At 40.4% G+C, this 72,089-nt stretch overlaps 3 protein-coding genes across 3 annotated transcripts in view; 2 read left to right on the forward strand and 1 right to left on the reverse strand.

The window, feature by feature from the left end:
- Positions 1 to 142, reverse strand: part of pfdn4 (prefoldin subunit 4) — a 6,777-nt gene extending 6,635 nt beyond the window's left edge. The window contains exon 1 of the mRNA XM_080468589.1: positions 82 to 142. Within this exon, the coding sequence (XP_080324715.1) occupies positions 82 to 108 (27 nt within the window). The 5' untranslated portion in view covers positions 109 to 142. The remainder of the gene's footprint in view (positions 1 to 81) is intronic.
- A 2,309-nt stretch (positions 143 to 2,451) lies between these two features.
- Positions 2,452 to 19,327, forward strand: bcas1 (brain enriched myelin associated protein 1). Its single transcript, XM_080469217.1, has 15 exons — positions 2,452 to 2,532; positions 2,673 to 2,735; positions 2,949 to 3,033; positions 4,106 to 4,728; positions 9,478 to 9,663; positions 11,053 to 11,112; positions 11,311 to 11,346; positions 11,612 to 11,827; positions 14,069 to 14,101; positions 14,230 to 14,298; positions 14,614 to 14,655; positions 15,583 to 15,702; positions 15,816 to 15,896; positions 16,227 to 16,448; positions 18,158 to 19,327. Exons 2-15 carry the CDS (start codon positions 2,697 to 2,699, stop codon positions 18,221 to 18,223), a joined length of 1,878 nt encoding a protein of 625 aa, XP_080325343.1. The 5' UTR covers positions 2,452 to 2,532; positions 2,673 to 2,696; the 3' UTR covers positions 18,224 to 19,327.
- Positions 19,328 to 32,114: 12,787 nt separating this feature from the next.
- Positions 32,115 to 35,939, forward strand: znf217 (zinc finger protein 217). Its single transcript, XM_080470174.1, has 4 exons — positions 32,115 to 33,413; positions 33,583 to 33,690; positions 34,133 to 35,350; positions 35,450 to 35,939. Exons 1-4 carry the CDS (start codon positions 32,156 to 32,158, stop codon positions 35,560 to 35,562), a joined length of 2,697 nt encoding a protein of 898 aa, XP_080326300.1. The 5' UTR covers positions 32,115 to 32,155; the 3' UTR covers positions 35,563 to 35,939.
- Positions 35,940 to 72,089: the final 36,150 nt, after the last annotated feature.

Consider the following 72,089-nt stretch of genomic DNA (forward strand, 5'->3'; position numbering starts at 1 on the left):
CTATGTCTGCACCACTATTAGAAACAAGAAGCAAGTTCCTCTCAAACAAAAGTGAGCATTTCATTTAAGATTTGGACTTACGACAGTTGCCTTCAGGGTTGCTGCCATGTTGGCTTCTTCGGCTGCCGGTGAAAGAGAAATCCTGGTGACAGCGCCCCAAGCGGCGCCTGGAGTGTTGACACCGTGTGTTGAACTTATGTTTTCGTCTGTAGGCGTGTATTTATTTTTTGTTATGTATGTATGTATGTATGTATGTATGTATGTATGTATGTATGTATGTATGTATGTATGTATGTATGTATGTATGTATGTTACCAACTTTTCCAGAAAACTATTAACCTGAAATCTACAGGGATGATTTGTCATCATCCAAGGACCAATCAAGTAGATTCTGGGCTCTTTACGGCTAACCATTTCCAAATAAATTCCCCAAAACTACAAAGCTAGAACGGGTACTCGGTAGAGCACATACCGTCGCCAATGGCACATTTATTTGCGGAAATGAGTTTGCATTGCTAGCATGATAGCCATCAGTACATATCGATGCAAATTTGGTAAGTATATAATACATAGATAAATAAATAATAACTGAACTTTTCTGCAACTTGTTGCTGTGTGTTATTGTTTTTCTTCCTTTTTTGGGAAAATGAATGTAACCTGAAATTTCTTTGTTTCTCAGATGTTTACTTCGTTGTCTTACAGTTCTACAAAAGTGGAAATCCCTTTTCCATTTTGAGGACACAACAAACTGAAATTTTGGGGGCCCTCCTTTCCCTGTGAGTTCTGCCTTTGGAGTATTTTGTCTGCAAATGTAACTGAAAAATTGTGATGAATGTTGGAGGAAATAAAAACAACAGTTAGTATTAGGGTAAGTTAGTAAAAACAAAATCAATATTATCATCACACTATTAATTAGCAAAATAGATATTTGTGATTTGTTTCATAATGTTTGATAATCACTCTCTTTAATGCTGCAAAACATCAGAAATATTTTTTTTTATATTTTCATCTGTGTTGAACCATTTTCAGTCATACCAACAGGCTATATATTGTTTTGAAGTCATTATTAATGTCTTTATTTAAGCAAAACATCTCTTGATGCACCTAACAAGTTATTGTATGAACCGGAACTGTTCCTATGTAAATATTTCCACTGCAAATAGTACTGCGCCCAAGTTCAAATATTTACTTGATGGGTTTGCAAGGTGCGAATGCTATTAATCCATTTATGACTAGACTTAGGTGTATCACCTCAAACGGACACTTGTCTGCATTCGGGCAGCATAATGAGGAATCATGTTATTTTGACCTGACTCCCATAAATCTGTCAAGTCCAGTATTTCAGTCATAAAAGCAATGCTCTTTTTGTAGTAGTTGTGCCGCTGATAAAACTAGCGGGCTGTTCTGCATCAGTACACGATGAAGAGTTTGCTTGAGGTCTCTCAGCTGTAGGCTTTGCATGAAGTCATAAGTGCACAATCCAAACAGGGGAATCCAACTCCCACCTCAGTATGCAGGCTATAAGCCACAATTGGGACATTGTGTTCATGGATTCCAAGTCTCACCATGTAAAAACTTTGACAAATACTTTTTCTTTCAATTTCTTTTGATTTCTTTTGAAAACAACTCTAATTTGCACATTAGATGTTTGGTTGATTTGCATCAAAATTACTGGGTTTTCAGGGATAAAACGTAGTAAGTCATAAGTTCATGTTGCAAGGACTGACTGTGGTGACCCCTGTAGAAGAGAGCAGTCGATCAGACATTAAGAAACAAACAAATTATGGATGCTTGGCACATCAAAGCTGCAAAAACAGGATATAAAATTGCTATTTTTGATCATTATTGTTTATGCGTTGACAGGGACTTAATGGCACCTCAAAACAACCATTCAAAAGCAGATGATTTCATTACAGAACTGTCAGCCTTGATTACTTGGAACAATAAGGCAGACATTTGGTCTGAGCAACTTAAAACATTTTTTCTATTATTAGCTTAATAAGAAACTAATCCAGCATTTGTCTGATGGGCATTTGTCAGTTTTATTCAGTTAAATCTTTTAGTACAAACACACTTTCAAACTGCTCATGAACTGAGTGTTAAAATGCTTCGAGGTTTCTCTTTAAATCAGGTTAAAATGAAAGTGTTTGAAATGCAAATGAGTGTAATTCATCTAACTGAGTGCCAGATAAGTTTAGCTGGTCCAGATCCTGGTTTGCTAACAATAGATCCAGAAGTACCCTATCATCGTGTGATTGATTAGACTGTTCACCTTATAATGTTGTCAGGCACTTCAAAAATAGATTTATTTATTTTATAAGTTAATCATGTGCTTCGACCAATGAGCAACAATGGACCTTTCACTGGAGGAGATCCAGTTCAATACTTGAAAACCGTCACACCCTTGAAAAGTCCACATATAATCGGCTGTTAATAGTACAGCTGGGCAGGAGGAGCAAGTGTATCTCTCAGAGACATAGATTTTTCTCCAGAGGAGGACATCCCTTATTTTTCTTGCGGAAGTACAACAAGGTAAGACATGTGAGTTAAGGCTATATCAACATTTTAAAAGCAGTCACTCAATACCTGCTGCTGATTATGGGAGTATATGCTGTTCTCATTACAAAACATCATTTCTGTTTTCTATTTGTCTTTCTTTTTTTTTGTTAAAGTTGCTTGTTTTGACTGGAAACGATATGGGAAACGAGAATTCGAAGAGCCCTGAGCTAAAAAAGGTAAAAACTATGACACTAAAGTCCTACATGTAATGCAGGTAATTTCTTTCTTTTTTATTTTTATTTTTCTGAAAATACTTTGATACTTATATGTCTATAATGTCTATATATGTCTTCTATATAAGAAGAAACTGGACTTATCTTGAAAATATAACACTGCGTAAGATTGACCTGCAAACTTGACATTCACTGTGGTTAATTTGTTCCTTGTAGGAAGAAAAAATTCCTGAGAAACATGAGAACGGATTAGTGAATGGCACTGCTCCAAATGCCACACCTAACGGGATGCACATTGATGGTGAGTGCAATTTTATTTTTTAAGTTGATGTTGAAAATAATAATTTATGACATTAGTGCGTCATGGCAGACGTGCATGCAGACTCAATGGAAAAGGGGTGACCTACCGCTCATCAAACAGTTATTCAGTTTGAATGCAATTTGGGAAATTTGTTGTTTAGTCAGTCTTTGACAGGGACAATCAGCTGATTTACCGTGCCCGTGTTGGATTAGTGAGAAGTGCCTCTGTAATGCTATGTAAACACAGTGACTCCCGTCTGGACTGTGTCAAGAGTCTCCCAATGTAAACTGTAGGCGTAGCCCCATGAAGAATGAGCAGCCATATATCCTGTCACAGTGTGGTTTGTGTCCATGCACAAGCAATAACACTGACAAATGGTTGCCAAGCTCAGAGTTTGTCTAAGCCCTGGTGTTGAGGCTGCATATGATCGTCACGTGTCAGTCAGCCTGTGTTGACTTCCTTAAAACCTGCAGACATCAGTTTTAATGCTGCAGGGCGGAATCTTTTCCTTCATATATACATTTTGGCTCAGAGATTGCTGTGTATATCTTAAAGTGGTAGTCTGTAACCTCTTTCATCACTCAAATAACATGCAAGGCCTGTTTTTCTGGGATAGGGGGTGTCACTACCCTCCCTTCTGCTGCAATACTTTTTTAATTTCAATTTGTACTAATTGTATTTATTACGTGTCTTTTTTTTTTTTTTTTTTTTTTCTTTCTGCTGTACAGTTGTTCTGTGCTCAGCAGGTTTCATTCCAATTGTACAAGAACATTTACATGTTTGGGATTCCACCTTTCTCTGGTTTGTTCAGAAATACCTGACGTATAAACTTCAGGTGTCAGTTTAAGTTACCAGCTTCTGAAGTCAGGAGTTATTTTCTATATATGATATTTTTAAAGGGAGGGTTTTTTTTTTTTTTTGCTATTACCGTTAGTTTTTCTGTAACAAAATTGCTCTTGTTAGTTGTTGTATTATTACACCTATTGGTCAGTTTGTGTCAGTTACTAAGTCCTTTGTATTAGTACTTTAGTCTTCTGTTTACTTTGTAACAACAAATTCTTCTGGTTTGTAGGCACAGCCAAGAACGAAGCTGTCATTCAGCAAAATGGTAAACCACTATCTTCAAGCATCCCCATAGATCCAGCTGAATATGTGATTAATGACTCAGAATCCGAGCGTGCCAATGATCAAGTCATCCCTGCAATCCCTGACGCCACCACTGAGAAACTTACCAATGGTGAAGTCACCCCCGAAATCCCCGCCGCCGCCAACGAGCAGCTCGCCAATGATCAAGTCACTCCTGATACCCCTGAAGCAACCAATGAGAAGCCTGACAATGACAAAGTCACTCCTGATTCTACTGACGCGCCCAGTGAGCAACTATCCATTGGTCAGGTAACTCCTGATACCCCTAATGCCATGGATGAGAAACCTTCCAATGACCAAGCCACTGCTAATGCCCCTGATGCCACGGATGAGAAGCCAGTCGACGCTCATGTCACATTTAATGTTCCTGAAGCAACCACTGTGAATGAAGAACTCAAGAGTCCGAAAAAAGAAAAAGTTAATATTTTTGGCAAAATGTTCAAAAAGAAAGAGTCTTCACCTCCTCCACCTAAAGCTGAGGCTGTTGAAAAAAAAGAGCCGTCAAGTAACGATCAATCGGATGTCAGTCTTCCAAATGAAGTACAGGTGGTGAGTACTCTTCTCTTATATATTTCTGTAGTATATTGCAGTAAACTTGTTTTTATTGTTAAGAAAATACATGAAGACACCTCAGTCAGCCAGAAAATATACCATGTTTAGAATCTTGCATCTATAGTCTGATAAATTCTACTATATACCAGTGAGAACTAAACAAGATATTTCTTCACAATGATAATTACAGGCACTGTAGTTTATCTTAAAGTTAAAAAAACAAATGTGGGGTATTGTTAAGACAAAAACAACAACTTGCACTGTTTACTCCTGAAACTGTTTCTAAAACACTCTCAAAAGCTAATCTAGGGGATGTTCTCTGCAGCTTTACACTGTGTTTGTACTGTATTAGGTTTCTTCAAGTATTCCATCTTTCTCCCACAACACAGAAACAATGTTAGAGTTAGGTAATGGATAACTGGATGAATGTATATGGTAACAATCAGTGTTTTTTACTTCTCAGTGCTACAAATGATATTTATATACTAGACAAAGACATTATATTGTTGGTTCTGATCTCATCATGAGATTTGTTAAGATAATAAACAACAGAAAAGTGCTCTTTTTCAACACAAACTTGATTGAAATCACTTTGACGGTCTATCCTGTTGATATCTTTGAAGATACGAAAATTAGGAGTGAACTATGTAACGACATATTATATTCACACCAAAAGTCCTTGTCGACTGCATGGTTATCACATGTCCCCAAATGAACATAGCCTGTATTTCATCTAAACATGGGTGTTGATTTTCATGGTGAAGGATTCAACACTGGAAGATGGAGTCACTGCAGATGTCAACGGTCGAGGATATCAATGCCAAACAGCGGAAATGTCCACACAGACTGACAGAAGCCTTTCGGCAGATGTTTCAACTCAAACTGACAGCGAAGACGATGACACCACCAACATCACTGAAGGCCCAGGAGAAGAAGGATTCATGGTGACGCCTGCAACAACTAAGGAGGATCCACAGGATGAATTTGTGGGTGCCAGTATTGGGGTAATGTTGGAAGACAACACAAGAGACACAACCTCAATGAACCAAATGGCTGGCTTCATCATGGAGAGCATGTGTGAGACTATGTTGTTCAGAGTAAAGAGGATGGATTTCACGAAAAATTTCCGGCCGGAGCCAGAGCTCCAAATGACTGCAACACCTGAATCTCACTCAGTCAAATCCGTGACAGAAGATCACATTGCCGAGGAAAAGCAGACTCCAGACAACATGTCACTGGAGGTCCTTTACAACCTTCCAACAGTGGTGGCAAATTGCATTGAAACAGTTTTGGCAGCTGAAAATGAGACCACTGACGACACCTATATGATCACATCAGCACCCGCAGTGGATGAAGTAATTACTGGAGGCAACGGTGAAGAAGCTGGAGACATGTCCGCTGATGTTGTGCTGATTGAAACTGCTGAACCCGAGCCTAATTCTGTCACTCCCGAGGCTGCAGAAGCGAATGTCATTCGCTCCCTAGATGGACAATCAGCTGTAATGGTGATGGAAGCAATCTACGAGGTTGTGCACGAGGAGCCAATCCTCACACCTGCCAACCAAGATGTTTCTGCCTTTTTCGAGAACGAAATTCAAGTTAAGGTGGAAACTGCCCACGAAGAGGTCACCGCTGGAGTCAAAAATACACAAGAAACTGAGGAACGGGACAAATTTAGCCCGGGAGCTGCTGATGAACTTTGTCCATACATTGGCCTGCTGCTCACTGTAACTGCTTGTGATGAAGCAGCAGTCCAACCTCCAAGTGAAAATACCCAGCAGTCACATCTTTTTCAAGATGTCATTGATGCGCTCACTCGAGAGTATGAACCCACCGCGTCCACTTCTCAGGAACCTTCCACCGTTAATGGCGGCTCATTGGTGGAAGACGTCCTGGGTGCTGCAAGTTTCATGACCCCAAATCGAGAACAAGAGCCAAATCCCCCCTTTCCTCAACTACAAGTCGAGGCTCTTCCAGGGGCTTCATCAAATGAGAATGAGACCGTGATGGAGAGTATTGAAGTTCATGTCCTTATCCGGGAATCATCTACCGAAAGAGAAATCCCAGAGGCTTCCTGTTTTGAGAAGTTCAACAGAGCAGAGCAGAGACACCATGTCTCTGAAGGTGATCTGGACGAAGCCGGCTGGACGTCAATAAAAAGACCAAAGAAGAGTCCAAGACCTCAAGATAAAGATGCACCTGGCAAGTTGTTGAAGAATATAGCTCTGTCACTTGTTGAAGCTGCTTCAGAGAAGCTTAAGTTCGCTAAAAAGGTCACCGGGAAACCTAAAGTTACACAAACAAGATTGATTGACAACTCTGCAAAGAGAAGACTGCTCCAGCTGAAGCGCCAGTGCGAGACGCTGATGGAAAAGACAGAAACCGCAGTGGGATGTGTTGATGTGAGCGCCTTAAATCTGTCAAGCCTACTGATTCCAACCGTGTCATCCCTGAAGAGCCAGTGGAGGAGAGTGAGCAGCATCCCACATCTGCAAGCTTGTGTTGGTCCTCCAAAGATTATTGAAGATATAGTTACACATAAGGCATCATGGGGAAAAAAACAATTCTTCAATCACTAACAAAGAAGACGACGTTGTTCTTCTTTAAAACCGGACATTGCCATAAAGCTCAGGAAGAGATGAACCAGCGCTCTCTAAAGTTTAAGAACAGAAGCTTCAGATGTGATGGAAAGTATGTGCAACTGTTCAGATCTGCTCTTTAAACATTGTGATTTCTAGAAATGGTTCAAATATTTCTTTCAGCATTTCAAAATAGTATTTTCATTTTAATTTATCTACCATTCCAGTTATTAATCTACCGTATCAGTATTTATCAGTATTTTTGATAATAAAGGTGACTGCAGTGTATCTTTGTGTGCTGTGCCTCGAAGACCTGCAAAAAACTATTGAACTGTCAATGTTTGCTGTTTTGATCACTTCACAGCAACCCTGAAATGTGACAACAAAAGGTAACTGTATTTCTAACCTTTGTGAATAAGCTTTGCACACAGAAAGTTTTGAAATTGAATGTTTTAAGTGAAAATAAATGCGAAAAATGTGGAGTAAATTAAAAAATTAAATAAAATTTAAAAAGGCATTTCAGAATTTCATTTTTAATGTAAAGCAACAAGTATCACTTATATAGATTTTTTTTTTTTTTCATGGCTTCAGTCCCAAAACATTTCACCCATTCATGCACACTAGGGATGTCCCGATCCGATCGGTAGATATCGGATTGGGGCCGATATTGGGGATTTGTGAGTGATCGGGATTCGGCAAACCCAGCCGATCACCCCGCCGATCTTAAAAAAACAAAACAAAAAACTGCGGTCCGCAACGTCACCTAATAACCACAACAATCACGGAATACAAGCTCCTGTTGAGCTGTAGAAGCTAGAAGCAACGGAGCGGGGCCATAAACCTATAAAACTAGAGTTATATATAGTGGTTTATGTGTTTATGTTCAGAAGTCTACTTCTAAATTTCTATGTGGTCTGTCCTCTTCTGCTTTTTTATTGTGTTTGTTGAGTCACAGCGCCCCTTAAGGCCTGACAAGTGTACTACATGCCCTGAGGCCTCGTGTTGAGCCGTGTTCATAGTGAGGTGTGGACGGTTTGTTGGGAGCAGGCCAGGAAGGAAAAAGATCGTTTTTTTGTCGTGTGGATGTACCCTCAGTCTACAACAACAACTAATGAGAAAGAGAAGAATTTTGATTCAATAAGTGAGTTTTACAATAATTTCTAGCTAAACAAAGCTTCTGCCAATAGTGCTTTTAGCTTCAGACATCTTAGTTGCTCCAAAAATAGACTATTGAGTATATTTGCAATAGCAATGTGAGTATCGGATCGGGTGAATATCGGTATCGGCCGATATTCAATTCTGAAAAATCGGATCGGTGTCGGGGGCAAACAAGTGTGATCGGGACATCCCTAATGCACACTATTACAAACCAATGTTGACAGGTGACATTTAAGGAGCTCAGCTTCCATTATGACCATTGGAAGCATTTAGAGTCAAGTGTTATTCCAATGGAGTTGTTCTAGAATTTGACTGCAAATGTTATTGTGTTAACACGTTACTGGTCTGACCCACTTGAGATTGAATTGGGCTGAATGTTGCTCCTGGAATAGAATTAATTTGTGACCTCTGTCAATGACCCTAACGTGGAAACACTAACTATCAAAGATGCCTGGCTGAATAATGCTCAGTATCCCTCGTAATGTGAATAAAAAAAAAAAAAAAAACGCTGAAATGTACAAAAAGATTAAATATTTTCAATAAAAAACTACATAAAAAACATTGAATCTCTCAGCCTTTTTCTTCTCCGTCTTTAGTAGTCATGTTTTACGTTAAATTGTTTGGCATCAGAACACCTTTAGAGACAAATAAAGCTGAACTAAAGCCACAAACTAGTAAGACAACCCATGATGAACAAGTTAAATTCATTCACAAAAAAGTCAGAGTTCATTAGTTTAAACCACCGTCTTCCTGAGGACACAGCAAGGTATTTGACTTTGCTGACATTTCTCAGGGCATAACTCTCACACATTGTTGAATATCAACGAGTGAGGGGTGGGACACACACATTAATAAAAGGGCGATTGTTGGCAATGCCCCCGAGTAGGCAGAGGCATGGTTGGAATTGTGCTCCCATCTCAATGCTGCGATTAAGACACTCGCTGCTTGCATTTCAGCTCTGCTGCTCTAACATAAATCTCAAAGGCTAATTCTCTGTGATGGTGTATAGGAGACAGCTGGCAGTCCAAAGCAGGAACCTGATGCATTAGTGAAGCCAGGACCTGAGACTCCAGAATCTGATCCACAGCCAGAAGAAAAAGCTCCTGAAACTGAAGAGGCGAACGGTGAGCCTGTGGAAAGCCAAGAGGAGACGGACCCAGAAGACAACCCAGTTATGAACTTCTTCAAAACCCTAGTAAGTGGCACTATGGGGAGTTGGGTGTGGTACATTTACTCGATGTGTGTCTTTTTGTAAAACCAGATCACCTAAAAGGAAACGGAATTTATCTGCAACTTTCTTTGAATGCAGTTGCTCAAACAGCAGAAACAAATTCATTTGTCATCTGATTATTTGTAATGTCTCACTTAAGCTGAGGTGTTTGGTAATTTCCCTGATGAGCCTTTCTGTCAATGATAATATTTCAGTAAACAGGATGCAATAATACTAGTAATAATACAGTTGTTTTTATAGCATATAAAACTGTGTGTCTAAAAATGTTCAAACCAAAAAAACTGCAAAACCATTAAGGAAATTGAAATATAATTGTAAAATAAAGTTAACTAAACTAAATAATAAACAAAAAAGGAAGGGGACTGAAATAATGCAATAAAATGAGAAAAATAATATTTATAGAAATATGAATTAACATTTTAAAATGCACTAAAATGAATTATTAAATTAAATTAAATTAAATTGGGTCTTAAGAAGTGATGTAGAATAACTCACAGATTCAAATAAAATAAAAAATAAATTCAAATATTCAATTCAAATAAAATGCTTGGCATGGCTTTCTTTTTCAGTTTGTAATTTAAAACATCAGAGCATCTGAGGCTGAGCGATCTGTAAAATCTTAAAATTAATTCAGAAGCAGACATGGAGCCAAAAGTGGGACACTAAAATTGGATTTATTTGTTGTATGGATTTGTTATTTTATTCAATGTAAAAGTTTGGAAAAAGTTTTGGAGTATTACTGTTTAAGGAACTGACAGTATTCATGACCGAAATCTGCCACGATGGCAGCGCCTGATTGAAAACCTTACAACAAGCAGCTCTTGTATTTCCTCTTCATCGTGCTGTCTTTTGGATGTATGCCGCTTTAAAGAGTTACCATTGCCCTAGCCTCATGCTAATCAAGTCTTTGAACATGCGGGAATGTGGCGGCCCATTGTTCAACCCATAGTGTGAGCTCACAAGGGAGGCCTGTGCGGTTGGAAGTTGAGATTTGTGAAGATAGAGCGAGGGCAGGCCTACGCCATCTCCAGAGCACAATGGCTGTCACAATGATAGCGCATGTACTGTATGTGCTCTGTCAGGGAGCCCAGTGTGCACTCTGTGGGCCTCAGTGAGCTTACCATAAAGGCCTATGTCTGCACCAATGAAAGGCTTCTCTTTCATACAAATAATTATTTTTCTGTTGCTGTTACATCAGCTGTGTCAGCCTCTGACACTGCAGCTTTGCTGATGTATACATCAAATCCCATAATGCATCATAATGCTACACATTGTGTATTATGCACCATGCATTATGCTTCTGTCTTGCACAAATAGTTGAACATGCTTATTTTTCTTCTTGTCATTGTACAGGTGAACCCCACAAAAACATCCAAACAGGAAACAGCTACTCCTGATGCAGCAAAAGATCAGGTGATAAAATGTTCCTTATGTATTTATATTGCAACAATACACCTTTTTTTATTTCCTTCTTCTGCTTATTGCATTTTTCTATTTCTATTCGCAGTACTTGTTACATCTGTTGCTGTTTTAAAGGAGCTTCACTGATCTTTCTTTGATTCAAACTAACATAATTTGTCAAACTACTCATTTTTTTCCGTTGCAAAATAGTCCCAGATGGAGAGCCAACCGGCAGCAACAACTACTGTGAGCATATAGCCCTTAGCATGTTTTGTTTGCATAACAAATTTCACAATTCAGACAAAACTAATGACTATATGTGACTTTATTTGCTCATTTCCCATAAATACTCCATAGTTGATAAGCCATTTTTGCCCCATCCTTTCTAATATTACCTTTACATTAATGTCATTTTGCTGTGAAAATTTGCATGTGGATAGTTTTTTTTTTTTAAGTTTTTTTTTCTCCAAACAAAATCAGAATTTGTACATATCCTTGCTTTTGTTTGAAGGTTGCACAAATATCTGAACCGCCTGCACCACCCAAAGGGATGTCTATCCCACCGCCGCCTCCTCCGGAGCCACCCAAACTGGACGTCAAAGGAGAACCTAGTGGCAAAGCTGCAAAGCCCTCGCCTAAGGAAGAACCGAAAGCTGCGGCAAAGGAAGTCGAGTCCTCCAAAGGAAAATCAGCCAAAGGTGTCCTGAGCAGCTTCTTCCGCCAAAAGGTAAAAGAAAAAAAAACTAAACAAAGAGAGCCAATTAAGGCCGTTTCACATTAGACCTCAGGCAGGTTTCTGCTGCATGTTCCACAGTGTGTTGACATCATTTGAAACATACCGTATGTGAATTTGAGGTACGGATAGGAATCAAGACACCCAAAGCCAAAGGTGCTTCAACAAGTGGAGCCAATGCAAAGACTGCAGCTGTGGTACAGTAGATTATTATACTCTTTAACTGACCATGGATCATTCTGCTACTACTAACAGAGCAAAGGCTGACCTCTAAGGAGCTCTCTAACTGGAGCTGCAACTTTGTACGAACATTTCTTCCTGGAAAAGCAATCCATCTCTTGGGAGAATATGGTTTTGTTCAAGACTTTGGAGAATGTGACTCCTTTATAATTTAGTGTGAATTCAGGAAATGGAAAAAGAAAATACTTCAAATGATATAAATGTCAGCTTCGCACCTTCGTTTATACCAAACTCCGCATTCATGGGAAATATGGATGTTAGTGAATTGCAAAAATCATCTTGTGACATCTGGTTATGTGACTTCCTCCTAATAATTCCTGAATCTTTGCACAATGTCTAACATGCACAACCATTTGCTTAACAATAGAATGAAGTGTAGAATGAGGAGAAACAGTGAACATGGCTCTGGCAAATTCAAAAGAACACCCAATCAACACCTTTACAGCTCAGTGACAAACACATCCAATCTTTCCTCTTAAAACTCTGCTCATTCACTCTTAGCTCATCAGGAAGTTGTTTTATCCAACCAATTAACTGTTACAGTGTATGGACATACTATCGCACCATCATTAAAATCAGCTTATTGCTCCAAATAGGATTCTAGTGTACGGACGTAAGGCCGTGGCACTCGCTGCATTGTCCCGTGAAAAGTCTTAGCATAGCATTACATTTGCTGCCGCTTCATCAAAATAAGCAGCAGAAGAAATCTTGGGGTCAGGTGAATGTATTTTCCGAACAAGTTTTTGTCTTTTTCTTTTTATCCAAGAAATAATTAATAGGAATAAACAGAAGCAGTGAAATATCAGCCTCCAGCACCTCATGAACCTACATGCTAAGCTGAAGATCAAATGTCCCTGCTCACCTCTAGTTCACAAAAATGTTAAAAAAATAAAAAATTACTTGAGTGAGGCACAATTTCCACTTAGAATTCCACTGAATTGGTACTTTGTGTGTGTTGCTTAAGTCTTGCAAGAATGTCGCAGAAACTCCCTGCAAACTGTTTGGGAGTTCACATGTGTCACATAACTAGACTTGCTGAAGATCCCCAATGACATGCAATAAATAGAATTCAGAGTTTTTGTAGAAGCAGTACTATCGGTATATACCAATACCAATACCTACATGTGCAGCCATTCACACACTTAAATATATATATATATATATATATATATAAAAAAACTTTTAACATTGATTAAAAACATATTTACTTTTAACTAGTACCTAATATGTAAATATGGATATTTGAACAACAGCAATCAATCGAAAAACAAACACATATGATGTCCGACATGTTAGTATTTTAGTTATTTGACCCCCCCCCCCCCCCCCCCCGCCATCATTTTGTCATCAGACATAGAAGCTGCTGGAAGAAGACCGGACAGACATAGTAACATGTTTGCAACTCGTTTAAAACCCGTGAACAACTGTGTGAACATTTCAAGATATTCCCGGAACTCTTTGAAAAAGAGACTTAAGTAATTGCCAACCTGGGTTTTAATGAGAGTGTAATGATTTTCTTTGACTCATCTAACACTTCTGACCAATCCCTTTAACCCTTTCCTGAGTTAACACACTGAACCTTTGAATAACAACATCTCCTGTGCTTCAGAGGCTGTGATGAGATTTCCCTCTCGACACGTTGGCTTTCACACACACACACACAAAAAAGACTTTCTTCGTCATCCTGCAGACAATCAAGGATGTGCATGAGGCAGCAGTAGAGGTACAGGTACAGGTACAGCCAGAGGTAGAAGTACGGGTAAACGAGAGAATCTGCTTCATCTTCTCTGTTTCATTCAGGAAAAGCTCTATGAATCTATGCTGGAGTGATTGTGGTAATTACCTGCACAAATAAAACATCAGGACTTCCTCTGACTTGAAGTGTCACTGAAGTCACTATAAACCATGTTCAGCGTGTTCCATTTCAGACAACCTGCGTGTTTGATTCCGGTCTTTTATACGAACAACCTTAAACAAAGCAGTTTTGCTCTGCAGGAGACACCAGTGGAGGCTCCAGAGTCGGTGCAGGTAAATTAAACCAAACTTTTATGTGTTGTCCTCTTTTTTTTAGGGAGTGGAGCAAGCTTCTCATTTTCAGATTACATCAGCATTTTACTGGCTGTTTTTACATGTTCTAATGAATCTGCGTTTGTCAGACTGAAGATAAGGTTGATCTTCAGGAGGCAGCAGTGGAGGTGGCTGAGTCATTTGTAGGCGAAGTGCAGGTAAACGGGCCACAAACGCTGAGGAGTATTTATTTGCGACTCAATGGACTTCTCTCACTGTTTTCACTTCACTTTTGCCAAATAATATCTTGTACCACATGTAATATTTTATTAACTCCAAACTAACACGCACACACGCTGATATTTGCAATTCACAAAATACATTTCAAGGCATAAATTGTCCATCACAGAGGTTCATCACACTGCAAGTTCGCCGCTTGTACGTTGCGCAATTTACCAACAACAAATATCAGTGCACGATTTATTTCTAGTATCCAGTAGAACAACTGATTACAATCATATTTCCCTTTCCAGCAAGTGTTTGAAGACTTACTACACCCAGAGGTAGACACTGAGGTAAATTACTGAAGAGTAACATTTTGGGAAACAAGCTTATTTCTGTCTTTTCTTTCTATGTCTCGTATTTATGCTTTTTCATCTTCTAGTTCGGTGGCAGATTTGAAAACAAACCTAAAGATAATTAGACGTGTGTACAGAAAGCAAGCGATTTCATAGAACCTCCTAAATACAGTATTTATCTTGGTGAAGGTTTTTCGTCTGGATTCAAAGAAGTGGCTTTTGAAGTACAAAATGTGTTAAACTGTTTGGATATAGTTGGTTTTGGCTCTTATGCTAAGCGAAGATGAAACATTTGCTCAAATTGAGGAAATTAACTTGCTTGTATCTCTAACTCGCCCCAGTAAACTCTGTGGACTGTGGATTCAAACGAGGGACTTTTTAAATACATGGAAACAAGTTGAAGTGGCTCGTTTCTTTTTCCTCTTTTTTAAAAGAAGCTTTACAGGTGCATCAAAAACCAAGGATTGAAAAGTTCATTGGCTTGTTTCATTTTGAATATGAATAATCAAGGCTTCTGACATCTTATCTCGTGTAATATTCTGACATTTTTAAATACTTTCTTTCTGACTTAAATGATTTAAAACCTAAAATGACCCAAAAATAGCTTTTCAGTTTATGTTCAATGCATCTAAGATGAAGTTGATCTCCAACTTTTCCATTACATTCCTTTTCTTTTAGATGCATCTGTATTTATTTATCTCATGGTGATGTGGCCTTCTTTATTCTTCCGGGACCCGTTCTTATCTTCAACTGACTTTCTCTCTCTTTCCTGCCTAATCCTGGATACTTTCCCTCGTTCACCTCTTCTTTCATATCACAGGTGGCAGCTCCTGCTTTCACTGAGCCCACTTCATTGATGCCCAAGCCTTTGATTTGTAAATATCTCATGAAGCGTCTCTTCCTCTTTGCTGTTTTGGATAAAAGAAGGTGGATCCCTCGAAAACGGGCACTTTGGAGGCAGCTGCTAAACCAGAACCGCCGGCACCTGTTCAGGAGGAGAAGAAACCCTCAAAATCACCTTTTCTTTCTCTTTTCAAGCCCAAAGTAAGCATCTCTTCAATGAAGCCCCTGTCATTGCCTGTAAACTTCTGAAAGTCCCTCGTGTGAATTTTGATAAGACCGCTTCAGAATAAGTAACAGATTTATGTGAATTTGAGGCACTGTTAGATCACATGACCACAAAGGTCCAAGCAGCCTCCACAAGTGGAGTTCGCCTCCTCAGGAAAACGTCTGGACTGGTAAATACAGACGACCTCTTGTGAAAAGATGCATTATTAACCAGAATATTAAAACACGCTCTAAACAGCTTTGCTGCTGTCCACTTTCTGGTACATTTGAATATAAAATGACACATCTGTGTATATGCGCTCCCCCCTCCCCCTTTTTATAATGATGAGATCACTAAAGCAAACAGTGCCCTAACAGCAGATGCACGCCTTCATGTCCCTTCAAAATGTTATCTCAAAGTCCATTTGCACTCGAATGAGCAACCACGAGTGTGCATATCCTTTCCTGATCAAGAGCTGGGATAATTTAATCTTCTCTATTACGCGCTGGAACATTTTCAGGCAGCTGCACCCAAGAAGGAGGCCGCGAGCCCGCCTGCAGCAGCAGCGGAGGCTGCTCAGGCAGCCAAAGCCAAGGAAGAACCTAAAGCAGCGGCCAAGTCTGTCGAGGTGGTCGTAGATAACAAGGCAGCTCCGGCGGCCTCCCAAGCTGCAGACGACGCAGCCAAAGGGGCTAAGAAACTGGAGAAGAGGAACTCCATCCATGGGTTCTTTAAAAATCTGGTGAGGAGAACTTCAGGTGACTGCATGCCAGCACAGTAGTGAGGTGGTCAGCACTTTTTTTTTTTTTTTTTTATGGTATATACATATACAGTAAATATAGTAACATACAGGTGGATGTTGTTGTAATATCGGTCAAGATCACTGAAATGAACAGTTGCCCAGACTCACTGGAAAAATATCAAATCCTACTCAATCGGATTGTTACGGTTAAGCACATCCGAGATGTTGTTGTGAGTATTAGAAAAGTCAAAATGTACAAAACAGAAAGCGTTTAACTTAAAGCATGTTCCAGTTTTTTTTGTCGAAATATGTTTACCATTGGATGGCACGCATGACAATGGGAAACCAACTTCAACAAAATATAAAAAATAGGGCAGATAAAAAGGATTCCGTGTTAAGATACCTTGTGATTTGAAATATGTATTTACATAAATTTAGTAATTCCAAAAATGGAATACTGAAAAGTTTTGGACTTATTGTACTGTACACACGTTTATCAGATCATAATGAAGGATGATAGATCCTGAACAATGTCATTCGATAGCTTTCCTAATGTAATATTGGCACAAGCGCCTGTGGTTTTCTTATTGTTTACTTTAAAATGATCTATTTTCCTCAAAGGGAGGCATGACATGTTTCTGTAATTTGCTCCTGGGTACACTTTACAGTCCATTTATATCCACTAGATGGCGGCAACTACAATTCAGAATTACATTTACCTTCTTTTTACTGAAAACAAAGCAGATGAACACACCCTGCTATGCATCCTAAATATGTCAGCGCTCACCTGCTGTGTGTTCCTTTTAAGAAACAACTTGCACTGTGTCCTCAGTGTGATCTAATTCAATCCAGTCATTTATGAAGAGAAGAAAAAATGAAGAAGTGCCTCCCTAAAGTAGGATATTACTTCACATTACTAAGAAATGCAATAAACCTTTAAAGTGGAGTTATTGCATTCTTTGAGAGTTGGGTGTTTTCACCACTGGGTGTGGCTGAAGGCTTTGCAGGACTATTTTAGTTTGGTAACCTAAGACGGTATCAAACAGCATCAATACATGCCATGTTTATACACCTTGCTGATGTTTTACCACATTCTGGTTTAAACGGTTATCTGAATGGATTTACATTTCCGCCGGATTTCTACAATACCTTTCACAATGCTTTTATCACATCCTTTACTTTACGAAATCATATTATCCTACAATGTTAAGCATGTCCATTAAAGGCATGTGTATTGTCATAAATCTATACGTCCTTGTTTTAGAGAAATTTAGTTACAATATCCCAAATACTTAAAAAAAAATACTTAAAAAAAATACTAAAAAACATACATATCTCTTTTGTCTCACATTGTTGCACTTCCTTCAATTTATCAGTGTTTAGTTTAAGATACATAACATAAAGAACCCCCTCGGTTTTAAATATTAAACGATGATCTTCAAAAAGGATTTCATGATCCTGTCGTCTCATCCCACTCATCACGTGGTACTACTGTCCTGCAAATAAAGGTGTTTTTGTTTTTTGGGGGTTTTCTAAATCCTTAAATTTAATTAACCGTTTTGAAGAAAAGAGAAAACGCTCGATGCGATCATATGTTTGCTTGGCCCCTAAAGTGTTCAAACATGAGGATCAGTCACGAGAAACATAAACAGACACGAAATGTAGCAGTAAGCAAGGATTGTCAGAGTTGTTTTGTTTTTACTGTGCAGAGTCAGAAACGTCACTCTACAGACGCCGGAGTCCAGACAGAAGCAGCGACTGAGAAAGCCAAATGAAGCCACAACCAGACCTGAGGTTCACCTGTACAGCACCTCTCTCTCTCTCTCTCTCTCTCTCTCTCTCTCTCTCTCTCTCTCTCTCTCTCTCTCTCTCTCTCTCTCTCTCTCTCTCTCTCTCTCTCTCTCTCTCTCTCTCTCTCTCTCTCTCTCTGCCTCTCTGCCTCTCTGCCTCTCCCTCTCTCTCTCCAGCTCTTACTCAGCATTTCTCTCTGTCTCACTCTATCATTGCTTTCTCAACCCTCAATTACTCATAACTACTTTTTTTTTGTTACGGCTGGTTACAAAGCAAAGGTTATTTGACTGTTAAAGAAACGTGAACTGTTGTGAGCAAGAGCAGGGTGGTTCAACGTGTGGAAATCCGAAATGATCAAAGGCGAATATGTTGATATATATATATTTTTGGTCGTATAAATGTTCTGACAAGTACACAGCGATGTGTGAAACCTTTTCTACACATCTTCTCTTGGTTTCTTCAATCTAACAAGCTGGGCTTATGCAATATAAAGTTCCCTGCTTTGCTCTAACGATTATTTTTGTTCAAAATAATGTTTCTGGTTTAAAAAGCAATTTTACATAGGGTCTAAGTTTTCATAATTCATATCAGGAAATTCAGGTTGTCGCAGTAATCCATTGGTTCATTTGAAAAAAAAAAAGAAAAACACTGGAAAAAGGTGCCTCAATATATATATTTTAAAAAAGCCATTAGAATTTGAGATAAGAAACATGTTCGTTGCACTCGTGTTTAAACTATGTTTTAGCTATAAGTGGACTAAAGTACAGACGTACCATAACAGATGTGCAATGAGGTCTCATGTGATATCACAATCCTGACTGTATCATGGGGAATTGACTGTAAATGTCTTACCGCGGTGGCAAAATGGTGTCGTTGAGCAAATGTGTCCTTGTGGTACGTTTCGCAATCATCACAAATCAATACTGATCAGCTTTTAATTTGATTTCCGCACTTTGTGTTCAATAATTTATCTCAAGTCTTGTGGTGTGACTTCTTGTTGTAATTAACACGAGGCTGTCATTTGCCTGTATGTATTCTTGTATGTGTAACATGAGCTACGTTGAAGACAATAAATGAGTTCACCTTCAGTTTGTTGTTCATGGCTGTGTCATATCCCTTTTTATCTTCTGTATTTATCTTACTGGGAAACACTTTTGAAGTACGTGCGCATATCCTCATGATTAACTTTTCTGTTTTTGTTTTGGAGACACTTTAATGACACATATACACCTATAAATTGAAATCATTAGTGTGACATTGTAAACCTAATGCACAACCACAGATGAAATCAGTTTGGAGAGGAAATATTTAAAAAAAAATAGACTCACTATAACAAATTTACCCTCTCTGTTGCCCTATAAACTATGAATCAGTCCCATTTTGTGGCAATATGTGTGCCTTGTATTCAGGCCGTTCAGCAGTGTTTTCAGTCTATACACCACAAAGTGTAAGTTCAATGCACATGGTCAATATGACTCACAATAACAGATTTACTGACATAAAAGATCAATCACTCAATCATCTGTGCGTCAATATGTCTTGCGTTTTGTCAGTTTGATTGAATGATTCAGCATTTCAGGTGCTGCGGACAGCTTCTGTTGCACAGCTGCCTGTCTTGATGCACGCATTTTTTTTTACTGGGGTGAGAACTCTAGTGCGGGAGCAGAAAAGGCTGCGTCACAGGAAAGACTGTAGTGTAATAGCTTTTGAATAAAATTTGTTCAATATACCTATTTAGCAAAATGTCCAAGAAAAATGTATGCAATCTCAATATATTACCTGATGTAAAATCAAAAATGTACAGCCTTCAGCGTGCATGTTTTTCACAAACTCTCAGTCCAAGAATGGCTTCGATGTTAATGCCACTAAGTAATGAGGTCTCAGTGTTGAGTTATGTCTGATATTCTTACTGAATCAGTGCAAAGCCTCGTGAATAACTGGCAACAGAAGTTACTTTTACTGAAGAAACGTAGGTTGTCTGGTTTCTTGGGAAAGTTTATATCCCATGGCCTGGATCGGACCCTCTGGCAGGCTGATTTTAGCCCATGATCCATACATTTGACACCTCTTATCTACAAGCTTGCCCAAAGAAATGAAAGCACGCATTCTTGCACTGACTGATGTCCCATACTCACTAAACTTGTTCAAAACCTCAGAGCTATTGAGGTGTGGCTTGTGACTCACATATTATTGGGTGTAGAGGCAAATACTGTAAGCATTACTCATACGCATATGCATTTGTATTACTGACAGACAAGCAAGAGTAACGTAAAAAAAAAAAAAAAAAAAGGGAAAGAAACAAAACAATGAGAACTGGAGTGGATGCCATCATTTGTAGCTGTGTCAGACAGACGGCTGCTGGACATCGCCAATGAATGCTAATACACAGTTCTGCCGAGCCTGTAGGACACTCTAAAGATAAAGAGATAAAACATAACGATGTAAAATATCCCAGATAAAAGATGTAAAACAAGATCTAAGGGACTGAATTTCCCAGGTGAAGAAAGACCGCAAATCTTCTTCCACGTTTACGACGCAATTTCCGTGATTGATAGCAGAGTGTGCACTCATTGGAAGGATGTGTTTTAGATAGAAATGTCTGAGCCCCACCATTCACCCACCATTAAGTGATGAGTCGCAGCCCCCGGAGGCATAACTCACACGGCTCCTTTGTTATCAATGAGACGCACTCGTCTTGTATTACTGTCTATAATAGGTGTGATCGTTTTAAATTGTGCATCAAAGTAATTGCCATGGCACTGAAGGAGAGAAAGTGAGGTGCTGCTCGCACAGTTGCAGACACGTGCTCCTTTGTCTGCCCCACCCCACCCCCCACCCCCCCACGAGGATTGTGTCAATAAGATGCACTGTGACGTTTTTGCCAACAGTTTCGCTTCAGTGTGAAAAGCCCGTTTTCATCACCGGACAAAAGTATAGTGCCGAAGGAAGTAGCAGATACAAATTCTGACTGAGACACCAGGAGAACACGTGGTGGAACTTTAGATGTATTGTCCCACAATACTCAAATTATTGGGACTTCGTACGAACAAAAATGCAGCGACACACAATCTTAAGTGGAAATTATGACAATCGTGTTAAATTAGAATGAAAAAACTAAACAAGGTCACTCTAAAGCTTAGCGTTTGCTAATGTTTTTTACTTTCTTGCATGCATTCAGGTGCTTTGGCAGAGCAGATGAAGGTAACAGCTGCATGTCCCTACTTGCACCGTGTGAAGCGGAGAACTCTTAAAGGAGAGGGCTTTTCTATACGATTATGTAAGCAATCAGAGCTCGCCAGCGCTGGCCAATCCCTCCTGCATAAGCTTTTAATGAACTCACAGGCCTCTTAATGTAGAGACAGTAATAGGTATGAATTTCACAATGCAAAGACACAGAGCTGCAGATCCGCTCTGGCCACCATGTTGCTGCAGTTCATCCGAGGACAATGCTCGGGCCTGTACGAATGCAGCGAGCTCGGAGGGGGTGAAACAAGTGAACAGTGGGCAAGGAGGCCTGACGGGAGGCCCTCTGCCTGCACTCGTATGCATGGCCACAGAGCTCATCCGCAGCAAGGGGAGGGGGGGGAAACATGAGGGTGAATCTTCTCCAGGGACCAATGAGAAGACAGTGATCACAGGTTTGTGATAGGAAAATAATGGTGAGGGGATTAGCCTTTGAAAGATGGTTTCATTCACTTTAATGAAGGGTAGAATGACTAAAGCTGTCAGGCAACAGCATGTCTGTCTGCGTGTTGGAGGCAGGTTGTAACGCAATCATTGTTGGCTTGTTTTGTTTGTGGTCTTATCAGGGAGAATAATACACCGCGCTGGATGGACAGGGACTGACTACAGTCTGACAGTTTTCTTACTCAGCGACAGCTTCTGTGGGGTTGTTAAAATAAGATCTTGTGGTTTTTATGAGAGGTATTTGATAGTGAAAACAACCGGGTAGCGGATGTGTAACACTTAAAAAAATAAAAAGTACTTCAAAAATAATTCCCAACAATTGGGAATAATTACAAATCCATAAATGTCCAGCTAATTTTAAATCAACTGAGCTTTATAAAAGTAAAATACTTTTACAGTAACAATACTAGGAGCCTCCAAACAGTAGTATCTCTGCTTTGGACGCATACAAGATATATACATTAAATTAATGATGGATTTATTCACTTGATTTCCAACAAGTCAACAATGAACCACGAACAATCTTGATGGATGACAGGAATTCTGGAAAAAGTGAAATGCATTTTTCCTCTTCAATCCTAAAGTATTAGTGTCTAATGTGTTAGATTATTGACCTTTTTGCCACATAGACAGCAAAGAAAACAGATTGTAAAAAAATAATTATTGACTTTGTGTGTTTTTTTCTGTGTTTCTTTGGATAATCATCATCCTTTTTTGCCTGCTTTATCCAAAACAAGGTTGCATGCAGCTGTGCCGAATGCCAGCGGACCATGAGGGTCAGTCCAGGGCAAACACTGAGGGACAGATGATCACCCACACACACATTCACACATGATGATATTATGAAATCCCCATTAGCTTAAGAGGCATAATTTTAAAATTAAAGAAAGCAAAGTAACTGGAGAAATCCCAGTCACAGGCAGCCTGCATAACCACCACTGTATAATTTATTCAATAATGTATATAAATCACTAGTGAAGCATAGTAATATACTGATCTAATGTTGGAAAAGTAAACTCACTTCAGTTCATGTATTTTTTAGAGGTTCTTATAAGTGAATCCATGGGGCCATTTGCTCTTCGTTTAATAGGAAAAACGGCTACAAGTTACAAAAGGCAAGTAGATGCATATCTATGGTGAAATTTGCATTTACATTTTGGTAAAGAGTCTGTTACGTTACTATTTTTATTTCCATCAGAAGAAAAACAAATTGAGTAAAGAATAATCTCTTGCACTCAGAACTCAAGAAGTTAAAATACTGTTGCATGATTTCAGTTTTGTTTTATAACATGACACTTTAGGAATTTTTCTCCTTGTTGAATCTACATAGTTAAATAATATTATAACCTGCATATAGGGTTTGGCTCTCAGGTCTAATCCCTAAGATTTATATTCCTGTGTCCAAAGACAATATATTTAAACTTTGCATAATTAAGTTGATTTTGTCACATGAAGATAAGGTGAAAGGGATCATTGCTCACCAACTTCTTCTACTTTTTAACAAGAGTTAAAAACTATGAGAGAATTTACATTTGTCCAATTTTAAAGGTGTGGCTCATTTGTTCATTCCTGCATAATAATCTTTGTTGTTTTGTTTAATTGTTGGAGATGGAGCACTATATGTTTCAGGGAGCCGGTTCCACATCCTTTGTGTCCTCTGTTTTATATGTGTAACTGTCCATAAACTCGAATAATGAAAGGTCAAAGTGAAACAAAGAAATGTCTGAATATCTGGAGGAGCCCATACAAACAGCAGGACACCAAGAGTGGAACAAAGAAACTCCTCTTTTACCTAATTCCTCCCTCTCAAGGACAGAAGGGAGCTATTTTAAACACGGAGGAACATTTCAAAACAGAAATTCTTTGACTGACTGATAAAACTTTGTCTGATGATCAGTGACACAACAGCTGGTGTCCTCGGTGAGAGAGGGGGATTATATATTGTCAGTGTCTTTCAGAAGCGACACCGGGATTATGAAAGAAGCCAGGCTGTGAATCTGAAGGAGAACAATGCGGTCAGCTGCTACCGACACGTCAAGACAAAAAAAAACAAAAAACAAGCCACTATGCCTTTCCCCAAACATTGATCCACTTTCTATCAGGGTGTCTGTCCGAACACATCACTGTTATTAGATTATAATTTAGCTTTATCAAAATCTAATGTTTTTATTGTCCAAAGCATTAAAGAATACATAATCTGAGATAATGACTTTGCAAGATTTGGGAGGGTAAAAAAACTCAAATAGCGACAAATTGTGATGGAAAATCTGGTGAAATAATCAATGTTGTCCACTTGTTACCATCACAACAAGTGGTGTTGTGATCTTCAACTAGGAAGATGAATGCTAATTAAAACCTGCAGTAAATCTATTACAAAAAAAACCAGTAAAAGACATAGTACATCAACATAATGTCTTCAATTTCCAAAGTTATTACTCAAACCTTAATTAAAATCTTGTTTTAGCGTAGGGTGAAAGCCATATGTTATAATGTCTTTTAAAAGAGTTTTTTTTTTTTCAAGACAAAGGACTTTCAGACTCAAAAAAAAAAAAAACAGAAAGTTGTGATTGCTCGCCCACTTGTTGTCATTGCCACAAATGGGTGATCAATGTTCATTAAAATGAGCAATAAGCCAATAATCAAATGACAGATATCCAGCAAAATATAATATTTTCTTCAGGCATTCGGTTTTCAAATTCTACACTTTAACTTAAATTAAAACCCACTGTTTTTAGTGCAATGAATAAAGCATACCGGGATGTGAAGAGAAAAACACAAATTTGGAGAAAAACATGAAAACTATCAGGTCAAGTTAATTAGTCGTGGTTTCACTTTTTGTCATCAACACAACTGAAGCGATTCATCAATTAAAACTGATCAATGTTCAAGTGATAAATAGCCATCAAATGATTCATTCGTAGGTGTTCTTCAGAAACTACCATCAACAATTTCTAAATAATATTTTTAATTTAGCTATAAATTGAAATCAGCTATGTTTTTTTTACATATCCAAAGCATAGATGCACCTGACTGTATGAAGAATAATCTATGATAAACACTCCAAGTCAAAGAATTTCAGAGAGAAAATAACAAATATTGACAGAAAATGATCAAAGTTGCAGGTTTGTTGACGAGTTGTCCATTCACCCAATTAAACACCGTCTAGTCGTTATCATTATCACAACTATGGGAAATGGTCGGTCATTAAAACCTGCAAAACATAAAGAACAGGTTTTCGGCAAAAGGTTTCATTTTTCAGTTTTAAGATGTGACACTTTGATTAAAATCAAACGCTTTAAGTATTTTGCCTGACGTTTGGGTGCATGTGCCTTTTCAATGAAATGATCTGAATGACTTTATTGGCCAAATAGGTGGATGAAAATAAACATCGCTTGCCCCTAATTGCCATCACTTGGTATCAAACATTCAGCTAAAGGCATATTTATATGTATTCTCCACAAAAGACCACCAAACCTTAAACCAAAAGCTGGTTTTCTTTTATAGGCTCCAATATCTCCGGCTAATTTGGTCAAGTATTCACCCAGAGGGATGACACCACTGCTGCAGATTGATAGCCCTTCACAGAGTCTTTGTGGTCACACAACAATAGGAAATGAGCGGGAGGCCTCAGTACGTCACATGCGGAGCCGTATGATTAACATACTAGACTTGTTTGTGTGACAGAAGCGCAGGGCAAGGCAGCGAAGAAGACACTTCAAAACTGAATACATACATAGGATAGTGCTTGTAAAGCGATCAAATCTCATGCACACACTAAACATGAGAGATTTTAATCTGCAGGTCAATGATGGGCACGGTTTGATTTTGACCAAAATGCGCTCTGGAATTATTTACAGTGTAATCTTATGTGTGTATTTTGGCATGCACACGGCATTCACGTTCAGATTAAATATGCTCGTCAAACCTGCACATCTGCTTGCGTTTTCTATTCCCCGGCAAACACTGTGTCACCTGCTTGGTAATGCCAACTTCTATAATATAGATACTCGAGACAACCGAGGGTTCAACACTTTCACACTAAACGATTGAGAATTAAGTTTTCCACCATTTTGTTTACTGTTCCTGAACTGGGAGTGGTTTCTAACCTTTTTTTTGTCCCCCCCCCCTTCAGACATTGCAGCCACCTGGGGGAGGGACTCTCTCTATCAGTAAGGAGTCAGCTGAATATCCTCAGTGATTGTATTACGCAGCATCAATGTCTCCTTGAAGTGGCATTATTCTTTTCACACTTCACTAAATGTGAAACATCTACAATAACACACACAGCTACTTACTGTACACTCAGTGACTGGCGCATGGCATCTGTACTCAATAACACCTACATTTGTTATTGCTGACCGATGAAAAATGTGATTTTCTTCAATGATTTGTCTTGACAGCAGTACTGTGGATTTTAATCAACTTCATTAGATCAATATTTTTAGACCATGCCAAAAGTCTATTATGTCATCTATTAAATGTGTCCTGTTGAGAACCGGATCCTCCAAGTCAATATGAAACAAACCCATTAATAGACAATATGTATTCACTACTGTTATCGTCATATGTTTGGACCCGAAGCGTGGTGTTTTGCACGTTTCAAATACAAAGCACATATATTAACATTTCAATAGCAATTACACCGAGTCGTTTAATAGGATGTTATTTGTAAAAAAAAAAAAAAAAGTCATGGGATGTTTAAAGTCACAAAATTAGAGGTTGCATTTACAGTGGTTAATGTATGGTATTTGTAATAAACATTGCTGACATTAATCTCTACTTTTCTGCAAAAAAACCCTGTAAATGTGACTTGTGGATTTCTTTGAACTTTAAAAGATTTACTTTGTTTAAACTATAACAAAAGTCTTGTTTGCTATATGTTTGACGTGTTTGTTGAGAGGCTATACCTCCAACCATATTTATATATAAACACACCACCATTAATTATCCCATGCATGCTAAAGTTGCATTGAATGGGAATGAAAACCGGGTATATTTGCACATTTCGAATAGAATCACATATGTAACCCACCAATAACACTTATACCTAACAGTTTCCTTGGATATTATTTATGATCAGCATTGCTGGCTGATGCAACACAACAAATTTCTTAATAAAACCTGTTAAAAATGTGTTTTTAATGGCAGTACTGTAGATTACTATCAACTCCATTAGGTTAATTACGATTCAAACTGCAATAATTTCTTTGTTAACAGACTACGCCTTCAACTGTATTTCTATACAAAAGATACACACAGTGGCATTAATCATCATTAAATGGGGTATTTCAGGACATTTCAAATGGGAAGAACCTTACAATTGTTGTGACTCAACCAACCTGCTTCTGCAAAAGACCTCATGTAACTGTGAAAAGTTTGAGGCTCCCCTCCCCCCAACCTCCACATGGTTTCCGATGCGTGACGTGAGAACATATAAGAAGGAGGAGAAGAAGGAGGAGGAGGAGGAAGAGGAAGAGGAGGAGGAGGAGGCCTACTACGATAGACATTAGAAAGATTCGACGCTATAACCTCCTGGCGCTGACGAGCCGTGGTCCTGTCGCCCGCTCCACTCAGTCTAATCTGTGTGGCAGGAGCAATGAAGTGTCATTTTAACCTGGTTTTCCTTCCTGCAAACGTCATACATGTAGGTATGACACTGGACACATGGTCTGGCCTATTTTAATGTTCATAGTGGGCTAAACAATAATAGAATGAAACACTCAATATATAGAAACACTCTTTGATGATAATATAAATGATATCTTATGAAAATATATTCTGAGAAAACAGATCATCTATAGTGAAGTAAACCCACACAATTATAAACGTACATACACATGCATGTACATACCTCATATATTTCATTAACATGTCTGGAAAGGTGCAGGAAAAAGTTAAACTTATCTAATCCTACCCCGTATCCAATATTTGATAGTTCTACTTCAGACATTGCATCTCTTACCAATATACACGCTCACACCCAAATCCTACATAGAAATATTAATATACCAACAATCGCTCCTGATGACAGTATAAGAGACAGCATATAGTGTCAACACCGATCTTCCTCCCTGTACTTCAGTCTGAGCCTTTCCTCTTTGACATTGTTTCAGTTCTAGACTGAGTTTGTTCCAAATCCTCACTACCACTGACTGAAGTGTTCATCCTCCTCATTGTTGTTCAGACACCCTTGGTTCTGAAGTCCAGACTGCCCCTGTAATCACAACCCCCCCTCTATATCAGTCAAAGGTTTTGTATGGTGTCTAGTAGTTGCTTATTTCTAGCTTTGTGCATTAATTTGGCTGTTTTGAATTCTACCAGAGCTGGGAGTTTTAGTAGTTTTAATAGATAAGGCATTAGTGTGGTCCTGGAAGCCTTCTGAACCAGTGTGATGCCTCTTTTGTGGACCGTGCACGCTGGTCAGAGTGAGGATTTGTAGGGGTTGCCCCAAACTTTCACACAGTAATTCAAATATAAAAGTATCAATGAACAGTATAGGATATGTAGGGCTCTCTTTTCTCTTGAAATGGTGTTCTTCTTCTCTCGCTCTAGAGTTTCCACTATTGCTAAAGCCTCATGGAGGCCATGGGGGGGGGGGGGGGGGGGGGGGGGGGGTAAAGATGGTGGAGGAGCCATGTCCTGTAATGTTTTCATTTATGGGTTGTCACATGTGTTGCCAGTGTGGGTTGATTGAATGGGTTTATTTTCACCTGTGTGTCAGAGGCAGATGAGAAGGGTGAGTTGTGCATTTTTGTATTTATTTTTCTCACTGCAGGTGGTCTGAGTGATGTTTCACTTCACACACAGAACTCTGACACCACGAGAGTTTGGTCGACATTCTTTCGAGTAAAACCTTCCTGACCAGCGGGTTTGTAAACATTACTGTGGAACTTTAACCACACAGCAAATTTTGATAATTTCGTTTTTATAGCATAACATTATGCAGAAATTCACACTGTTTTGATATGAAAATGGTCAAAATTGGATAGAAACTGGAGGAGGAGAAGTGAGCCAAAAACACAGACATTGGCCTGGAAAGTAATTGGGATTTATTCAACCAATCACAGAGTTCCGTGTAAAGGCCTGGAAAGGGACTGAATTTGAGTGTAATTGTTGCTAGGGGCGTGGCCTAATTTGGATACGGCGGCGCGTAACGGTGCTTTTATGACGTGCAGAAGCTTAAAGGATAACATAACTTTTGTCTTTCTCACCTGCTGCACGCATTTGAAGAGCTCTCGTCTGTTTTTCTCTACAACTTCGGTATTTGTCATCCCAGCTGATATTCTGACAACTACATAGACCTGCTCACACAGAATCTACAAGGTTAGTATGGTTTTGACCTCAGAACAGTAACTTTGTGTAATTTTCACCCAGGAAACTATTGATATTTGATCGTATCACTTGTAAAACTAGTTTTGGAACCTCTTTAAACTTCTTGATATATAGTTTTTGAAACTGTTTATACTATATAAGCTAATTAACCTCTAACCTGGTCTGGGTTGGATCATTAAAGCCAGGCCAGAGGCTTCCGATCTAATAAATGCATTCTGATAGGTCTCACTGTACACAATTAGCCGTGACCCGAGCGAGCTAAAGTGGATATTGAGCTGAGAACTTCCACGTTTGGGTTTTTATTTTCATAATAATGCCTTTCAATGAGTTGAATTTGTGCATTTTGTGTATTGTAGGTAACAATTAACACACCTTATTCGTCTTCGTTTTCTCACCGCTGATCACGTGACTGACTAACGCGTGGGGACGGTTTTTTTTCTTGCTTTTTTTTTAAAGGGGGGTTGTTGCCGTGAACGCGCACCATCTTCCCACCCGCTTTGGGACTCCGTCGCGACGGGTGCGAGCGTCCGTGGGCTCAACAGCTGCAGCTCGACAAGTCGGACGAATAAGATTCACATCCACACAAACCGAGAGGTGAGTTTACGCCGCTTACACGCCGCGTGTGTGTGTGTGGCTATAGCAGAGTGTGTGTGTGTGAAGCGGAAGACGCATCACACACGTCTAAAACAACAGCTCGTAGCTTCACTTGAACTCCGGGGCTCAGCTGTAATCATTATTAATCCGGAAATTCTCACTTGGTATTGTTTGGTGAGTTTCTACTGTTGTTTTTGTTTTGTTTTCCTCACTGGCAAGTGTCCCCACTGTCCACGCGTGTGTCCTTTTTCTATTTGCTGAAGTTTTAATAATTTAACGAGGCGTTATGTTACTTATGAAAGTGGCATTTTAAAAGAAATAGCGCGAGCACACGTACACGCACCCTGTACGCTCGTGTGTCTCCTCCAGTTAAAATCTGGCTCGTGTGAAAGAGTTTCCTATTTTTTTTTTCTCCCCCAACTTGTTGAATAATTCACGCTAAAGTTAAGAAACTTAACGTGTTTCTATAACTCTACAGCCTCATCGGGTTTGATATGGATCCGTCCGTCTCTTCTAAAGAGAGCAGTAGAATAACAAAAGCTCGTGCTCTGGGTTATAAAGGACATATAAGATTGTAATAGTCGCCGGGATAATGAGATAATTGAGTTTTATAGTCGTTATAAGGAGCTAACTGGTGCTCCAGCATCCCTTCGACTGGATGAATGGTGTGTGCAGGGCTGGGTTTACTGGTTAAACAGGGTGGCTAACAACAAGCCTGAGTGTACTTCAACAAACCAGGGGATTAAAAAAAAACAACAACCAACATTACTATAGAGATTCAGCTGGATTACACTTCTACCACATTATCAACTACTTTTCATGAAGCAGCTGAAGTTTAGTGAGTGTTTGTTTCAGGGCATTTGGTTTCATTTGCTGGAAAATGATTGGAATCCACAAGCTGGGATTTCCCCAGCTTCACCTTATCAAGTCCATTGTTCAGTTTCAACTTTTCATTGATGAAACCTTTTTTTTTTTTTTTTTTTTTTAATTTAAAAAAAAATATCTGTGTTATAAATGTATGCACACATATACAGTAAAGCCACAGTGGGCAGCTTTATCTCCAGTTGCATGAGAATGGCGTTATAGAGCTTGCCCTTCAGGTTTCACCTCCCTGAGGCCAAACACAGTTTGTTTTTTCTCCTCTTTACATGATATAGAAGCAAAGTCACAACTGCAACTGACAATTAGTCTCATTGTTTATTAATTTGTGCATTTTCGGCTTGATAATCAATCAGCCTCTCTGAAGTATGAGGAATACTTAAAAACCGGCATGTTTACACATGTCTTGTTTCATTCAGGCAGCTGAAAAGATAGCCACTATATTCTTATGGAGGAATTGAGCTTTAACTTTTAAAGCAGGGCAATTAATCAACTCTGTCAGTCAAATCAGTTCCCTAAAAAGTCGATGCATTTCATAAATGTTTGGGCGTGGTTTGGAGTTCATAAAATAGTTTGCATTTTTTTTGCTAATTATTATCAAAACTATCAGTGGTACATTGATAACACTCCGAGGAACCAGAATGGGGGTAGTTGTTAGAGACACTTGAAGTGCTGCGTGTGCAGGATGTGTAGAATTGGTGGAAAACTATGTCAAGGCAAGACACACACACACTTCTGTTTTGACTCTTTGGGCATTACATCTCCTACTTCCTGTGAGTTCTCGTGATTAATGTTTTTAAACCTGGCATGAGCACATATTCACCCTAAACCATGGAGCTTCATGGCTTGTGTTCAGAATTTATCACCAGACAGAAATCAGATGAGGAATTTATCTCATTTATAGATTTTTTTTTTTTGAAAATCCAAATTGGGATTTAAGTTTCATTTTGGGCATGTTCTTACTTTAAAACAGATTATTTTTAGGGTATTGGAATGGATTTTTGTAACTTACTATATTGGGTAACGGTTGTTTAAAAACTAGTTAATTGAATTGTTTAATCACAAAAGTAGTGTGTTAAGGGGTTAATGTATTTGTATTCTACTATGCTGAGTGAAACCTAACAACAAAAATCATTATTTTTTTCATAAAACTTCCAAAAACAAATTTGTTTATGGCAATGTTTCATGTTTCAACTGTCCTACACATAGGGGAAATGACTTGTCTGTGCAGTTGATTGCTAAAAATGATGTATTTCCTGTTTCTGTATCAGAGAAAGTAATTCTTTGTGGTGTGTGAAACTGATCTTCAGTTCGCTATGAGGTAAAACTGTCTGTTGGGTAAAGTGAGCACAAAGTGACGTTAACCTTCCTATTCTTCTCCAGGTACCTGCTAACCCCGACAGTGTGACCAACCCCAGGGGAGAATGCTGACTCATCCATTGCTGCCGTTTGTGAATTGCCCAGATGGGCTGGCACAAGACATTCTCATCGGTGGCCATGCACGCGTCCCCATGTCTGGCTGTCGCATGACGCCACACCGCATCTCCTCAGAGAGGAGTGTGTTGCATGCGGGAGGGAATGCATTGCTGTCGTGCATGTTCTGCGATCAGACTTTCGATCACCAGGACAATTTGGGCGCTCACATATTAACTGAGCACCCCACTACGTTCGTCGAGCCCAACGTGCTCCGGGTTGAAGCCAAATTAAAGGTCCCCTGGGAGGACCTGGCGCCCAAACTCAGCAGCCTTCTTGCGAAAAATGCGGAGGTTCACAGCTGCATCGTGTGTGGCCAGATATCCCAAAACGCCAGTGAGCTGGAGTCCCACATGAGGAAGCACAAGGAATACTACACCTACTGTTGCAGTATTTGCGGGCGCCGGTTCAGAGAGGCTCGGTTCCTCAAGACACATATGAAGAAGCATCCAAAGGCCGGCGGAAAGGGCAAGGGACCGCAGGAACCGGAGCCCCCCGTGACAATCAACGGCGTCGTACAAGAGCCTGCATCAGAGCCTGTGGTCAGCTTGTACAAAATGTGCCTGGCTTGCGGCTTTTTCTTCCCCGACCAAGACAGTTTGGATGAACACAGTAAAGTGCATATACGACAGGTGGAGTCCGGAGTTGAACAGAGGCTGGACGGTTCTGCTGAGCCCAAGGAATTCTTTTTTGGAGCTCTGAAACTTAAGCCCTCCGCTCCCAAAAGTGACCTGCCTGTGAAAACGGTCAGAACGATTCCCCAACTCAACCCGTTTGTCACCTATCAGGCCTGGCAACTTGCGACTAAAGGAAAAGTAGCAGTCGGTGTGAACAATCCGAAAGGAACCGGCCACGGAGCCAGCACAGACGATAGTGCGTCTGATAAAGAAGAGGTGAAGGTGATTTTGGCCAAAGATCAAGAAACTCCCCCTAAGAAAAAAGAGACTGGGAGAGAGCGCCGCCCTCCACAGGCACAAACGCCAAACAAACCTCGTGGTTCTCAAATCCAGAAAGTCCAGGACAGGCCAACCACATGCGAGTTGTGTTCAAAGACCTTCAGGACCTACCACCAGCTGGTTCTCCACTCCAGGGTGCACAAACGGGAGAAGATCGTGGAAGAGAGTCCATTTTCTTCTGTCGAGGTGCAGCAGCCGAGAGCAGTGTTGCCTGCCAGCATCAAAGAGGCCTTAGAAGAAACCCTGGCTTTAGGTAAATCTACAGCTACACACTCACTGGATTTTCTTGTCATTTTTAAAGTATAAATAATAACTTTTATTTATATGGCACTTTTAAGAACAGTTAATTCACAGAGTGCTTCACAGTAAAAACACACAAACGGAACTGTTCTGCTCACTGTATTTGTGTCTGTTTTTCACAGTTGAAGAGGGACTTGATCGCTCCAAACCCAAATCAAAAGAGTGCAGCGACTGTGGCAAATCATTCAAGTCAAGTTACTACCTCACTGTTCACCTGAGGACCCATACAGGTATGTCTTTCATCTTCATATCGGATGAGTGTGCTCTTATGTCCCAATAATGATTCAAACTATAGAGGGGACTGTCATTCCAGTTTTGAAAAAAACCTGCTGATGTTGGATGCTGCTGCATGGAAAGATTTAGTCTTGGTTTCTGGCTTCTGCCGGCAAACCACTGTCGCTAAGGCTTTACTTAAGTAACTCATTACAATGTGTTATTAGCCAAATTTCTAATCCTATTGTAGCAATTAATAAACCACAAACCACCGCAAACTTGTAAAGAGTAGCCAAAGTCAGTTCAAATCAATCCCAAGGAAGTTGCAGTTTTGTGGACACAGACGAGCAGCAGTCTCACTTCCATGTAAATGAACTCGGTGATCACTTTATGAAGTGAAGGAAATTGGCAAAAAGTGTGCTTCATATTTTAAATACCCCCGTAACGTGTGTGTTTCAGGCGAGAAGCCTTACAAGTGTGTCTACTGCGACTATGCTGCCGCTCAGAAGACGTCGCTGAAGTACCACATCCAGCGCCACCACAAGGATCTGCCCCTGGAGCTCTTGGCGCCCTCCCCCACCGAGGGGAAACAAGGCAGTGACGAAGAGAATCCTGAGTCCAAATGCTGGGGTCCCGCCAGTGGCTCACCGGAGGAAAAATCTGACGGCGTGTGTGGCAAACTCAGCAATCCACTTGTCCCGGTGAAAACCGAGTACATTGAACTGTCCCCAACCAACGAGGGCCTCCTGATATATCCCTCACCTGTTCACATGGAAAAGGTCGATATAAAGACTGAATATTATGACGAGCCATTAAATCTGTCCCTCGCCATCCCAGCCAAGGCAGAATTCAAGAGCGTCGTGGTCCCCATTTCCTGCTCGCTCTGCCCTTATACAAGCATTTGCCCGGAGGTCCTGATCATACACCGGAGGCTGGTTCACAAAGACAATCCAGACGCTACTGAACAGAACCGCTTCGAGGGCAACACCGGACGAAAGCGCTCCACAGACTGCCCCCCTGCACTTGACGGGAAGGACGTTCCGCTACTCGGCGACAGGCACTGCTCTCGTCGAACCACGTCCCCGCCCCCGCCAGCAGAACAACCTCAAAAGCCTCTTGTGAACCCCGCTAATGAACTGATGCAGGCTCCTGCCTTCCCCGCCCCTTCTGTATCTGCACCTGTACAGGATGGTGTCCAGCAGTCCATGCGTAAGCGCAAGTATGTGATGGACAGAATGGTCCCGCTGGACAGAGCGGCGCTCAGTGAGATGAGTTACCCGGCCATAGGCGGCTCCATCTGGCACTCTGACGCAGCCAGGCTGTGCCTTGGCACTCAGTTCGGGAGCCTCCCACAAGTTGGTCACTTTAGTGAACCCCCAAACAAAAGAAAGCGGTTCCTGGCACCCGTGGACATGAGGGCCGACTCCGGTGAGAAGCCCGGGGTCAGAGCAACACCGATGGACGGACCCAACCAGATGCTCATGACTGGGATGAGTGTGAGGAGCATGCCACAAGGCACTGGTCTGCCAGCACCTTCAGAGGCTCTGGGTGCAGGTTTAGACTCTGACTGGGACATGATGAACCTTCTGCGTCCGTGCACTCCAAGTGACCTGGCTGCTTTGTATCACAGCATGCCGACCAACCCCAGCCACGGAGGACTGGCCCCTCCGAGAACAGGTATGTAGAAGATGATCCGCTGCTGCACAGTCTGTAGATTGGAACTTTCTCCCAGATTGTCTGACTTAATGTCGTTCTCTTGTTCTGTTTTAATCCCAGGAGGCGGGACTATGCTGTACCAACACTTAACCGGCCTACCCAACCTGCAGAGGAGAGATCCCGCCGGCTCGTTCCCAAATCACCGCTATGGGTCCTCTGAGAAAAGTGCCTAAAGCTTCAACACCTCCGAGGCGAGAGGTTGAGAATTATTTTGGACTTTCATTTCTCAACCCTGGCCTTATTCATCACGTCCAAGGTTTCCTGAATGAATGAGTGAAGACTTACGAGGCCTATTTTCTCTTGAAGATTTCATCTGCTGTTGCTGCCACCTTATTTAAGAGAACATTAATTTCATGTACATATTTTATAAGAGAGAAGGTCTGTGCTCCTGTACTGTGGTCGAAGAAACTGTTTAATACTTTGACACGTCAGAGGACTCCCTTTTTTTGTTTGAGATTTAGAGTCCAGATCTTCTCTCTCTTGAACTTTTCCTGTCAAAACTGTTTATTTTTTTTTCCTGTTTGACCCACACTAAAATGCTGAAATGTACAAAAAAAAAACATGTGTAGGGTAAAAGTGTATTGTAAGCTTTCTGTATATATATATATAAAACTGTGATGAGCTAAAACCTAAGAAAAAACACGTTTGGAAGAATTGCTGCTTTATTTAAAAAAAACAAAAACGTTACCAGGCAGTAGAAGACACGCCTTTTTATTTATTTAGTTTTCTCTTTACCTGAGTATGTTTTTGTTGAATTACTTGATGGCTCCGGCCGATGAGTTTACAAACAGACCACAGTACTGATTCCCTCCGTGCCTGTTGGAGGGTTCTACCTCATGTTGTGATCGAGACACTCCCTTTTTGTAAAGCTGCTAATGCTACCGTGCCAACTGAGCCAGTACTCGCCCTTCAACAACAAACAGCTGTTTTCGGTTGCAGTGCCGTACGTTGGTGCAATATCTCACAGAACTGCTATCAATTAACAAAACACAAATTGGGGTTTTGCTCATGTAGGTTTTGATAACAAACCCCAGTTTTAAACCCGAGCAGACTCTGTGGTTATTGTTTACTTTTATACGCTTATCACCTGCTTTACCAGTGTTTCAAATTCAGCAGGTGTGAAACACTCTTATTTTACTGGCAGTCCTGACAGACTGTGTTGTATTATTACCTCGCTGCACATTCAGTCACTACTCGGGAGTTTGTCCTTTACTATGCAGTGAGTCCTGAAAGTGTTTCTTTTTTTTTTTTTTTCTTTGTTTGTTTCAATGAGAAGCAATCAGTCAGTGTTGGCTGGATATATGGAAGTGGCCTTTATGAGATGTCAACATGAGGAAAATCCAGGAGCAGCTATGCTGATTTATACCTCAGTTAACTTACACTGTGAAAAAGGAGTCTCAGGTTAACATGTGTACAAGTTGTATTGTAAATTTTCATTTGTTGCCACTTTTGAAAAAGCCTGAGTGAAATTCTTTCTGTTTTATTTTGTTGTTATGTTCTTGGTTTGCTGTTCACATTTTTATGTATACTTGTGTACAAATGTAAATATTGTTGAGACACATCTCAGAAATAAAATATATTGCAAATAAATGACTTGACTGCTCTCTTTTACTTGCACCTGACCACTGGGTATTGTTCTGCACAGAAAACAATGTAGATTAAAGAGGACTTGTTCTTCTGGAGATGGTGAAATTGGAGCAAATATGCTCAACTTTACAACTTTTTCTTTAAAAAATCATTTTGGCTAATTATCAAATAATATTTTTGAGTATTTAAAAGTACATGTCTGTTTATTTGTCCATTAAACAATTCAAAAGATTTCAGTTTTCCTACCCATCTATCGTCCTCACCACAGCTCTGTCCAGCCTGGGGTCGATCTGAGCCGACACATAGTCAATCTGATGTGTGATTAATCGCCGCCAGGTTAAACCTGTTTTTCGACTATGGAAGGGATTTGAGTAGTTTAGGGGAGGGAAATAACCTACACAGGGAGAACATGCAAATTCCACACAGAAAGGCCCGAGTCTCCCAACTGTGGATATTCTCGCTGGGGGGCCAGGGTGTTTACCACCACACCACAAAACACGTATGTTGCATATTTTATATCAGCTACGCCCCGAGGCGGTGGTGAGAGACAAACGCACATGCTTTTACTTTCTTTTTTAGAGAGGTTACCACTATAATTAAAGGGATAACAAAAGCAAACACACTCATTGATACACATCCACAGGCTATCTTGAGTCACAACTTTTCTATTCCAGATTCATTTCCAGGCTCAGAGGCCTTTCTCTGCAGAGTTTTGCACCTTCTCCTTGTGTGTGTGCTTTTTTTCCCCCCTCACATTTCTCCAGGTTCTTCGTTTGCCCTGTGATGAGTCGACAACAGCTGTGTAGTATCGTTCTCTGAAGTCCAGCTTGGAGAGGCTACCTGTGACTGTGAAAGTGGTTAAAGTGAAGGAAAAAAAATGGATTCACTCCTCCAATCCACACTTTTCTATGAAAACATACATTACAGAAAGAAAACCCAACTTAAATCAAGTTTGAATACTAGTACAAAAAAACGTGTGTGAATGGGCACTAGTTTGCAGAGTCTGTGGTATTTTCTCCTTTTCCAGCAATGACCCAGATCCACCACTAGAGAGCAGTGTTTACAAAGTCAAGATCAGCCTGTGGCTTTGTGTGTGGAATCAGAGACGTTTACTGTCTGTTCAACCCGCACAGCAAACCTCAGCTTTGCTGTAACTGTACAATGTAGACAGGGTCAAAGCAACTGCAATTATAGTTCAAGGTTGTTGCAAGAAAAATAAAATAATAGCATGAATTGGCACGAGAGTGTGGCTCTCTACAGGACAAGAAACTAAACAGGGAGGAAATAAACTTGTTTACCTTGCTTACTTGGGTTGAAACTCATGGGGATGTTACGCAGGTGTTGTCAATCGAGTGAAGCACACCTGGAGTGATGGCGCTGATTTTACCGGCACTGAGTTTTGCTGAGCATTTACTCGCTAAACAATAATTATAATAATAATAACTAAAGATTCCTGAGAGAAGTTTGGTTAAACGCTTCCACATTTGCAGTAGCATCAGGACACTGTTGTTGACTCTTCCCATGTCTATAAAAGGCAAAGTCTGACAAAAGCCATCATGGCTGCACATTCTGGAACCAACAAATTGCAAGGGACAATCTCCAGCACATTGAACACTTTCAACTTTTTTTTTTTTTTTTTTAAATCTTCACCCCCCCCCCCCCAGTACCTCCCTCCCCCCTCCTCCTCCTCCTCCTCCTCCTCCTCCTCCTCCTCCTCCCCCTCCTCCTCCCTTTTTGAGTAGACCACATCTGTTTGCTGTCTGTTCCCCTGGGCCAGCACTGTGTAATCTATTGCATTAGCTCACATTAGTGCATATCGCCCATGGGCCTTGGTAATCACAAACGCAAAATGAGCATTTCACTTAGCATCACCCTCATATTCCCTCACACTGTGGCAAACTTAGTGCAAACGCATGGCAGAGAACGTAAGTCGACAACAGCTTATGACATCCGTCCTGTTACGCTCGATCCCCGTGTCCAGAATGCTGCGAGGGTTTTCATGTCAAAAAGCCTCTTTAATAGGCAAAGATACACGTTGAATGTTCCCTCTGTTTACTTCATGTTCTGCATTTTTTATCCGTAATTTGGGGCCCTCCAGAAGCATTAGAAATCTGTTCATTTCTGCACAAATCCAGGAGTGACTAGTATACTTTCCTGGCACTGCCGAGTCCACCATCCACTCACTGTGTCTTTACTCAATCTTCATATGGTCTAAAGGCCTGCAATAATTTTTCTGTGGATACAGTAATGTGGGAGAATCTTCACTTAAGTGATTTAATTAGACCTTTATTTGAACACTTCCTTTTTTATTCCCTCAATCCAAAGCTTCTTTGGCAATTATGCAAAAAGACGCTGGCCGGGATGACTGAAGATTATCCCTATACCGAATGTAAACGCACTTGGGGTCGAGGGGGTGGGGGTGTCTTTGGCTTGGAACTCCTGAGGCCTGAACAGCTCTTTATCAGACTTCTCCCATCGTATCAAGCTTGTGTATGATAAAGTTTTCCACATCGGGCATTTCAGAACACTTTTGGCACACAAATGACATTTTATGTTTTCATTGACATCCATTCATCTGTTCTGGGTTTTTAACAGGAGGCTGTGTTTAAGACTTGTGGATACATTCGTCTGTGACTGAGGATGTGTTTTAGCAATTTCACCCACTTTCTCTCCTCTAGTATGACTACTAATTCTTCTACCTCCCTCCCTCCTTGTAAAGTAAACTTCATGTTTTTTTTCTCCTTTCCCTTAAGTGCTCTCTCCACTTATTTTCAGTCCTTTCATCACTCATAATTGTTGCCTCCAGATTGTCAACTTGCATGAATTAGCAATTGGGCCAACAAAGCGGATACAGTCAATTGTTGAATATCCTGTCAGAATTTGAGGCTGAAAGTCTGCTCTGGCTGTGATTGCTCATCATCGTCACCCCATTCCTCTGAGGAAGAGGAGCAATGTAATGGTTCCCACAAAAACAGCCCCTGGCCTAAGGAAAGGGATTTGGGTGTCTAGAGACAACAGAGGCCATATGGAGCGGGCTGAGATAGCAAGGCACATGTACAGAATAATGGATGATGTGTCATGTTTCATGTTGCAGAGAAGCCATCAAGAGACTTTGGTTGGGGAAATCAAAAGGCTCACATACAGCAAAAGCGACTGTTGGACCATTTAGCATTTTTTTGTTTATTTTAGTGTCGTTAGAGAACTGAACATATAGTGGTGAAGAATGCGGTGTTGTATTTTCAGTACCTGTGGTTTGATGAGGTTGTTTCTGAGTAAACACAGCGATGATTCCTCTTGTTTGGCAGATAGAAACACGTATGCGACTTTCCAGATGTTATACCAATCAACCTTCACCTAAAACTAATAAATGTTAAAGGTGATATGTGTGGGATTGATGTAATGCCACTTCTGGCCTTTGGCTGGCAGTAGTGAGCCTGACTTCCAGAGCTCCCAATACATCTGCTAATGCCGACACTTGCTGAGAACACACAAGACCCTAGAGTGGCTCACTCCTCTATCTTGTGGTAGTAAGCGGTACTACAACAATAGATGACCTGAGGTGAGCTTAATAATTTTGTCTAAGTCCTTACAAGAAAAATAAAAAAATTTTTTACTGTGAAAATAACATTGCAAAGAATATCAACTATCTAAAAAAAAAAAAAAGTATATGTGTATTTGTAATTATTTATTAGAGCATGTGTAAGTTGCACGACATCATCTTGTGGTAGTAAGTGGTATTACAGGATGGCCTGAGGATAATGTCAGTTTGAAATCCTTTCAGCTCAATACACATACATGTTTGTGATGACGAAACTGATGTTATGTCACATTTTAGGTTTTCACATAATGTATTAAAAAGGTACATTGAAAAATCACAACAAAGCATATTAAGGTAATTGTAATTATTTGTTCATGCTTGTGTAAGCTGCATTCTGCTGTGTGTGATACCTGCTTGTGTTTACTAGCGGAACAAGTCAAGGTCGGGCCGGGGGCAGAGCCGACAAACGGGCCTCGCCGGCAGCAGCCCACCCTCATCCCCAGACGCCAATTATGAGGATGCAATTGGAGACTAAAGTGAAAATGCATTTGTAAATTTTCATGTTGGAGGTTAACTGTGAAAGTGAACATAAACAACCTGACCTGGCGAGACAACATCTCACCTTTATTTAAAGTTGTGGACATCGATGCCTCATGTTGCGAGCAACTCTGCCCCCCTAAAGGCCTGAGCTCCCCTGAAGCTCCACCCCTGGTTGTGTTTCTCTACGCCACAGCGACTCGGGCTGCAGCTCTGCCCAAGGCCGGGGTATCACAGCTGTGCGAGGAAACAAACATGAACTGGTGGTCTACAAATTGTGGTGCGGGTCCACTTTCAAGTGTCCGCCAGGATGAGTGGTCTTTCCGGAGGACAGGGCAGCAAAAACAAAACATACAAAAGTTTCATTATCCGGTTAACTAACTTCCGTCCCGTTTCATACAGTTTTAGTGAATGTGTTTTAAAGGAGACATATCATGCTTTTAAATCCTTCCTTTTTACATATAAATCATACAGTTGTGGTCTATACAACGCGAAACTGCAATGCTTGGGTCTGAATTCCTCATTATTAGAGCTCCACAGGCCCCTTTTCTACCCCTTTTCTGATGTGCTTCTGAGAGCAACTCGTTTTGGGGCGGTCTCTTCAAATGCAAATGACACACTTCATACCCCGCCTCCTCTCCAGGTTGCAGAGGTCACACTCGGTTCAACGTCACCCTGTTCGGCCATCTTTGTAGTTTGATAGAACAGATACAATTATCTAGCGGCGCAGAAACTTTATATTCACACATTATTTACAAAATGTCAACAACGGAAGATTTGTCCATCCAGCCATACATGTTGGAGCCAGAGTCGGACCCGGCGGAGCGAGATGAAAATGACGATGATGCACCTACAGAACAACGTCTTCATATGGATGTAACGCAATGGTGTGTTACTATATTTACACTAACTTCTCCATCCATGCCCACTACTACAATACTGCCTGTATTACAACGACTATTTAACACAGAAGTTACATTATAATCTAAAACGAGCACACAGCGCTAACATATGAAGACGGTGCAACTGCTAATGCTAACAAAACAATGACAGGGACGTCTTATCATCACACTTTTTAGCGTTATATACAGCTGACCGAAGTGCTCTGTTCGTCGTCTCCATAGATAGAAGGAACTGACCGCTCAATCAGACGAAGTCTTTCGGCAAATCCTTCTTTATACTGGCGGAGGTTGCTGAAGCAGTCGTCCTTAAAGTGATTCGCGCACACAAAAATGACCTTACCCACAGATGTGGGTACATTTCTGTGAAAAATAAAACTCAACCAGGCACTTCGAAAAGGTTCTGATGCTGGGAGACGGTGTAACGAAGCTTGTGGGTTACTACATCCAACAACCGAACATTTCCACTTATCCTCTCGTAACTTCGGTTGGACTACAAAATCGCAGCGAGAAACAAAAATGGCGGATTGCTCGAAATGTCGATGTCCTAATTTGGCAGTTCCGCTGAGAATACTGTGACGTCATTGTTCAAAAAACGTAATAGAGAATAGAAAAATCGAAACCGATCGCAAAATATGACCAAAACAGAATATAAAGATATCAACGGAGCACCTGAAGAGACTACTTTGAACTTTTCTGTACTTCTAAACACTCTAAATATACAACAACATGCATTTAAGGGCTAAAAAAGTGGATTTAGCATGATATGTCCCCTTTAAATGAAAGCTAAAAGAACTGAGTTTGCAGGAAAATAAATAAGTTATGCATTTAGAGCTAAAATGACCAGGGTGAAGCGTAAAATCATGAGGCCTTCTGCCTTTCAAATACAGGTACTCTTCCTGACACTGTTTACTATCAAGCGCTTCAGTACAAATAATATAAGCCATAGAATGTGAGTGTTGTAAAAAAACAACCTTCAATGTATAGTGCCTGCTGATGATTTTAGTAGTGGTCCAGAGGACTTTTAAGCAAATCAAAACTCTCATTTTGACTGTAGCAAAAGTTTATTACCATGCATGAACTTAGTGTATTGTAATGTTTTGCATCGTATTGCGAGAAAGTGGAAATTATATGCAAAAGAAAAAAGCACACCACTGGTACAAGTGTGAAAGAAAATATGGGGGTGGGGGGGGTGGGGGGGGGCAAGATGGGGGTTGGAGGGGCAGTGTGCTGCCATAAACAATGAGACCAGGCCAGAGAAGCAGCAGATAGCTTAGGGGTATGTTTATCTTTCTATCAAATGCTGTGATCTCTTCAATCCTGATTTCAATACATGCAACAAGACGAATATTTGCATAAGGACAATAAGCTTTTTGGACTTTGTTTGTACTGTGGAGGAGTCTACTGTTTATTTGGATTGGAACAATGGAGGGCTGCTTGGTGGGTCACAAGATATTGTTGAATTTCCATCTTTCTGCTTTTTTCCCCTAAATGAATAAATTCCTTCAGGATCCTGATCTGGAGCCGGTCCCAGATCACTTTGGATGAAAAGGCACTTATGAGTGATTTAGAGCCGTTTTTAATTTTCTTGAGGGAATTTGTCCCAAAGGAATCCATAAAGTTTGACCTAATCTAATCTAAAACCAATTATCTTGAAATGTATGCTTTTTGAACAATCCAGAGAAAAATCCGGAAACCCACAGAGAGACCATGCAAACTGCACAGAAAGGCTGCAAGCTCAGACTCAAGCTGAGAATATGAAAACACTACACCACTATGCAGCCTCTAAGACACAGGAGTTTAGATATTGTGCACTTCCTGTACTCAACCATCCCTCATATACTTTGGTTATGATGAAACAAGCTGCAGTATTAAAAGCACTCCCACCGTTCTCACACATTAACACAACATAAACCCATTTTAAATCCAAAACAACTCCAACTAATGAGGATAAAGCGGATGTACAAGAGATAAGCAGAAATCCACCACTGCTGCGAAGATAAAAACTCCTCTGTCCAAGCTTTACTGCCACAGGGGCACTGTATACTTAGTCCCTCCCTCCCCCCTCTTATCTGCTCTACCTGAATGTGGAATAAGCCGAGCACCTCATCTCTGTTTTTCTCCCAGTGTCAGAACTACACTTAAGTGCTGTTTCCGATACCCATGAGTAAGCCCCATAAAAGCTGCCCCATCGCCACAGCGTTATTGTTTCTTGCGGATGATTGATTGATGGATGAGGGCTGACACTTCAATGAAGCCATTTCCACTGGCATCTCTATCCGATGATGTGCAGCGTATATTTTCCATCCACGCCTCATTGCTCGCCTGTGTCATTCCTGGAACTTCATTTACACCATGTTCCCTGAAGGACCTTTTTTAGCCCCATCTCCCTTTTTCTCTCCCCGGCTCCTCTTTTTATCTCCCTCTTTTTCTATGCCATAAAATAATGCTATTCCTTGTCGACTCTGGAGGGGCCTGGAATCATTTGCAGGGAATGATAAAACCAAAGGCATGGAGGGGTTATTTACAGGAAGTGTAACGCTGACAGAGTCCCACTGTTCGGCTTTTTTCACTGTCAGATGCCAAATCCATGCTGAGACAGGGCAGGACTATGATATACATTTCAAGCGTGCTCGCCCTATGCCACGTGCTTACACACACACACACACACACACACACACACACACACACACACACACACACACACACACACACACACACACACACACACACACACACACACACACACACACACACACACACACACACACACACACACACACACACACACACACACACACACACACACACACACACACACACACACACTCTCACTCTCTGTTATCTCCAGAAGCCAAACAGACTCCCAGCAAAGCAGATTCCAGCAAGATGTTGTCTGACGCTCCCTGAAAAACATGTTAAAGTATATTAGTTCAATGACAGCGTGATTGAGGTGCCTTCTCTCAGACAATTGCATGTTTTTTGCTCATATGGGGAGCAGATGGTAAGCAGGCATCAGTGCGGCAGGCTTTCTGGGATGACAGCCATGAGATTCCCCCTCAGGTGCCATTGGAGCCCCTTTAGAAGGAGAGAGTGATTGGTAGGACATGGCACCCCTAAGCAAGTGTGCTTCTTTTTCTTTTTTTTTTCTCAGTTTCCCAATTTTACAGTTATCATCAGCAAGCCACTTTGCAGGAAAAACGTGCACAATGTCACCAAAGACGCACTCACATCACACAAGGAATACAATATATTTATAAGATGTGTTCTAGATAACCTCATCTATGAGGAAGAAACATTTGCGTTCAACTCAATTGAATACAATTTTCACTTTTATTTATAGCACTCCTTTTTAGTAACACTCCTCTTCCCTCGTATTTAGCATTTCAGCACCAAATAATTAATAAATAAATGTTTAGGCTTAGTTATGAGTCTGCAATGAGATATTTCTGTGTTTATAATTCATTATGAAGCATCACATTAATCAATTCTTAAATAAAGAGTAAAAACAACAATAATGGCTTAATATCTCCCAGCTTTAATTGCATTTATAAAAATGATATATATGCAATAACAAAGTCAGTATAAGCACAATTTTTAATGATATAAATCCATATCAGAATATTCTAACTTAACTAATTCCATTCATTTCTATAATTTGCTTATTAACTTGAAAATACAGATTTAACTGAACATTTAGGATTATTTTGAAACTCAGTTTTCACACATTATTTCAATATGCTAACATATGGAAGCTTACTGTTGCTGTAAGCTCCTATTGCACTGAGGAATTCGACCAAAGCATGATGTCATTTTCTCTGCACAATTAATGTATATATTTGGTATTTGCAACAACATTACAGTATATTATGAATGGGGATGATAATAACCAAAAAATTACCACTACTGACAAGTTAAGAACACTGATCATCTCTTCATCGTGGGACTTACAGGCAGCAAGTGAATTTTGTTGATATTGTAGAGGCATACATATGTGTAAGGATTCGAGCGAGCAAGATTTGGTCAAAGTGTCTCTGAAACTGCTGCTCTGGAAGGATGGTCTCCATCTGCAGTGGTCACTATTTATTCAAAGTGGCCCAAGGTATTAAAACGGTAAATGAACGTCACATTCACCGATTCACACACACACACACACACACTCATACACAAATAGTGACGGCGGCCATAAAAGGTGCTCAACATTCATTGGAAGGAGCTGGGGGCCCAAGGCAGGGTGAGAAACCACAAACCTGGTACAGCCGTGGGATAGAAGTAACCATATCTTGTGCGATTTATATGACGATATAAAAAGGTGACTGTGTGGGGAAAAAGCTGTAGAATAAGAAAGAAGTTGAACAAAAAGTCTTTTTACATCATGCAGCATAAATGCTGTCAGATGTCTGGCCAGAGGAGGGTATCTCATTGTTTATTTGTTAGTTGATTTAAGGGGTTTGATTAGTTATTTAAGAATTAAGAAAAATATCTGTCCCTGCAGTTCTGCATAAGTATACAATATTTGGAATAATATTAATTTTGAGACAAAAAAAGTGCATTATAAAATGCATTTCTGTGGCCGCCAGCTCATTTGCTGACAACATGTTGGTGAAATATGCACCTACATACCTTCAGAGGTCCATTGGAGTCTATTTATCCACTGGTCAGTGCTGTTTTAGCAGCAAAAGGTGGTCATAATCTTATGCTTGATTGGTGTATAGCTACAAATAAATACTAAATAGACAGGCTAATAGGTGCACTTGTGTGACAAACAGTTTAGAACTGCCTTTAGGCTATATTAAGATGTTAATGTGTTATTCATGGCGCCACTTTTGTGTGGGAAAAAAAGCATTTGAAGCATCTGCCTTTCAGCACCTTGAGATCAAAACACAGCAGACTACAGGGAGAATCAGAGGACACAATGCACAGTTGAACACATGATGCATTTACTGTTGCAAGATGTGACATGCGTGTGTGCGTGTGTGTGTGTGTGTGTGTGTGTGTGTGTGTGTGTGTGTGTGTGTGTGTGTGTGTGTGTGTGTGTGTGTGTGTGTGTGTGTGTGTGTGTGTGTGTGTGTACTCCATGTACTTGACCTTGGCCACTATAGGACATTTTGGTTCATCAGGAAAGATGATTGTTTCCTTTAAAAGATATTAGGAGGACTGTGTCTAAAGGAAACTGACATGGCTCCCTGCATCCCTGATGGTTTCCACTCCGTTTCTTTTATAGTCACTCAATAGGTGAGGGAATAGTGTCCCAGCACAGTATTTATACATTAAGCAAGATGTCCCTCTCCAGAAACAAGAGAGGAGCGGTGATTGGCCCCAGAGTATAATTTATCCAGTGTCTACATCGGTGTGTCATCCTTTATCAATAATCACCTTGGAGGGAGTGCAGCTCTTGTTGGAGGGAGACTGACCTCTGTGGTGATGAGGGTGCATGAATAGTGGTCATCCGTTACCACAACTCATACTGGGCTCTGTATAATATCTGCAACAGACGGGGGGAGGGTGAGAGCAGATCTCTTATTGTCCATGCTGGGATCAGAGTGATACCACATACAGCAGGTGGCCTCCTGGCCCTGTCACCACTCCAGTAAACCCATCTCAGATCTGTCACTTTCACTGCATCCCAGGGAGGAAGAAAAATTAGGCTTTCAGAAAGAAAAAAAAAATGAAAAACACAAGATAAAGTTTGGATTTTCTGGCTTGTTTTTTTTCTTTTCCCCTTTAAAGGCACTCTTTAGAGGTCACATTAGTTTTTGTTTGTTTATGCGTTGTAAATATAATTAAATAATCAGAAAAAAATGAAAGAGAACATTTATAATGTCATCGCAAAGGCAATATTATGATGTCCTGCTGCTATGAGTCTGCTAGTTTTCCATTTGCACCACTGCATTCAGTCTTGCAGTTCAAGTTTGTGCCACTAGATGGTGTATTAACTGAAAGAAGGAGTTACAAGTGGACCGAGACCACACTGACTGCCCGGATTTACAAATTAACACTCTAAATATGCAGACTGAGCAGGCTGCTCGTGCTAACGCCACTTATTTTCAGGTGATCTAAGCCAAAGCATCAGCCTGGAGGTGTGAGTTTGTCCTCCATTGTCATCAAAAGCTTGCTTTTCTCCCCTCTGCAATCCACAACTTCGCAGCTACCGACGAAAAAGAACAGACAAAATGAATAACAGACTGATCCTGAAGTGACTCAGCATCGCCAGGCCATGTTCAACAGTGGCACGACTTAAATTTTAAGTAGTGCACATTTAAAGCCATTTTCTGATTGCAGTACATTTACATAAAAAGAAGACAAAAAAAAAGAAAAAAGAATGAGCAGCCAGATCTGGGAAAGGAGGAGCCAGGAAGTTACGCATCCACTCCACAGAGCAATAGCCCTCCTATTCTAATGCAATGTGACACTGAATACTACACACAGAGAAACAAGTAACCTCAAATTGGGTTATTCCTCCTACCTGCCAGTAATCCAGTTGATAAGCACTATACATGTAGATTTCTGGGGAGCAGAGAAATCAGATTACCCTGAGCTGAACTGGGATTTTCAGTCTAAATTGGCTGTTCTTCCCCGGGTCTCTCATTCTAACAGGATGAATGAGGGGAAATAAATGATTTGACTTTGTACTGGATAAATTGTCTGCATGGGAGCATACAGCAAAGCACAGAAAACAATACCGGGGTTATTGGGCACGTATAGAACTCTGCCATGTATATGCATTTAATGCAAAAAAAAAAAAATGAATAAGTTCAAGAATCTGCAGAAGAGTTGGATGATTTGTGCAAAGTTAATGTTTAGGAAGATAAACTTCCTGTACATATGAAACAATAGAAACACAAGTGACACTTCAACATGTCATTTATATGTTTTACAAAATGCAAGTATGTCCATATCAACTAGAACAATGTAAAATATATATTATTAGGGGGCAAAAAAAACCAACCTGCAGTCATTACTGAAACCTTTATTGAACAACGAAGACGGATCTGGTGTCATGGATGACCAGAGGGGCGCTTCAGTATTTCATGGAGGTGACACCGAGACAGCCGGCCTTTATTGCCACAGACCTGTCTCGAAAGAGCCTTCCAAAGCAAACCAGGATTAATCTGTTTCATAAAGTCAACCCACAGATAATGACATCATACTCATTTAGGCGTGGTTTCAACATGACCACACTTTAAACGCAGGGTGCTCTCGCTGGCTCCAAGAGAGATAACAAAAAACATTCTGTGAGTCTACTTTCACTTGCTAAAACTGTCTTCAAATACTATTGTTGAAACCACGCCTAAATGAGGCATTCAGTTAAATGATATATTTTAAAGTAATTGAATCAGTTAAAGACATTTCACTCTTTATCCAAGCGGCTTCATCAACAGTTAAACTGATTTGATTGCTTTGAGAGCCCTCCTCTATCTGGACGTACGAGAATATGCATATAAACATATTTGTCTTGTCAAATTTGGAAGCATTTGCAACCTACTCTATATAATTTGTTTTTAGTATTTTAACAGTGATTCGGTTACATTTTGGTGGATAATTCTCATCAACCAGCTTTTCACATCACAATGTAGTGGTCAACAGCTTCAATCACTGTGTTGCTATTCTTATAGGAGCTTCTATGAATGACTCATTACACCATCTTGTGGTAAAAACTGGTATTGCAAGATATAAAGACCTGGTACAAGTTCAATAACTAGCAGACCCTGGGATGTATATCAACAACTCATCAGGAAATTGTCTGTAAGACAACATCCTGGTTGTAATTTAGTCTCATTTGGGTTATTATTCTAGGTTATATTCGTTTCAAAGCAAACAAACTGTTATATGCTGTACCTTTACAGAGAAAACTGTGTAAAAAACTGATCTTATTATGAGGCCACAGATATGCTATTAGGTTGTAAATTGTGATAATGACATGACATGCATAGTGCAACAGTAAAGTAGTTGTGGTGATTGTAACATGAAACTTTAACATGGAATCTGACCGGTAACTTGGAATAAACGTTTCCGTGAACAAAGTTCAGACAGGGTATTTTGGTTTTACCTATTTATTCTGACTTAGTAGACCACAACCACAAAACAGATTTTCTTTCAGCCTTCAGACAAAGGTTGCCCTGTGTGTTTTAAACAGTGACTCTCCAGGAAGAAGCAGCACTTTGAATTGCTCGACTTCAATTACAAGATTAAATTCTTATCTTCCAGACCCATTTGTTGTTGTTGTTTTTACTGCAGGTGCATTTAATATTCTAAGAACACAGTTTAAGCCGAAGCATTAGAATTCAAGCATTTAGGTGGCCCTTGAATCCATGCATGTGTGACTTGCATGTAACACCTCAGCATGATTTATGTCCTGAGCAGCATTTTCTTGCATTGCAAATAGCTCGAGCCTCAGCCGCTTTTTCTGCTGTTTTTGTATTTTCTAACATGACACATGAATCCCCGGTGGCCCTGGGAATCAGACAACCCAGGTGCAACACTAATATCCTCCCAGTATCCAAACATTTCCTTTAAAAGTAACTGGCACATTGGGGCTCATAAATTAGAAGTGAATGCTGCTCAAGATGTCTGGCTTCCAATAAGACCGTACCCAGAGCAATAAACTTTGACATTGCAGCTTGAAAAATGCCTGCCCTTTTTCATTGTCAAGTGTTACAAATTGATGAAATGAGTTCATCGATGTTCCCTGGTCATTATCTCTCCAGTGGCACTTTGTTTTACAGACAGTGGGAAAAGGGACAGTGCAGATTAGAGGCCCAGGCACAGTTTATCAAACAAAATCTAATATCATCCATAAGAGAGGAATCTGGAAATCAATACTTCATTACTAAATTGTTAGTGGGGATGAAGAGTAATTGTGTGAGTTCAGAGATGTGTCTCGGCGGCCGGGGCATAGGAAGTTCAATGTCACCCGGGAAGTGATAAGTAAAGGCACTGATGGGAAGAAACATTTCTGTAATGGGGGGTGCTGCAGGAGGGCAGTGGCCTGAGCACAGAACAGACAATAGACACTGGTTTGCCATTGATTGGCTCAGCTATAAAGATGGAATGGTTTAAAGAGCCTGGGAGAGACAGAGGGAGAGAGGAAAAGAGAGTTAGAGTGAGCACCACCTTCTGAATTTACCCTTGTCTTGTCACCAGTTTTTTTGGGATCTGTGTGTGCACTGCACAAAGTCTTCCTCTGTGGTCACTCCGATCAATCGCGCGGTACATTTACATCCTGACAGAGATAAGTGCAATGATAAAACAGTTCCTCTGCAAAAATGTAAGACCGCTTGATGACACGGCCATTACTGCTGGCCGGAGGCCTGCCTTTGAAATGGCGTCGTGTTAATGAGCATTAATAAATAACTTTGATGAATAATTGCAGGCGTGGCCGCGCTGTGCGCCGCGTGTTTACAGCGCAGTCCATGCAGCTATCTGTTAGGCGTGATCCTCGCCGGACCCTCCAGCTTCTCTTTTGTTCGCCGTGTGTAAGGTCACACCAGCGCCACCGGCACATCGCCGCCGTGCAGCCTGGCATCGCCTCATCCCCTCTAAAAGCTCGTGTCTGGAGTCCCCGTGACCTGTTCCCCCACCTCGCCATGTTCAGCCATGCAAATCCGAGTGCCTTCAATTTGAACATTCATAAGGCAAAACCTGCCGGTGGGCGCTCGGAGGGGGAACGGAGCTGCCTGATGTACAACAGGAGACTTTTATGTTTCGGTGAAAGGACAGAAAGTAAGACGAGGGGGTGTGGGGGGAGAGAGAGAGAGCGGCTTTGTTCTGTATCCACGCAAACATGCAAACATGTATTTTTCTTTGACATTTTTCAGATGTTTTCCTTTTTCATTTGGAATCAGTTTGGAAATGGTCACTGCACCATTTTAACATAGACAGAAAAAATAAAAAAAAAAACCAAAACCTAAACTAAATACAGCAACAAATATCTTAGTTGTTTAATTTATTTAAATTTAAATACATTCATTTCAAATGTCCAAGTGATCAGAAGAAGCTTTATGACTTGATTAGTATAATAAACAGTAAATAATCAATAAAGAAACACCCAAATGATGAGTTGATGTTTCTTTGAGCTCGACTTTGTCCACTACTTTGTCTTATAGTAGTATTTTCTTCATCAGTAGCTGTTTTTGACATAATGTGCTGGTTTTCATGTAATATTGTTAAACTGAGGACCGGATTGATGAAATTTAGAAAAAAAAATCAAAATTTTCGTTACATACTTTTATTGATAATAAAATAGAGAAAATCTTCAGAACTGAGGAAAACATTTTTTTTTTTTGTTGTTATTTTGGGGTGTAAATACAATTAATAAAAATAAAAGGCACTTTTAGGAAACTATTTTGAAAATGTTGAAAGCTAAACTCTGGAGTTGTGAGATTTGAGGTGTGAAAAGAAATAAACACATTCATGCAGTAGCGATGGACTCGTCTAGATTTAACGTAATCGCCAAAGGTCAACATGCCACTAAGTGAGCGTCTTTCACCGGGCAGACAAAAGACGACAAAAATCCGGGACAAAGAGTTTATGAACATGAAAAACATCTAAATATCTTGAACCTGTGTTCATCACAAGATTTATTCTAGACATCTTAGCCGATCTCTACTTAGAAAACCCTGTGTATTGGTAAAACCTAATATAAAGCAGGTAAACAACAAAGGAAGCCAAATACAGACAATAATTAAAACAAGTGTAACTGTCGCAATCTTTATACAGAGGCTTATGATAGTGAGAAAGATTTCAAAGTAAAAGCCTTGAACTGGAATCATCAACAGATGTCCTGCAATGCCCCAATCTTCGATTGACAACGTGATAATCCAGAAAGTGCAGTATTTAACCTAAATGTCCCTGGCTACTCACTGTGAGGAGATCATTGTACAGCGTGGGTTTACAGTTGGTAGTCAGTTCTCCATGTGGGAGGAGGATGTCACGCTTCATACATTAAAGCAAAACATGTACCAGCATCTTCTTTTGGGACATCGTGTGATGGAGACTAACAAAGAGCAGTAAATGGTGGTAACCACAGCACATCGGACTTGATGTTTCATGTAATCTGTTATGGTTGTTTCTTCTCCTCAGCCTCCTCTTCTGTTCCACCCATCATCTCCATCACGTCCCTCACTACGTCCACCAATCTTCTCTGAGGTCTTTCTCTTCTCCTCCTGCCTGGAAGCTCCATCTCCAGCTTCGCCCACTATCTCTCCTCAACACCGGCCCAAACCATCACAAGCCCTCCTCTACTCTGGTCCAACTCAGACTTTGTCGCTGCACCTTGTGACCTTTGCTGTCTCTCTGATCTGTTCATTTTTAATACCGTCCACTCTGCCCACTCCCAAAGACATCCGCATCTTCATCTCTGCCTCTTCTCTTGCAGACATGTTTTCGGATTAGAGTTGCAGTTTATGACATCAATTACAAGTCAGAAAACAATATGGAGTCAAGAATGTAGCAGAGCTACAACACCATCGCTATCTCTATCTATCCACGCTAACATGTCAACTTCAACGTCAGCCATCTTGAAAACAAAACTTGGGAGTTTACAGTCGTAGGACTGACCCAAACTGGAGTGAGTCCTTTCTTATTTCCTCCTGCAATATCAATTCTTGAAGTAGTAGGCAACTGAATGGCAGCATTACTATTGTGTTCTAACCATTAGGGGATATTATTCCTCGATGAGTTCATTCCAATCTGTTTACAATTAAACAAGCCGTTCCTCGCTCCTATCACGAATTCCTGAGCCCCCTGATCAGATAGTCCTTCTGTCAGACTCATCCGAAACCCAGAGGCTGATGAAACCGACGAAGGTGAACCACAAACATAAAGCCGCGGACCGGAAAACCAAAACGATGATCTGGAAGACACTAATACCCCCCATAAACCCGAGGAGAGCTGCTCATCGCCCGGTTGTAATTCTCCGCAGCTTCGTCACAAAGAGCGCCTTCTCTCTTTAAGACAAAGGCAAAAACATTGGTTGTGGTAGGTTTACGTCTTTGTCCTGTCAGAACGTGGGCGTATAAAGGTATGTGAGGCAGGGGAAACTAAATATTAGGGGAAAGAGTCTCATATTCTCACACTTCCAGTCCGAGGTAAATATATCCTGCGCTGCAAATTCTACAGCTGGAGTGGTTTTCTAATTAACAAAAAACACCACCTCGCTTACACATCAGAAACTAGCGATGGGAGTGATATAACAAGCTGTTAGAGTCCACATACTCTCATTTCGCCAGTGCATGTTTGAATGTTCAGCAAGCACGCTGCCCCATTTAAAAAGAGAGCCTTCCCCCCGTTGTTGACAGAGATAAACATTTTTTTATGGCGCTGCTTTGACGTCGGTGAAGTGAAGCTGACAGTCCAGTAACAGGGGCCGTTTGCTAATGATTTTTGAGCAGCCCCCAACTGAGTCCTAAATGTCTGCAATATCCATAAACAACTCTATACTGTCCAATTAGGCAGACAGAGATGTACTGGGCTGTCAGACAGATTTGCATGGCTAAGCACCTGAGATCCAGAGGATGATGAGGGGGATGGTTCACCGGCCAGGGAGGGAATGTGCACAATGGATGACTTTCATTACAGCATTACCGCTTTACATACACACTCATCCAATTACTGCCTGGATTAATTGATCATCGTACCTTTCTTTCCCCAGCATCCAGAGTTGGAGCCGGTGTGTTTTTTTCTTTTTTTTCTTTTCTCCCTCCCCTCTCTTCTCGACCAACTACACAACCCGCTGCTTTCATTCCTTCAGCTCTGTCCCGGGTTTACAACCAGAGCTCTTCATAAAAATGAGGGGAAAAAAAAGAAAAAGTCTAAGGAGACATTTGGAGAAGACCGGGAGGGTGGGAGGGTGGGGGGGGGTTGTTAGAGAAAAACCCGTCGTCGGCCACCACTGTGAGGACGGCCATTTGCAGGATCGCATACATTGGGAATAATTAGAATTTATGTGTGCTCGTCAATCCCTCGCCTCATCCCCTTCCCTGCTGTAGACCCATCAGTGGTCAGAAGGGTTCACCGGAGCATGACTCATCCCTGAGTGCGTTTGATCAGAATGAATTATGCCTTTTAGATTCATTATGGCACTTTATTTCTCCTCTCTGTCCTCCTCCCTTGTCCGTTCAGCACCGGGAATGAAATGTACAAGACAGGGTACATATTTTATTGTATGCATGCTGTCATGCACGCACGGTTAGGGATAAGAAGGAGGCAGCAGAGCTTCGGCCCCGATATTGCACATCTTTCTCGACACGCCTTTTGTAAGATGCGTAGCAAAATACAGTTGTTTGATTTTTAGCTCGGGAGGCTTGACGAATCTCCACAACTGGAATATTTCAAGAGTGGCGTCATGAAACCACTTTCATTTGACAAAAAAAAGAAAAGAAAAAAAAAAAGAAAAGAAAAGATCTAATTGAACTCACGCTGTTTAGTGTACAGGACTATGACAAGTGCTAATGGGATCATTTAAGATCATTTAAAATACAAACGAGTCTTTTCTTTTCTCTTCATTAATTACCGCTAATTATGCAAACAGCTAGCCTTGTCGGGGCAGCGCGTTTGGCTGTCTCCGAGTTGTGAACATCAGGGCCCGGGCGAGAGGATGTCCCATTTCCATCCTGGTTGACTGGCTGTTAATGTGCAGTGATGGAAAAATGAATAAACATCACGCTGCTAGAAATGGATTCATTCACATGTGAGTTTTCTATCATGTCTGTATCATTACGCTATCTTAATTTCCGCTAATCTGATAATCATTGATTGTATTTTATTTGGTACTATTTTCTTGTGGTTGTTGTTTTTTTTAAAATCCCCTTTCATGTTTCTTTTGTAACCTTTTGTGAAAATTTCACAGAGAATTTCTAAAATGTTTCCCTTAAGGCAAGGCCACCTGTTAAATTACAGTGCGGGAGAAAAGCACCTGTTTCCTCTTGTATCCCCTTTTATGAGTAAAGTTCATTATGCTCTCAGTGAATTACACCAAAGGGCCGAAAACATGTGGATGTTTGAATGAAGTACTTTAAGCTGCTTACAATCATTCATATTGAAAACATCTAATCCCTTCTTTCAGGTATCTGTGAATCACAATTGTCCGCTCTCTAAATACAGTTAATACAAAGATGCATTCGAGATTTCATGAGGAAAAAGACCACAACATCATTTGGAGTGAGCAGATTGCATCAACTCATTTCTGCATTTTTAATTGTTTTTTTTTTTTCTTCTTCTTTCTCTCTCCCCCCCCCCCCCCCCCCCCCCCCCCCCCCCCACCACCATGGCCTCATTCCCCCTCCAGGGAAAGAGCCCGGTCTAACAGAAAGGTTAGTAATCTCTGATGCAAGCAAGCTGCTAGATTTCAGATCATGTCAAGTCTTTCTCTGTTAGTGTTTTCAGCCTGGTTAATAATGTAGTTTCCTTCGCCTTGTTCATCTATCCACGCCGGCTTTACCTATCCAGATGTTTTCTTTCTTTAAATAAAATACTGATATCCGGAATAATTACAACTACCCAGTGGTCAATCTTTTTTTTAATTTTTTTTTTTAACTATTGTTTTCAGCTTCTGTTCAGAGCTTCATCAGTAATCAAGGGTTAATTTCACACCTCAGTGGATTGCCTGCCTTAATCTCTATTCAGTGTAATTAAATCTGTCCAATAAAGTGAGCTCTTTTCCTCTTTGTTCTCTCACATCTCCTTCTCTCTCTCTATCTCTCGCTCTCTTGCTCTCTCTCTCTCTCTCTCTCTCTCTCTTTTTTTTATTGTTTTACACCCATCACATCTCATCGTCTGAACTACAGGCCATCCAGCCCTGCTTGACAGGCAGAATCTATCCCTAAAATTAAAACATTCCTGACCGAGATTGTAAGAGGGAACGAGAGAGAGGGAGGGAGGGAGGAAAAAGAGCAGGAGGGGGGGAAGGAGGGAGGGACAGAAAGGGGGAGTTTTTTGCTTAGCTTGGGAGAGGAAAAAGGAAAGGGAAGCTGACACATCCAGTGTCTATTTTACTTCCTTTTTTTTTTTTTTTCTTCCTCTGGTTTCAGCAGAAAGGAATGTGAAGATTTGACCCTGTCAATCAGGCCTCTTGACAAGTTTAATCACGGTGTGCCCTCCGCAAAATCATGGCTAAATAGGAATGCAAATAATAGAGCACTGGGGCCTCTTATAAATGGTAATCAAGAGGACTAATCAACTGACAGGTCCACGGATCTGGCTTGCTCGGAGTCACTCAAACTTTTTTCCCCCCCCTCTATTGTAAACCCTGACACACCTTTAAGCATCAGAAAAAATTTCAACTTAAAATGTTCTTGTTTTTAAATACAAGCACATATTGCCTAAAAGCCTTCAGTTCTAGTGGCGTTTTTATGTCCCCGAGTTTTTCTCCTGCAGCGGAGGAGACAAAAGGTTACATTTAAGCCATGTAAAGGGGGTATTTTTCTTTTCAAGGCAGACCAGCCGCCGATTTCTGAACAATGTAAATGAGCCGTGCCAATCCACTCCTCTGTGATCTGCCACAAAAGTCAAGGGCTCCTCGAAGACTTTGAAATGTTGATTCGGTGGAGTGTGGTGACTTCCCTTTGCACCTTTAAAAATACAACTGATCTAAGTTTCATGTGAAAGTTGTGAAGGTTGCCTCTGTCCCCAATTGTCAGAGATGTCAAAGCTAAATATGAAATTCCGTCTTACCCTGAATGCATCAAGTGAGGGCATTTTTTTTTTTTTTTTTTTTTAGGTCCATAAGATGAAAAGATTGCACAAATCCCTCAAATCAAACAAATCACTTAGAATTTAATCTTTTATTTGCATGACTTGAGTGGAGGAAAAAAGGGATTTAAAACCAGTATTATTCTTTGTGAAACACTGCGGATGCTTTATGCTTCTATATTTAAAATTCATTTAGAAAAACTTACATTCAGAAGGGGTAAAATTAGATTTGCCTCGGCATAATTACACATGATTTTAGATGGTTTGGTTTGTCACTGGGAATAAAAAAGGGTTATATGGCACGTCAGCTGGATCTAACGTTTTAAAGACTTACACTTCTCTGCTCACTAATGATGGTTTACAGGCCAATTCTCTGGGGGCAGTCTGAGTGCTTCCAAGATATCACATCTTCACAGGCAATCCACATAACTTAGTCTGGCAATGCCAAGGGGAGGTTTAAAGACAAGCCAAAAGAGTGAGTAAGAGATGTGTCAGAAAAACAGCATATATAAATCTCTGTAAACAAACAAAAAAAACAAAACCATTACAACATCAAATCCTCTTTCACCTCTGCATTTCTCTGAATTATATATTCAAGCATTAATGAGAATTGTTGAGGCTTTACTGTAAATCCCATGCCTTTGATTCTCTGTTGTGTTAATATTTACCCACATGCAGGAGTCACACCAGCATATTATTCAAACACGAATATGTGAAGAAAAAGAAAAAAAAAAAAAAATCTCATCACTGACATCCACAGATGATAGTCCAGAAACATTCAGCCGCCTACCTCACCTGCAGAGGAAGATCAACACCCAAACAATGGAGCAGCCAAGACCAGACATCATTAGGCTTCTTAGCACCTCACAAGACACAGACAGATTGACATCCAGCCAATTTGGCCATGAGCTGAGATAGCTACCAAGTAAGTCTGCAACCTCACTATGGACTAATGATGGTCTAAGCCTGTCTTGGCCCTTCACAGGCCCGTTTGATCAGGAACAGTAGAGATCCAGTGTGACGTGGAGTTGACTATACATTCAGCAGTATTTACCTGCTTGAATCCCATTGTGAGTGTGGCAGGTGATCAACATGAGCGTTACTTCAAGTGATGCGAATCAGCTTTACATTACGGCACCTGTCACCTGTCACTACAGGAGCCAAATTAACAAAGCAGCAAACAACTAGAAGGAGTGAGAAACATTTGAAAACTCAGAAAATTGTTTTTCTGATAAGCAGAAATCACCTAAACTAGGATAAAATGTGTAGATGTGCTGTCATCGGGCTGCGGACATTCAAAAAATACACTCTTGATTTTGATTTAAAACAAATGGCAGGGATTGTTTGGCAGAGCAGAGACCATCTACTCAGGACCGCAGGCAGCTGGATGGATGGTACGAAGGCAAATATGAGCAGGAATGATGCACGGTATTTATAGCATCTAGATAACACTAGGGTGGAAATTGACAGGCCCACCTAATGATGCTCCTCAAAGTGGCATGGATGCAGACGAGCGGACCTCTTCAAATGGGAGGCCAATCCCTGCTGACACAGGGGATAATAGCCCAGCATTGAGCCCATTGTCTGGGCACCACACACCATGGCATTTGGAACTGAGCGGCCCCTGTTCCTGCGGACAAATGATCCGCACTCTGCCAGGGGATGTCAGCCATCACATCTCTCAGTCAGCCTGTTCACATGAGAGATGATGGCAGAGGCCACTTTCTCTTAACCCTATTAGTTTATGAATAATTAGCCCTGGATATCTATCTATCTATCTATCTATCTATCTATCTATCTATCTATCTATCTATCTATCTATCTATCTATCTATCTATAAAATATAAAAGTAATTCTTTCTCCCATTACTTAAGCTGGTGCTGTGCAATCCAAAATATCTATTTCACATCAAATTTAACATTTGGGTTTCGTGTTTCCTTATTTACAATTTTAGCCGTATAAGCCATGAAAAATACGGTTGGACAACATGTTTCAATATTTCAAATGTTTGATGTTTTTCTTGCTTTCCTGTTTATAATTTCTTGTTGTAACAACGTTTTGAGTTTTATTGCCTCAAGTTTATTTTTGAAAAGCCTGTTTTTTGTGGCGCAAATGGCACTACATATATATACAGTATATATATTGCAAAACAAAAAGTATTTGTGTAATGAACAGCAGAGATGAATATGTGGGTTGCCCCCATTATAAATTGGCCACTCCAACGAAACCAGTAGATAGATTCCCAATCATCCATCCACATCTATCTATCTATCTATCTATCTATCTATCTATCTATCTATCTATCTATCTATCTATCTATCTATCTATCTATCTATCTATCTATCTATCTATCCATCCCTCGGTCTCACCCTGGATCTGTGTTATAATTGCAAGTAAACAAAAGAAACACTCAGCAGTCATTATAAACCCACCCACAGCTGCCACTGGGACCTCCATTAAGCCCAGTGTTCCTGAGATGCTCTGGTCTTATCTGATTCATCAACAAGACGTTGGCTGGCATGATTTATCTATGCCACTTACTTGTTTTCATTTTGCCCGGGGGCTGCTGCCAGCATCGGGGGCTTCTTTTTTTACAATGTGACAGCTCCATCTCAAGAGAAAAGACTCCCCATGCAAAAACAGTGCATCAAAACAAATAAGGCCCGAGCCACTTAAGAGAAGTGGCTGCGTTCAGGACCCATTTTCACTTACATGTCAAGCAAATGATGCAACGGCACGCACAAATCTGCATTACTTCTCTGCTTGTGCCCTTTTTTCTCCTGGAAATTCCACATTTAAGCCTATAAATAGGGCTTGAATACAAAAGGCTTAATGTGATTTTATTATTTAAAGAGAATCATGACCCCAATAATCTTACAAAATGACTTTTTATTGATTATTTGTTCTGTGTTTGCTTCCGTTTTTTTGTTAACCCATCGCCTTTGTGAAAATCTTCCATCCCCCAGTTTACAACTCCCTTCCTCTCCTTTGCTCCCCAAATCTACAGGCAATGGGACGCTCTTGTACATTAAATAAGAACTGTCACCCTGGGCAACTTGCAGCAATGAAGCATTTATTCTGCCTCACATTTCCTGGCACTTAGAATTATTTCCTTCATGCCTGATAACCAAATTACAATATGGCAGGTCTCCCTGGAGCCACGGGATTGTTAGTGCCAGCTCACAACATACTTTCAACTGATGTGGCATTTCATGTACAGCTGCCAATCAAAGCCGGCAGAAGGCTGAGATGTAAATGAGGGCGGGCCCGACGGTGTTCAATTACTGCTCTGAGCTCTGCATAATCCCCCTTCCCACTGACTGACTGACTGACAGCTCCACATTCCTCCTCATCCCCAGCTTTCTCCCCTAATTTCACTACCTTAGCTTTTTGCCTCATACTGGGACCTGGAATCAGACATTGGAGGGACTTTCTGTCGTTTTCATTTCCATTTAGAAATGGCGCATAAAAATGTATCATCTGGCATCTGAAGGACTGGGACGGAAAAGGCACGTGTATTCAGAAAGTAAATTATTGGCAACAACGAAATTCCCGACGATTTGTGACCCACACCTCAAAGCTAAACAAAGTCTCCCCATACATTATGTGTCAGTGTCTTTTTCACTGTTGGATGTGATTTTCTCTTTCCCATTACAAAAGAATGGGAATTTCAACAGTTGAGTGGGCTGAGATACTCTTAGCTGCCTACTCAGCATCAACCTTTAGTAAATACTCAGATTAAGAAGATCCATGAATAGTGCCGATATCTTTTGCTCTTTCTGTCATAAAGACGCCTTTAGATTCCTCCTAATCCTCGTGTTAAAGGTACGCCAGCTGAATGGCTTAAGCAATGTTCTGCTTGTGACTGAGAAATGATGCCATTAGACCTGCAGGATTCGAGAACGCCATGTTTTTGTGCGGGAGAGTTCTAATACCACAATGTATCATCTGACATAATTCTATATGGGAGCTCGCCTGGCTTCATTTAATTTCTGAAATACCAAATTGTTTTCCTCCGCAGTCACCTGATTTTGTCTGCTGTCGTCTTCGTCATTTCCCCCCTCTCGTCTGTCTAAAACTGGCACTTTTGTTGCATTCCAAGAGGTTGATAAATCAATCCATCAAAAAATTCTTTGCGGTGAAACTCAATCAAGAAAGGTCATGTCGGCGGGAAAAGAACAGATTAAATTAGCATTGAATTAGACATGGAAAGTGAGCTCTGTCAAAACCATCACTGTGCTCAGCACAATTAGAATATGTTAATTATGCATTTCATTAAGGGGCCTCAGCGCTCTTTGAATGTGAGATGAAATGTCACTGGTGTAGGCAGCCGAAAAATGGAAGATTGCCAGGCACAACTTTCTTTGTGCAATGTGTGACACCTTCATTAACATCAGGGATTGCTAGTCTGATTAGACTTTTTGTATTAGTTTAAGCCTTTAGGCTTTCAAATGCTATGCCTTTTTTCTCCGTTTTGATGTGGCAGCCCAGACCCCTTCTCCGTTTCCAAGCAGATATCGTCAGTGGTTCAATTCTTTGTTTAAATCCTCCAACATAATGCCATGACATTGGATGTAACATCTCATTGTCTTTGTGCAGATGACGGCATTTACCGCGCCTTTGTTTCACATAATCTTGGGTCACTTTCACCAAGACTTGAGGAGGCAAATTCCCACACTGTGTGTTAATGACGAGAAGACTGAGGACAGCAGCTGAATTAAACCGCACACAAGGACGACAGTCGCTGTGAACAGTTTACAATCTGACTAAATAAATAAATAGGCGTATGGAGGGAGGGATGGATGGATAGATGCAGACAGACAGACAGACAGACAGACAGACAGACAGACAGACAGACAGACAGACAGACAGACAGACAGACAGACAGACATCGATACAAAGGAAGAATCATAGATGAACAGAAAAACCTCTTCACACAGAAAGATACATTGCTGCATACAAAGACAGATGATGTGGATACTCACTCATGTGATGGCTGTGTAGCTCTCCGTGGCAAAGGAAGTGTAGGACAGACTTATTTCTCTGCGCCAGTGATTAACTTCTGAGTGAACTCGGGAATCCCACACAGAGCATAATGGCTGACAGGTCATCATATTGTATTCTGTGGCAATCACGCAGAGAACAGATGATAGGTAAGTGAAAGTTGGATGGTGGCAGAAGCTTACATTACAGATCAGCCAACTTTTAAAACTTCATTAAAACAAAATGAAAGCACTTCCCGGCACACTTAAATTAAATCGAAATGCTTTGGGAAGGGATGATGAAAGCTAGAAGTGGGAGCTGTCTGACAATTTCAGCGCTCACATACTTTCATGACATAAGATGATTCTTGCGTGCTGGAAGTGAATCGTGGGAATGATTGTCTCTGGAAGACCCCATCTCGCAGATGTAATATAGATGTCGGGAATGAGTGACTACCTGCTGGTGTGTCTTTGTACCCATAACTGAGAATATACAGAACCTGGAGTCCAAAGCACCCTATTGCACAAGCTACAGCAGCAAACTAAGATTACCTTCCTTTGCCAGCCGCAAGAGGGTGAAGGAGGTGAGACTGGAGCCGGGGATCAATTCCTTTACATCTTTATGGTTTGCTGTATAACCGCCATTAATATAAAATCAATCACTGTGTGGGTATTATAGTTTAATATCAAGATTTCCTTTTTCATCAAAGACTTTAAAGCATCTTCTGCAGAGCCCTTTATCTCAGCCCGAGAGGATGTATTGCTGCGCCTGGCGGTTCATATTTTCTGCGGCCACTTTTCACTTTATCCACCTCGCACGGTCAGCATTACGTCCCACATGAGAGATGGTTCAGAAACATCCACAAGGATGAGGGTCCTGTAAACGATGGAGTCAAATCATTCACTGTCTGCGCTCCATTTGAGCTTCTGGTTTATGGGGGATCCTGCGGTTGCACTGAAGGCTTTGACACGTTCAGGACTGACTGCTCAGGTGGGAGAAATTCAGTTTGTTCACAACTTTGCCACAGGTGTGTCATTTGCCTTTCTTGTCTTGCTTGTCAAGCGTTTGTCACATTAAAACCTCAGCAGCCCTGACAGTTGCACTCCTAAGAGAAGTGGAGTAATTAAAATGTATCAATCACCTGTTTTAGCGCGTGAAGCTATTTTTCACCTTGTTTGATCTGATACGGGCGGCAGTAACAAAACGAACAATGAAAGCGTCATGTTGGAAAATAATCTACTTACAGCTTCAGTACTGCAGGGAGGCACTCAATCAAAGGTGAAAAATGGAAGTCTGTGTCCAAGGCCTAAATGTATTCCATGGCCGGAGAATGAACTTGCTGCCCATGTGACACATGATTTACACAGGAAAAGGCCTGTGACTCTCTACAATGATAGATCTGCGCCTAAGTCTGCCTGGGCTCACTCTATGACATATAATCCTTCTCTTTTAAGTTGTAAGATAGAGATAGATAACAAAATGCTGTATTGATTTCCCTGTCTGCACACTGGCTGGGTTTTTAAGGCTGCTCATGTCCATGTCTGAATCTTGACCACAGTGACAGCTGTCCCTGTACTATCTCCGCTGCTTACATTTGCATCACTGCACCAGTTTAAAAACGCTGCAGGAGCTGCATATGAATGAAAGCACTTTTACATTTAGAACAACTGAAGTTGTTATTATTTTCACAAAGCTATTTAACCATGGACAGCTGCAGTGTGTTCGATATGTTACAGAGTGTTGGGAGTGCAAGACGTACATCTTGCACTTTTCAGCTGATCATCATCACTGTGCATGCCATTCACGCTTGGAGAGGTAGCTCCTTCATAAATTCGGAGGCTGTTATGAATTTGTGGCATTAGTTCACACATGCGGCTGAAGAGGAGGCATATTTCACGTATGCGGAGGACTGAGAATCTTCTCAAAATGGGTAATTTGTTTTGGTGAAGTTAAAGACTTACAAGGGTCATTAATCCACTTTACTTGAAGCGACGCTGCCGTGTCTCATCAGCAGATCCTGACGTGGGCTTTGTGCCAGTGAAGGCAACAGAAATATACAGTTCAGCCAAACATTTCATGGTGTGGCAGGAAACGTGTGACCTGTCAACCAGGGTGTAAACGCGTATGATAATGAAAATGTTCTTTTAGAAATAAGAAGGGGAGAATGTAGGATTTGGAAATTCCCTTTGTGTGCAACAATATACTGAACCTTGGTGCCTGGCACGAGGGAAGTACATCGTTTGTATAGAAATAATCTTTGCTAAATAAATATTGATGCTTCCAATCCTAAATGTGTTCACGGTCCCATCCATCCATGAAGCACATTAACAGAATCAGATGGACGGGGGGGGGGGGGGGGCTCAGACAGGGAAGACAAGTGTGCAGCAATGAAGACCAGACAGGTGAGTTGCAAAATAATACGAGAAAGGACGAAGCAGGTAAGACAAGACGAACAAGGGGACCTGACGGTTGGACCAACTTCAGCCTTGAGAGTCTGAATATGTGTAATCATTGGTCAGTGCTACTCTGACCTACACCATCTACACCATCTGCAGGTGGATGCCTTTTCCCAGAATTCTTTCCCCCACTATTTTCTACACAAAATGCATGATAAAACTAATTTGAGGGGAAAACTATGAATTATTTTATTGAGACACACACTTATATGACTGGATTTGTTGCCTGTGTCATTGATTATAATCAAATGATAAAGTACTGCATGAACAGTGGCAGACCACATATAAAAGGTATTTCCTGTTTTTTGAAAAGCACATTGCAAGAACCAGATGTGTGGAGGTGTTGGTAACTTTTGGGGGGAAAGAGAGACCTTCACGTATGACTTTGGGAATCATCAAAATAGTAATATGGTGAGAATACATTAAACAGACAACTTGAATATTTGAGAGAAGTGTAAACACCACTAACTGCAGAACCTGAATGGGCCATATGACTGAAGAGCTTTCATTAATGTTCCTTTCTGCTTCAATCTGCCTCCTGATTTCACAACAACAGAGTGAAGTAAAGAATGCTGGATTTAAGTATTTAAAAGTCTGCTTTCTGAATATTCATGAGTAAATACATCTGTCTGGCCTCAAGGCTGCAATATTGAATATAACTTTTTTTTTCTTTTTCTTCTCTCTTTTCTTTTTTGGCTTACATAAAAACTTCACAAGGCACCTTTAGTTACATCCTCTCATGCAGAAAGTGTCTGGCTTCAAAAGGGAAACAGCTGATTTGTGCGGCTTCAACTACAGGCTCTTATACAGCTATACGATTTCAAAGGAAAATCTAGGAAAGGGTTTTTGGATTTGGATGGAAATTATGGTAAATCAACTGTATGATATTAAAAACGGCGAAAGAGGGACTGTGTATTTGCTTTCTGAAAGGGTGCTCTTATCTGAGGCTACAAAACTGAATTACATCAGCATGTCAGGTCAGATTAACTCAACCTGATTGTCAATCTGCATTTAATTGGTGTTATATCACCAAAATAAAAACCAAAACATGTCTAACCATATTCTTATACTGGCTCTCTGATGCTCTTATGGGTCATTAAGCAACCTTCAGTTTTTTGGGTCGGTGGTGAGGGGTGTTTTCTCTCTTTCTTTTTTTTTAAACTGTGCTGGAGGCCTGTGGACCCGGGCTCTGTTTACCGACTGAGAGAAAGAGCTTAAATCTGCTGGCGTCAATGCTGATTCATGTCAAATTGAGTGGCAGGTGACCCGAGAGCCGGCAGCCAGACAGTGAGACGGATTACAAGTGAGCAAAACGCCAACAACCTCTGGCCTGCTGTGGGGCAACAGATGACAGCAGAGGAGGGCAAGAGGTGGAGAGCCCCCCCCCAGTTCTCCATCCATCCATCAACCCATCCCCCTCTTGGCCACTATCCACTCAAGCTGACTGATAGACATGGGAAAATGAGAGCATTCGCTTGCTAAAATAATACAGCTCTGTCAGATATTCTGTACGTTTGTTAACATATGGAGTGTTTTACTATTTCAGTTGTCACTTCGCCTGTTGCATCTGGTTTAGGTTAAGAGGCGGATTAGGTCAATACTGCTGCAGTTTATGTACAAAGCAACAGATTGTAAAACTGTCAGTCATGGTTTGTTTTGGTTTTTTTTTTGTGCTTACTACAGCTGTAATCACATTGTGGCCCAGGAGAAATGTTTCTGACCTTAGTACTGGAACACAGAAGTCATATTATATTGGTTGGTCGGTCGGTTGGTCGGTCGGTCGGTCGGTGGATCCATGGTGCCTGAACCCGGTTAACTGAGATCGGCGGCAGTTGGATGAATGGCTCAATAAATGTACACACACATAAAAAATGATTTTCCAGATGAAGTGAAAAGAAGTTGAAATAACCTATTTAACCCCACGCCCTCTATTTGAGTCATTATTGGAGAAAAATTAAATCCTTATTGTAATTTTTACAAGTTTTTAATCTAATTTGACCTAAAAGATAATGTTTATTCAATAAAATCAAAACTATGATTATTTGCTTAAACATTTATTAGTCTGTGTGCCCTTCTGCATATTCAAGCTCTAACACAAGTTGTTTGACTATAAATTACAACAATCGATAATGCAGGATGAAAAATGAATAATTTATTATTAATATTTTCAAGTATTTCATTCAACCCTGTTTCATAAAATCCTCTATGTTGGACATCCATATATATTTAAGAATTCTGAAGGAAGGAAGGCAAGAAAAAGAAGAGGAAATGTAAGAATATAAATAAATATATAAATAAATAGAAAAAGGACCCCCCCCCAAAAAAAAGGCTGGAGAGTGAGGGGGTGGGGGTCTTCTGTGGCCTCCAAATTTATAGTGGCAAAATATAAAGTGTTCCTCTGCCCTTGCTGACTGTTCGCTGCAACAGAGCCAACAAATGCCGAATTCTCCTGACATTGTCTGAAAGGTCCAAATCCAATCCCATCCAATTCCGGTTGTTAGTTTACAGCAAGGACGGCCTTGCTCGGTGCTGACAGTCAAATTCTTTCCAGGCAGTTTCCTTGGATTCTTATAAATGTTGTACCTCACTCGGCTCTGATGTTACAAAACAGCATTAAAACAGTATTTGCAGGCCGTGAAGGGGAATGATTAAAATCTCCTAGTTCCGATCATGTCTGAGAAAAATCCACCCTTTAAAAAAAAATGTGTATTAGTAAAACAGAGTAATAGTAATGCTGTACCCAAAATGTCCCCATCTGGGCCAATCTGCCATGAGTGTGTCATTTTGTTGTGAAATGCAATTTCCCCTCAGACCAATCAGTGTAATTCTGATTGCCAGAAAGCATTGCTGAGATGCATCATTTTCTAAGTTTTGTCAAAGTGAGATCAGTCATGCCTGATGTTTTGTATTTGACACATAAATGAGCAAACAGATGTTGCGCTGTTCCTACTGGGCTCATATGTGTGATTCAGAAAATCTGAAAACACAGCTGTGAGTTTCATCATTTTCAAGTTTCACCCAAAATCTGACAGGAACTCGTTACTTTCATGTGACATTTATCTTACCTCGTCTCACAGGCAAGTGACCACATTTGTTAACTTCCACAGTTCTTCTTTCTCAACTGCAGCTGATGGTAAACTTGTGACATCAAAGATTACATGATTCAGTAGTTGTGCTAATCATCTCTGCAACTGCTTGGGCAACATTGGTTTGGCTTTTGGTTTTGTTAAAATATCTACATGACAATAATAATAGTAATATAATAATCTATGATCATCAGCATCATTATCTCTTGCCCCTCTTGTTTTGCATTGATTTCTATCTGATGCACTTCACTTGGCAACGCAAACAGGAAAGTACACGCTTGTGGCTGAATACATGCACATGCGACTAGAGCGAGAAGCAATCTGCACTTACAGCACACATCTAATGCATTTCGTTAATATTTAGGGTTCTTTATTGCAAATCACAAATGTATTGCAGGACTCAAAAGAGTTATAGAGCCACTTATTTTTACGAAAGCCCAACACAATTCCTACCATTTAGAGCATTTTAAGCTAGAAAAGTGAATTTCTAGCGAAGTGAATCTAGTGAATTTTTTTTTTATCATAGAATTGGAATAAAGTGATTTTTCACACTGACTTTTACCTCTATGTAATTTCTAAATACCCTTCAGCATCACTCAGTGGTCAATTTTTTCATGTCTTAGGCTTCATGTCTTAAGTTTTGTGTTTACACAGCAATGTTTTGAACAAGACGTCCATTTCTACTAAAACGACGGAAATGCTGAGAATTCTTTTGGGGGGGGTTTTCATGTTGGGCGACCAAATATAACTTTGGATTGTCGTAGCTGTTATTGTGCTGAAAGGCATTTGAGCAACTGGCTCCCCACGACTTTTGTTTGCAAACTATATCATACGCTGTGCCTCAAATTTCGATTCCGTGACCGATTGTCTTCCATTTAGCATTTTTCTTTTGTTTTCTGTGTTTAAATTCTTCTGTTCACATCCATGTGGTGTTATTCTTAGTAAAACGTTATCCATCTAATCTATTTGTGTGTAAACTTGCAATTCAACAAATGTTTTGTAGGATCTTAATAAATCAGATCATTAGATTCAGTCACGAATGTGAATGTGAAAATGTTTTACATACAAATGCAACATAAACTATTAATGCTATGCATGTAGTCTGTTGTGCTGCCCCCAAGTGGCCCGAAAACCCCCCAATAGTGTCTCTTGTTTTTTCCAAACCACCAGCTGGCAAAACAAGCTATGTTAATGTGTAATCGTTTATATTTCTTGCACCCATAATTTTACAACACAAAACCCAAATATTGCTTCTTGTTTTAGGGGTGGGCAGGTCTAATCATCCTCTTTTTGCATCAGTCATCGACTGTGGGTCGAACAAAGCGTCTCACCAGTCACTAACTGAATTCTCTATGTGGCCGACAACAAAGCTGGAAATAACTCCAACACTACATCCAGTGGGTGCCGGCTCCTACAGGAAGCTGTAGTCAATTGCTATCTTGTTCCTTCTGGCACTGGCTGTTTAGTTCAGTTTATCTTTGAAGAACATTTAAAGCCCCCTTGTCACAGACACTGGCACTCGCTGGTATCAGAGCCTCGTGAAAAAAAAAAAAGAAAAAAAAAAAAAGGGGGCTTCTCTTGGCTAGAATCTGACAAAAAAAAAAAAAGTGACTGGGTTTCTGTTTGCTCCCAGCAGTGAGTCTTTATGGCTCCAGCAAGGATATGTTTTCCTCTGAAGCTGAGTCGCTCTTATCCATGTTAAAGCTGAGGATGGAGCTGGGAAGCTCAGTTACACGTTTGAGGATCACATAACCATCTTGTATGACTACTTCAAGCTGTTTTCTTAATGATCTTATTAGGGGAATTGTTCACTCATTAAATATTTTCATAGTTGGTCAACTGTTAAAAGATAAAGATGAGAACTGATCTGTGCTTTTGTTCCATGCGTTCTTCTTTATTGTCAATGTCTGACATGTACATTTCCCATAATGTAATTTTACTGCTGGCACAATGTTATGTTTTTAATCCGTTCTTTTTTTATAATATACATTATCTAAAACTGCTGTAGTGTCTCCTCCATTGTGATCCTTTTTTTTTTTTTACCTTTCCAGAACAGCAGATTATACTTTAGCTTTCACATCCAGACTGTCAAATCAGTACAGTACATACTACTTCACCTCAGTACATACGACTTCACATTAGGACTATGGTTCTCAACAGATCAAGGTTTTTGAAAGTAAAGATGATGATATTGGTGGGTGATTGTGGCCAGCATATACCTGGCACAATTGGGAGTTTATTTTCACTTTGATGTGTCACTCTGTAAAACACGTTGACATTTCAAACCAAGAGTGTTGTGCAAGGACATTTTAAGACTTTATGTCCACTTTTCAAACTCAACCGTGACATTTATATACAACAGGTATTATTGTATGCATACATGACAATTATATTCAATAATACCTGTTGAAACATGGTAACATTTTTACAACTTAAGAAATTCATTTTTGATTTATTTTTGATTTTTGGGAGGCGGGGGTTCAAAAAAATACTGTTGTGTTTGGTTAATAGGATGAACAAAATTTGCCAATAATGGAAAAGTTGCATTAGTTTTATGTGTTCAGTGTCATCAATCTTTATTTTAATTTAAAAGGACTTTAAGCTGCAGTAGCAACCAGCTTTGTTAAAGGTGACACATATATATATATATTTTATCATATTTCAGCAGATGTTTTTGATCACATTTACTGTGATCGGCATGGTTATTTATTTATAGTTTTTTAAAATTATTACCATTTTTAAAAAATAAACCAGCCTTTGGCACATACGTATGTTTGTAGTTTTGAGGAGAAAGACATTTTCTCAGCTGGCCCACCCCGACTTTTATTTGTGGACTTTATTCCAAGATATTTTGTTTGTGATATTGTACTCAAACATTTATTTTGTGGACAGTTCATCTACTTCAATTTATTTATTTATTTTTATTCCAAATTTGGGGCCTAAAGCACATAAACCATCACTTGAACGTTCTTGGTGTTTCTGTCAACTTGTTCAATGTTTCACAGCGGAAAATCGAGCTTCGTTGTTTCCTTGAGAAAAATTCAGACTTTAATGAAGCCGGTCGTCCTCTATGTTTACAGTGAACCTTGCAACAATTTAGAAATTGTACCCTCAATGTCTTTTATTGTTTCACATAAATAACGTAAATAACATAACTCCCTGCTAAAAGTTCAAGCAACTGAATAATCCACTGAGTCAAATGTGGACGTCCCCGCTGTTGCTCCTGTCACAAGATCCCTGGAGATCAAGCGTGTTTCTAGATGAAATATTTATTTACAGCTCATCCGTGGATTAGTCAAAGCGCGGTCCTGTTGGACGGGTTGCGCGGCTTCTTGCGGCCATATTAAAGTCTCCTAATAAGCGTAGGTGTCACCGTCCTGTCTCTGGTGTCTGGCCGTTCCGTGTTTTTCTCTCAGCGAGTCCAGAGACGCTGGGGAGGCACAAGCAGCCAGTCGGCAAGAATTAGAGCAGCGTCCATGATTGTGCTGACGTCTGCAAGGGGCCGGGCTGGAGATTAAGCCCAATAAAAATGTGTGATTTGTTGCTTTCATATTTGGAAGATGTCAGCTTCAATTTGAGCTAGCACGCTGCCTTGAGGCAGGCTGGGTGACAAATATGAAGGATGCACTGATGAACTGCTGGCAATCAAGTGTTAGTTCTCTCATCCACTGTGTGATGGCAATGAAAGCCTCCACAGATTGTTGCACAGAGGTTTGGTAAAAGCTAATGTCATCATTTTTGTTTAATAAAGTGTCATAAATCAAGTGAAAAGGAAAGGGAATGTGATTTATTTAGTCATCTTTTGTTCACCTGTTTTGTTATGGATCAATTATTAATTTATATGTTCTGCTACCAGTGGAAAAAATATGATGCTTCGGCTTGACGTTAACAACCATCCCAATACGGCGGCGGCTCACTTCCTGT

This window comes from Lipophrys pholis (assembly GCF_963383615.2).
Source record: "Lipophrys pholis genome assembly, chromosome: 8".
NCBI lineage: Eukaryota > Metazoa > Chordata > Actinopteri > Blenniiformes > Blenniidae > Lipophrys > Lipophrys pholis.

Bases quoted from the DNA above. Each gene is read 5' to 3' on its own strand.
- bcas1 (XM_080469217.1), top strand. From the start codon at position 2,697: ATGGGAAACGAGAATTCGAAGAGCCCTGAGCTAAAAAAG. The intron at 11,828-14,068 runs GTAAAAGAAAAA...TTTGCTCTGCAG, and splicing joins GCAGCTTCTTCCGCCAAAAG to GAGACACCAGTGGAGGCTCC. The intron at 14,656-15,582 runs GTAAATTACTGA...TTTGGATAAAAG, and splicing joins ACCCAGAGGTAGACACTGAG to AAGGTGGATCCCTCGAAAAC.
- znf217 (XM_080470174.1), top strand. From the start codon at position 32,156: ATGCTGACTCATCCATTGCTGCCGTTTGTGAATTGCCCAGATGGGCTG. The intron at 33,414-33,582 runs GTAAATCTACAG...TGTTTTTCACAG, and splicing joins AGAAGAAACCCTGGCTTTAG to TTGAAGAGGGACTTGATCGC. The intron at 35,351-35,449 runs GTATGTAGAAGA...TTTTAATCCCAG, and splicing joins ACTGGCCCCTCCGAGAACAG to GAGGCGGGACTATGCTGTAC.